We start from the raw sequence: 72,089 nt of genomic DNA on the forward strand, positions 1-72,089 counted from the left end.
AGCAAACAAGGCTATTTCAATCAACAATTAAAATTCCTTATTTGTCTTTGGAAATTTTAAAAAATAAAATTTCCCTTTAAAATCCCTTCATGGTTGATAAAAAGAAATTTCTATAATTTTAGTTTTTCAACATGTGAATAATTTACAAAGAAGAAAAATAAAATATCTTTCCAATCTACAAATAAGGAAAGAGATCTAATATCTTTCTTTAATCTTTTGTAGATCCTTTTAAAAGAGATATTTTAATTTTTAATCTCTCCAATAAATTATATCTTTCACATAAGAAAATTTTAAAATTAAAATTCTTTTAAATTTAATGGGGGTCGGCCACCCATGAACCAAGGCTTGGCCGGCCCTAGCTTGATCCACAAGCTAGCTTGGCCGGCCCCTACATCATGGGTATGAAGGTGGGTATAGGTGGGTATAGTACTCTATAAATAAGAGGCTACGATAGGGACCGAGAGGAGGAATTGGTTTTGGTCTCCCGATAAAATTAAGCATCCCGTGTTCGCCCTGAACACATAACTTAATTTTATCAATAATAATTCATTCCACTAGAGAACTATTATTGAACTACCGCACCAATCTCAAATTACATTTTTGGGCTCCTTCTTATTATGAGTCTGTTAGTCTCCCTGTGTTTAAGATGTCAAATGTCCACTAATTAAGTGAGTTACTGACAACTCATTTAATTAGTATCTTAGTCCAAGAATAGTACCACTCAACCTTATCGTCATGTCGGACTAAGTCCACCTGCAGGGTTTAACATGACAATCCTTATGAGCTCATCTTGTGGACATTATCAACCTAGATCACTAGGACACCGTTTCCTTTTATAATCAACAACACACACTATAAGTGATATCATTTCCCAACTTATCGGGCTTATTGATTTATCGAACTAAATCTCACCCATTGATAAATTAAAGAAATAAATATCAAATATATGTGTTTGTTATTATATTAGATTAAGAGCACACACTTCCATAATAACTGATGTCTTTGTTCCTTTATAAAGTCGGTATAAAAGAAACGACCTCTAATGGTCCTACTCAGTACAATCTAAGTGTACTAGTGTAATTATATAGTTAAGATAAACTAATTTCTAATTACACTACGACCTTACAATGGTTTGTTCCTTTCCATTTTGGTCGTGAGCTGCTGTTTATAATTTATAAGGTACCGATAACATCATCTTATGTATGTGACACCACATACTATGTTATCTACAATATAAATTAATTGAACAACTATAAACAAATGTAGATAATTTGACCAAATGTGATTCTTTACTCAAAATAAATGTTTACAAAAGCTTAGGCTTTCAGTATACACTCTAACAATCTCCCACTTATACTAATGACTAAGCTGTCATATCTTCTGTCATACATCTGATTCTCATTCCCTCCACATGCCGATCGAAAGCTTTTGTCGGAAGGGCCTTAGTGAAAGGATCTACCAGGTTATCTGCTGATGCAATCTTGGCGATGACAACTTCTCCTCGCTTCACGATATCTCGTATCAGGTGATACTTGCGCTCTATATGTTTACTTGCCTTATGGGCTCGTGGTTCCTTCGAGTTTGCAACTGCACCGCTATTATCACAATAAATTGTGATGATTTTTGGCAAACCAGGAATCGCATCTAAGTCCATTAGAAAGTTCCTGAGTCATACTGCTTCTTTAGCTGCCTCAGAGGCTGCTACATACTCAGCTTCCATGGTTGAGTCCGAAACGCATGTCTGCTTAACACTCCTCCATGCAATGGCTCCACCTCCTAAAGTAAACACATAGCTTGATGTAGACTTACTGTTGTCCCTATCTAATTGGAAATCTGAATCCGTGTAACCCACAGGGAGCAAATCGTCTGCTTGGTAAACTAGCATATAATTTCTAGTCCTTCTCAGGTACTTTAATATATGCTTTACTGCAGTCCAATGTCCTTGTCCAGAGTTACTCTGATATCTGCTAACCATGCCCACGGCAAAACAGATATCAGGTCTCGTACATAGCATTGCATACATTAGGCTTCCTACAGCCGAAGCATATGGAACTGCTTTCATGTCCTCTATCTCCTTTGATGTCTTCGGAGACATCTCTTTAGATAGAGCTACTCCATGCCTAAAAGGTAAGAAACCTTTCTTGGAATCCTGCATGCTAAAACGAGCAAGGATTGTATCTATATATAAAGCTTGGGACAGACATAACATTCTTTTCTTGCGATCCCTTATAACTTTGATCCCAAGAATGTGTGCACAATCTCCTAAGTCCTTCATATCAAATTGTTTGGACAACCATACCCTTACGTCCGATAATACCTTGACATTGTTGCCAATTAACAAAATATCATCTATGTATAGTACAAGAAATACCACCACGTTTCCGTTACACTTCTTGTATACACAAGACTCATCCGGACACTGAATAAATCCATATGACTGGATCACTTCATTAAACCGGATGTTCCAAGACCTTGAAGCTTGCTTCAGTCCATAAATGGACCGATTGAGCTTGCACACTAGATGCTCTTTGCCTTTTTCAATGAACGCTTCTGGTTGCTTCATATGGATGTTCTCTTCAAGACTTCCATTAAGGAAAGCTGTCTTGACATCCATTTGCCAAATCTCATAATCCATATGAGCAGCAATGGATAAGAGTATCCGGATAGACTTAAGCATGACTACCGGTAAAAAAGTTTCCTCATAATCGATTCCCTCTTTCTGAGTGTACCCTTTCGCAACAAGCCTAACTTTGAAGGTTTCTACCTTCCCATCTGTCCCTCTTTTCCTTTTGTAAATCCACTTGCATCCAACGACTTTTACACCATCGGGTGGTTCTACAAACTCCTAGACCTTATTAGAGTACATAGACTCTATTTCAGAATTCATTGCTTTTTGCCAAGATACTGCATCTATATCTTGGAGTGCTTCGTCATATGTACGAGGATCAGGTTCATGTTTACCCGGGATCAAGTCCGAAGACTCTCCCAAAAACATGAATCTTTCAGGTTCCCTCACCACTCTCCCACTACGACGAGGCACTGTCTGTGGTTGTGTATCATATGTGATACGTGTTGCAGTCTCTTGTGGTACTTCATCTTGTACTGTTGGTACTAAAGTAGACGTGTCCTCTCTAAGTTCTTCTAAAACAACTGCTGGACTACCCCAAATCCGAATATGTCTTAGACTGGGCTTTCGCCCATTCCACAATTTTGTGGGAGTAGAAGAAACTGATTTAGAAGGTACTAAGTTCAGAATGTACACTGCCGTTTCTAGAGCGTATCCCCAAAATGAATTTGGTAATTCTGAATAACTCATCATCGATCTAACCATCTCCATAAGAGTCATATTCCTTCGTTCTGCCACACCATTCTGTTAGGGTGTACCAGGTGCAGACAGTTGGAATTGAATCCCAGCCTCTGATAAGTAATTCCTAAACTCTCCTAAGAGGTATTCGCCACCACGATCAGACCGTAGTGTCTTGATACTTTTACCTAGTCGTTTCTCCACATCAGCCTTGTATTCTTTGAACTTATCAAAGTACTCGGACTTGCGGCGCATTAGGTAAATGTATCCGTATCTTGAATAATCATCTATAAAAGAGACAAAATATTCAAAACCACCTCTTGCCTGGACAGACATAGGACCACACAAATCAAAATGAACCAATTCTAACACTTCTTTGGCTCTATACCCCTTGGCCTTGAAAGACATCTTGGTCATTTTACCTTCTAAGCAAGATTCACAAGTTGGAAAATTTTCCAACTCTAATGAACCCAAGAGTCCATCGGCTATAAGCCTCTGAATCCTACTTAAGTTAATATGACCAAGCCTTAGATGCCAAAGATATGCTTGGTTTATTTCCGAAGGTTTTTTTCTCTTATTTGAGCTAGAAGATGTGTTATTAATTTCCATATTATCCTTTGTGGGAGAAATTGGATTTAAAGTATACAAATTGCCAACTAATGCACCAGAACAAATAATCACTTTATTTCTCTTAATAACTACATCGTTACTAAAGGAAACTGAATATCCATCTAAAAACAGTTTAGAAACTGAAATTAAATTCTTTCTAAAACTGGGTACATAAAGACAATTTCTTAAAACCAAATTTCTATTTCTATTAAAAGATAAGTAGACGTCTCCCACTGCAACAGCCGCCACCTTAGTAGCATTGCCCATGTAGACGGTAATCTCTCCTTCAGTTAGTCGTCGGGTTTCCTGGAACCCCTGTAAGGAAATGCAGACATGATCAGTGGCTCCCGTATCTACACACCAGGTGCTGGTAGATAACACCGATAAACATGTTTCAACAACTAGAGCATGAGATATACCTTTGTTATTTTGATTCCTACGAGGACAGCCCGCCTTCCAATGCCCTGACTGCTTGCAGATGAAGCACTTGCCCTTCGGCTTCTTCATTCCAGCTTTTGGTCCTGTACTTTGAGATTTATTCACTTTCTTTGCTGGACCAACTTGTTTCTTCTTCTTCTTTCCTTTCGGTTTAGAAGTAGAATCATTTTCAGCATAATGAATATGAGAATTGTGACGAAACAAACCTTCTGCTGCCTAAAGTTCTGTCAGTAGTTCCGCCAATGAATATACCCTTTTGTTCATATTGTAATTCAGGCGGAATTGCTCAAAACTTCTAGGTAATGTTTGGAGGATCATATCGATCTGGGTTTCCCCATCAATTTCTCCTCCAAGGATCTGTATTTCGTTCAGATAAGCCATTATCTTTAGAATATGATCCCTCACGGGAGTACCCTCTTGCATGGTGGCCGTCATTATCTTTCTCATGGTTTCTTGCCTAGAGGCCCGGTCCTGGTGACCAAAGAGTTCCTTGAGATTATTCATAATATCATAGGCTGTTGGTAAATCTTGATACTGATGTTGCAATACATTTGACATTGAAGCCAAAATGTAACACCGCGCCATCTCATCTGCTTTTACCCATTTCCTATGATACTCAATCTCCTCTTGGGTAGATTCACCATTGGGTGTATCAGGGCAAGGTTCAGTTAGTACAAACTTATAGCTTTCAGCAGTAAGAACAATGTCCAGGTTCCTTTTCCAATCTATGTAGTTAGGACCAGTAAGTCTGTTCTCTTTTAGTATGATGGCCAGTGGGTTGAAAGTCATCCTAAGAATCACAAATAACTTTTGGTCAGAACTCTAAATTTAGAATAATATTGATTCCTCAAACAATACTATTTTAAATTAACCAACACCTCAAAACACCGCGAATTTTGTATGCCACGATAGTGCGTATACAAATTCGACATTTGTAAAAGGAGGGGTTAACCCATTAATTTTATTATCTTGTCAACCTAACTTTTTGACAAATAAAATTAATAGTTGGTTTCCTTTGGTCACACGAATAATAGTAGTGACTCCGATGGGGAGGATACTATTAGACGTGCCTAAGTGTATACCATTACTTGACACTAAGTCCATTAATAAGATTGTGCCCCTTCCGATGGGGAAGATCACACGCTCTTAATTAACTTCCTATAGTCATCTAAAAATGGAAGTTTAATCTAGTGATCCACAAACAAGCTCATCCGATATGGAGGAAGGCACTCAGAGCCAACACGCAAGCTTGTTGCATCACTTATAAACCAGTAATGGAGACCGTGGAATTTATTTAAAAATAAATCCCTCTCCCACTTAGTTATTTAAAGTGAGGAATTTTGACTATGCTAGCCTACTTAACATGCATACTAACAAGCACACACAGTCACAACATAAAAAGCAATAAATAGAAAAACTAATTTTCAACTATTATGGCTTTTATCTATTGCTGTCCTCCGTGTGTCGCCAACCCTAGCTACTGCCATCTTTGGCCATCGCCACCGGGTCTAGATGTCGCATCCATCTTGCTCCTTGTTCCGCTGCGTCTCTGGTCCTCAAAAAAGTTCCACGCCTTGCAAGATTCGATCCGCGACATAAATAGAATTTTACATTTTTTTTTATCCTATATTCCTCATAGAAATGTATATGTGAACTAGATCGAACATAAAATAAAATTTACATCTATCGATCCTATATTCCATAAAAGGAATGTACATGTAACTAGATCAAAAAATAAAATTCTAATAAAACTAAATACAGCTCCTGCTGTATTTTATAATACAATCATGCACACACAATAAATGCCCTTGACATGTCCAAGGGTCCAATCACACACATAAAAAAACTATAAGCCATAATAGTTGGATCCTGCATCCAAAAAGTTAGCACATCCTACTATTAACCTGCCTAAATTATGTATGACATGTGCATAATTAAACTAATACCAAATACACAGAGGCAAAACCCTAGCTCTGATACCAATTGTTGGTTGCTACTCGGAAAACCTAATGGTTCCACTGTACAAAAATTTTGTACAAAGGTCTGAACCTTTTCCTAGCTACCATATGTCTTTTAAATTAAACTTGGATCGCCTGCGGAACTTAACACATTTGATCCAAAGTTTAATCTATTTGTTCTTTTAGATTTAGACTTGGATCTCCTGCGAAACTTAACACGTTCGATTCAAATCACCTAGGTTATTAATTCCATTAAATATTAATTTCCAAAATTAGCTTCCAGGACTGCATGGCGAGGCATATGGCCTTCTTGGATATGAGAACAACCACCACCGCCTAGACAAAGCCTTTTAAGGAAAGCTAATATTTAATTTCCTTAAATAACTTTAGGTCAACCGAAAAGAATAATCAAATCACAAGGAAAAGAAAAACAAAGAACACAACATCGAAAATAAATTCGAAATACTAGAATCGCATGCCTCTTGTATTTGGTATTTTTTACATGAAGATGAAACTAGTATGATGCGGAAATAAAATACTAGTATACCTTTTCTTTTGCAAGCAAAAACCTCTAGGTCTTCTACCGTATTCCTCTTCTAACCTCGGACGTTGTGTGGGCAACGATTTTCCGAGATGAGAAACCACCAAAGCACCTTCTTCTCCTCCTTGCAAAGTTTGGCCAAATCAAGTGCACCTCCAAGGAAGAAGAGAAACCACCACCAATGCTCCAAGGGATGAAAGCTTTCTCTCCTTCTTCTCCAAGCTAGAAAACCGGCCACCACTTGATCTCCAAGAGGAAGAAGAGGTTCGGCCACAACAAGGAGAAGAGAGATCTAGAAGGGGCCGACCACACCAAGGAAGAAAAGAGGGAGAAGAATAATAAAGTTGTGTGTCATGAAGGCACCCCAACCCCCTCTTTTATATTCCTTAGCTTTAGTAAATAAGGAAATTTAATTACAATAAAATTTCCTTAACTTTCCTTGACATGAATTAATTAAGAAAAATTAAACAAAATTTCCTATTCCTTCATGTCATGGTCGGCCACATCATTAAGAGCAAACAAGGCTATTTCAATCAACAATTAAAATTCCTTATTTGTCTTTGGAAATTTTAAAAAATAAAATTTCCCTTTAAAATCCCTTCATGGTTGATAAAAAGAAATTTCTATAATTTTAATTTTTCAACATGTGAATAATTTACAAAGAAGAAAAATAAAATATCTTTCCAATCTACAAATAAGGAAAGAGATCTAATCTCTTTCTTTAATCTTTTGTAGATCCTTTTAAAAGAGATATTTTAATTTTTAATATTTCCAATAAATTATATCTTTCACATAAGAAAAATTTAAAATTAAAATTCTTTTAAATTTAAAGGGGGCCGGCCACCTAAGCTTGGGTTCATCAAGCTAGGGTCGGCCACCCATGAACCAAGGCTTGGCCGGCCCTAGCTTGATCCACAAGCTAGCTTGGCCGGCCCCTACATCATGGGTATGAAGGTGGGTATAGGTGGGTATAGTACTCTATAAATAAGAGGCTACGATAGGGACCGAGAGGAGGAATTGATTTTGGTCTCCCGATAAAATTAAGCATCCCGTGTTCGCCCTGAACACACAACTTAATTTTATCAATAACAATTCATTCCACTAGAGAACTATTATTGAACTACCGCACCAATCTCAAATTACATTTTTGGGCTCCTTCTTATTATGAGTGTGTTAGTCTCCCTGTGTTTAAGATGTCAAATGTCCACTAATTAAGTGAGTTACTGACAACTCATTTAATTAGTATCTTAGTCCAAGAATAGTACCACTCAACCTTATCGTCATGTCGGACTAAGTCCACCTGCAGGGTTTAACATGACAATCCTTATGAGCTCATCTTGTGGACATTATCAACCTAGATCACTAGGACACCGTTTCCTTTTATAATCAACAACACACACTATAAGTGATATCATTTCCCAACTTATCGGGCTTATTGATTTATCGAACTAAATCTCACCCATTGATAAATTAAAGAAATAAATATCAAATATATGTATTTGTTATTATATTAGATTAAGAGCACACACTTCCATAATAACTGATGTCTTTGTTCCTTTATAAAGTCGGTATAAAAGAAACGACCTCTAATGGTCCTACTCAGTACAATCTAAGTGTACTAGTGTAATTATATAGTTAAGATAAACTAATTTCTAATTACACTACGACCTTACAATGGTTTGTTCCTTTCCATTTTGATCGTGAGCTGCTGTTTATAATTTATAAGGTATCGATAACATCATCTTCTGTATGTGACACCACATACTATGTTATCTACAATATAAATTAATTGAACAACTATAAACAAATGTAGATAATTTGACCAAATGTGATTCTTTACTCAAAATAAATGTTTACAAAAGCTTAGACTTTCAGTATACACTCTAACAAGGTGATGTTGGATCTCAACATTCTTGTAACTTGGGTAGTAATGATGTGTTGTTAGATACCGCTCATTATTTATGCTCCTAAATGAGTTTAGGGGCATTGCCAACGTTACAAGAACCTATAGGGTCACACACTAAGGGCAATTAGATGGAGATTAGGTTCATTTGATGAACCTAAAGGATTAGGTTCATGTGATGAACCAAATTAGATTAAGAGTAATCCAAATTATGCTAATTGAGTTGGACTCAATTTGGTTCATGTGTTAAGTGAGTCTAATTTGGACTTAGACTCATTGAATCAATTTAATTCAATGAATAAAGATTCATTAAATTAAAATTGACTTGAACCAATGGTTAGATTTTATCAACCATGGGAGAGAAGTGGCCAAGTTTGACTTGACTTGAGAGGAAGATGAAAGTCAAGTTTGACTTGACTTTATGCCACCTCATTAGTGAGTTGGCATTGAGTGAGCCAATGATGATGCTCCACATCATCATGGTTACTTAAGTGAGATGCCATCTCATGGGAGTTACCAAGAGTTGTAACTCTTGGTATCCCATGGAGGTTACAACCTCCACTAAAGTGGCCGGCCACTTTGATTTCATGTGGAGAGTTTCATTTTTTGTGGTAACTCCCATCTTCTTCCTCTCTAGCTTTCTTCTTGCTCTCCCTCTCCTCCATTACTGATCTCTAAGGTTGCTAGCACATCCTTAGAGATTTTTCTCCATCTCTTGCTTGTGTGGATACACATAGAGAAGTGTCTACTTTGATACTTTCGAGATCCGGCGAACCGAGGACGAGCGGGATTGCGAAGGGCTTCGCATCAAGGGTATAACCTTTCTTCTTTGTAGATCTACTGTAGATCGAGGTTTAGAAACTCGTACTCGTAAGTTTTTTGAAAGTTTTATCTTCGCACAGATCTTGTGGCGGGGGTTTCGGGGTTTCCGCGACGCGAAAAAATGATTTTCGCGGCCCGAAAAACCCAACAGCTATTTGTTGGACAAATCTAAAACATCAATGTATTATTTGGAGTAAGTAAATCGCCTTTTGCCACATTATCTGCTCTTAGAGCAGTATTAAGATATGAGATATTGTCATAGGATTAAAATTCGGCATGTCTGAGCATACATTTCCCTATGATTTGACCACTGCACTAATGACTAGTAGTCACCTATGATTTACCTCCTCAGTATTGGCACGGGTTGACGGGGGCAATGAAGGGCGAGCAAATCACCTTTTGCCACATTATTCAATTAGATCATGCCCTCGGGGCTATGGTACAGCGGTAAAGGCACTTAGTTGTCTCCAAGACACCCACAATTCGATTCCTAGCTACGGGCCACCGCAAGTGCTTCCTGATTTATCCTTGTGGGCGGTGAAAAACTTTCGTGGGACCGGGATGGTCACCTCATACTTGACATTATCCAGTCTGATTAATCATTTTTTTTATTCAATTAGATTGTATCTCCCCATAATGAGAGGTGGAACAGTCATGGATGATGAATTTCAACTTTTTTATAAAATTATTCAATTAGATCCTATTTCCACGTAATACTTAATTGCCTAGAGGATAATAAACTTGCTACAATGGGACAAGAGATCAATTCTTGATAGGCACATGCCCTCGGGAAAAAAACCTCTCCCACCTCTAGTCATCTCGACGGTTAGTTATAAATTGATCCTATAATTTATTTCATTTCACATAATTTGTGATAAATTATGAACAATATTTGGGATGAACGTAATCATCTTTTATTACAACTTATCCAATTTAATCATACTTAAGGTATTAAACTAGTAGCGAATTGATACTTACTATTTGATTGTACCCTAATTTTAACTGGTTTCGTAATTTACCTTCTACCCTTGGTCTCTAATATACAAAGCACTCCCTCTAAGATTTGAGGTTTTCTATAAGTTGTGTCCCTCAAATGCTCTAAGTCCATAGCATAACTCCTCCTTAGTTATTCTTCATTTCTTCGCTTTAAATTTTTTTTCTTAACTCGCCATGCTCTAATGCTTATTGTCTTGTAACCACTCAAATGCACCATTCCTCTCTAATCTCGCCGATCTCGGGTTATCGAATCATCACCATCCAGACCAAGGTAAAGTCAACTTGTATACTTAATATATGCTACACAACTTAATGCTTAGATAAACATAAATCTAACTTAAGGTGACGTTTGGTTTAGGGGTTTGGGAATGAGGGAATGAATTCATTTCCAAACCTTATGTTTGGTTAATGGGAATGAAATCAAGATTTTAGAATGAAACCCAAAAACTTGGGTATTGATGAAACACCTATTCCCTTGGGTTTTGATAGAAATGAGAATGAAAATTAAGTTTTAGGCAAAAATACCTTTAATATATTTTTCAAATTTTCTTTCATTTCACTTTCTTTCTCCTTATTCTCTCTCATCATACTTTCTCTCTTCTCATTCTCTCATCATACTTTCTCTCTCCTCATTTTCTCATTATATTTATCTCTCAAGATACTTTTTCTCTCATTATTCTCTCTCATCACACATTCTATACCATTTCTCCCTGTATTCTCTCTCATCACACACTCTTTCTCTTCATTCTTTTCCATCATGCTTCTCTTTTATCACACTTTCTCTCCTATTACATACTCTCTTCTTATTTTTTCATCACACTTTCTCTCTTATTATACTTTCTCTCCTCTCAATTTCTCCTACCATACTTTCTCTCCTTATTTTTTTCATCACACTTTTCCTCTCTTCATTCTCTCCCATCACACTCTTTCTCCTCATTTTCTCTCCTCATAATTTCTCTCTCTTCATTTTCCCCATCACATTTTCTCTCTCATCACACTTCCTCTCTCATCACCCTCTCTCATCATACTTTCTCTCTTCTTAATCTCTTTTCATTTTCTTTCATCACACCTCTTCTTATTTTCTCTCATCATATTTTTTCTCTCATCAATTTCTCTTATCACGCTCTCTCTCCTATCACGCTCTCTCTCACCACACTTTCGCTCTCTTCATTTTTTTACATTCAACTTTCTCTCCCATCTAATTTTTTTCTCTTATTTTTCTTTAAAGATATATATTTTTTAATTCAGATTGAAAATATCTAACTAACCAAACGCCACCTAAATCTTTTACTAATCTTATCAAAATGTGGAACCGCCACATCAGCGGCCCCCCTAGAGCCGGTCCAACGGATATGGAGGGAGGTAAATGCAGGTACACAGGTGGAAAGTGCATAGCGGAGACGTTAACCCCAGGCAGTGACACCCCGGGGATCGACCCCTGGACCTTTCAGCCACAGAACCATGCACTCCCCATCTGTGCTACGCCCTGGGGACTTTACTAATCTTATCAAAAGCTTTTGTTATCTAAAGAGAGTGGCAATGGCAAACTTCCACGCCTTTACCAGCCGAGATAACCCCGTGGGACTTTGTTATCTAAAGAGAGAGAGAGAGAGAGAGAGAGAGAGAGAGAGAGAGAGAGGGGGGACTAGAGTTCTAACATGAGCGATGTCCTTTTTGATAATACTTTACGAAGGTGCCTTTAAAAATAACGATACTAAGGGTCTCTTTTTGACATTTTCCCTTTACCTTTTTAATCCAAAACATGGAGGCGGATTATTAAAAATCGTGGAAATTTCCGTGGCCAATTCGAGAAGTGCGTGCAAGGGTTCTAGCGAGGTGGCTAGAAGCGTGCGGCTTTTACAGCGTTTCTTGAAGCTAAAGATTTTGGAGGTCGATTTAGCGATGGGAGATCCCAATCCTTCGAATCAGCGATGCCGTCTTTGCTTGGGTCCTCTCTCCAAGGATATGGTCAGTGTTAAATTTCATTCTTTCAATATGCGAGTCGTAATTAATTGTTGCTTCCTTCCTCATCATCGAATTCTTTATTCTTTCAAAAAAAAAATGCTCTATGATGATTCTTTGATATATTTGATGGAAGAAAACGAACCGTTGGACTGTGGCCCCGTTGATACGAGATAGCTTTTCAATGGTGATTCCTCAAAACTGTCGCTCCTTCATAAACTGGCGTACTTTTTGTTGCAGAGAAATTAATCATTGTTTTCTTTTATTTGTTACTGTTAGATTGGCACTGCTGTTGGTGGAATTGCAAGTGCATTTTATGGCTTTAACCATGGTACCATTGCAAGTCCCTCAAGCCGCTTTTTTTTTTCCTCTTCTTATTTTCCATATTTTTGTAAGTTTGTTTGATAAAGATTCTTTTGTGTAAGCGTCCTAGCCGTTTCCTGTTTTATTTGTCTATTTCAGCATATTAGGAGGGCTCTGCTCCTTTTCTTTTCAAAAGCTGCAATAGTTAATACTTCGCAAATATTGAACTTAGTGATCTTAAGATAACATTTAATTTTTCCTGTGGAAGTTCCATATTAACATCTGTTTCTTTTTAATGAAACATCCATGAGCATGCTGTTTCGTAACGAGCCCTTAATTTTGTTTTTGAAATTTTACAATCTCAATCAACCTCTATATTCAATAAAACATCATGGTTTTCAGTTTGACCTTTATTACTACTAAATCATTATTTTTAGATAACGGACTTTAACCATATTTGAAAATTACTGTCACACGGTGTCTTTTTTCTTATCATTATTTTTAAATTCTTTTGGTCTGCAAATAATAATTTTTTCTTCATAATTATTTAACATTATCTTTTCATTCTTATAATGCATTTCCTTTCCTTCAACTTTTCAGCCATGCCTATTGTTAGGAGGATGGTCACTGGGCCAATGTGGTTACACTTTTTTATTGGTGTAAGTACCTCTGTGTCATATTTTAATGCATGTTTCTAATTCTTCCCTTTTGACGTAAGAATTATTGATTATAGCTTTGTGTTTTCTGTTCTTTTATGTTAGAAAAATCAGAACTTATACTCTTTGTTCTTAGATGTTTTATGATACTTTTTCACTAATTATAGGAAATTTAATTTTGTGAAATCGATGCTGTTTGGTTTCCTAGAGAAATAATTTTGTAGGAATACTGTGGTAAATTGTCTATATTTGGTCCTTTCTGAATTAACATTGAAAACATATCTCCTTAGAATTTTCTCCAATGGTGCTGTTTTCCATTGTCATAATTGTTATTTTACTCAGTCAGCTACTTGCGACAATTTAGCTACCGTCTTTGTTTGCATATTTTAACTAACAACTGGATCTTCCTGCTGAAAGTCAAATAAACACCTTGAGCCAAAATGAATCACCTGATTATGAATGCATAAGAAGCAAATGAGAAAATTCTTAGAGCCTCAAGGACTGAGATTCAAACCAATAGCATCAATACCATGCCTACACAAGAATGCAAAGTACAACAAGATAAAGGAGGGACCCAGAACAAATATCTAGGCAGAACTAAATCAGAGCTGTCCAGTCAAAGTTAATAATGGTCCTGAAAAATTGTGTTATGCTTTAGGAAAGTCTTTCAGAATCTCTTATGGTATTCAGTTGTCTCTTAGGCTAAAAGAATAAATTCATGAGACTGTTGCACATGTTATACTTTTTGGATTTGAGTCTTTGAAAGTTAGTGATCTGTAAAAGAAGTTAATATAATAGAGATTAATACTAAGATGGGGTGATGAGAAAGAACAAAAGAATTTCTACTATTCTCGAGCAATTACGTGTAGCTCCAATAAGTATAGAAAAATGTTGAGATGGAATGGACATGTTGAAATAATTATAGATTTTACGATTACATAAGCTGAATTGAATAAACTTGCGGTGCAAGGGAGAGAGGGAGACCAAAGAATCCTCAGTATTAAAAGTAATATGAGAGACTTGAATATTACTGTACACGAGTTGAATCAGATTATGTTAATGGTGCAAAACATAGTAATTAAAAGTAATAGACTTGAATGTTATTGGTGATATAATCTCAGACGCATAGAGTTCAATATATGCTTACCCCTCCTAATTTGGCGGGTCTAGCATATTTTGATGATGATGACCACTTGAGGGAATATTACTGATTTTCATGGAAGCAAATATAAAACAACTACTGTATATATGTACTATTGTTCGCATTGGCTGCAATCACTTCTTTATTCATTTATTTTTCATCTTGTCTATTGGATTCAATCGTTGTTATGCCTCATTTGTTTCCTTTGTAAGTGCTTTAAGATAAGCCAAAAGCATTGACCTGAATTTCATCAATTATCTTTTTTTTCCCCTTATTTTTTCAAAAAGAAACCCCTCTTCCATCCTTTCTAATGCATTGCCATTCAAACAAAAATTATATATCCTTTTTAATGTTAAAACATCCCGATGTTGTAGCTGTTTTAGAGTTAATTTGGTTAGTAAGTGCATAGAAATAACTTAAAAGTGATGGTTTTTGTTGATCATCCATTTAGTTAATGTCTCATTTGTTGTTGATGTCATCTTTTCCCTTTCAGGCTCCACCTGTAATTGTTTTCTCATCGGCTTGTGCTGGATTGGCAGGTTAGATTATCTTTCTTTAAAACTTCTACTCTTCCATCCTCCTTTCAAGTTATGTGATCATTTCTCTTGGTCACCATGGCATGTATATGGACTATATGTCACAGTAGATACAGACATACTGTTATACCAATTCTTTGCTAACTAGATTGTGTGGTGAACTTATATTCTCCTAATTTTAAGTCCTACAACCACTAATAGCACACAGCAGTTAGGATTCATATTGTAAGTCCAAAGTATGATATATGTGTTTATGAATTTTGTATAGATGAACTTTGTCTTGCATAATCTATTCCAAATAGATGGTCATCAACCTTGCAACCTATGCATCCAACATGCATCTTTCAGAGCGTTTGTTTAAATTCTCCATGGTCATCTATGAGTAATTTTTCTGATTAGCCTACAGTTCAAACTGTGTCTTTTTAGAGTTTATATGCACATCAGTACATATAAATGCATTTTCTTGGTTCTTTGAAACTTATCCTGTACATGAATTTAGAATTGACTGTATTCCCTAAAATATGGTCACTTTGAAGAAAACTCATGTTCGTTAGTTGCCTGCTTCACTTTGCTTCAATGCATTTTCGATCATCAATCAAACTATATTTGTTTGTTTGTGCTCTGTACATCCACGTAACTAACTGATATCAACTGTGGTTCACTTGGACCTAGTCATTCAGATTGTTTTGATTATTAGAGACATACATAGTTTGAAGAAGAACAATTTAGCGAGATAAATTACTATGACATGATGTCTGAGAAAGACTAGGAGAAATTCATTGGCAAGCTTATGGGATTATTGAGCTTTGTCTTGTACAGGACAAGAAATATTCTGTTATGATGGAGAGTTGATCATGGAGTTGTTAAAGTTGTGCGCTGTGTGTGTTGGGAATCAATTATGTTAAAGAGACTCTTTAGCTTTTCATACAGTCTAACTAATTCTGTGATAACATATTTGAATGTTCATAAGAATCGTATTCATCCACAAAATATAGACATAAAAGTTAATGAAGATAATTTTTTTTCCCGAAGTGTATTATTATTTCACTATTGCCTCATTGTATGGAAAGATGATTAAGTTTGACAATGATCATTAGATTTGGTTGGAGAGGCTCTTTGGCTTTTCATACAAGTCCATCATATTCTGTGATAACATATTTGAATGTTCATAAGATTCGTATTCATCAACAAAATATAGACCCAAAAGTTAATGAAGATAATCATTTCTGTGAATTTTTTTCCTGAAGTGTATTATTATCTCACTATTGCCTCATTGTATGGAAAAATGATTTAATTTGACAATGATCATCAGATTTGGGTTAATAGTGAGTTTTAATAGAAAGGCAAACAAGTTAACTGGAACTTGAATGTGGAACCTGTATTGAAAGAAGAAGATGGCAATACAACTTCTGCAAGAGCGACAAGTCTTATTACAAGAAGAGAGATATGCCTACAAATAACTTCTGCAAGAGCGACAAGTCTTATTACAAGAAGAGAGATATGCCTACAAATTGAAAGGCTTCTGCAAAGGATAGATGTGCCTATTGTTCCAATAATGGCATTGGAAAGATTGTCCAAAGCCAATGAATAATATAAACAATAATGCAAATGTTGAAGATGGTAAAAGAAAATCTTATTTCTTGCTACTTTAGTGGTATTAACCTTGATGAATTTGGTGGTTTCTTTTACCCATGTTCCCACTAAGGACGGGTTGAAGGGGACAAAGATAACTAATAATATTTCATGAGAAACAAGAGTAATCAGAGAAACTTGCATGAAGATGCATAAATCTTTTGAGGCATGAAGGACCATGAGATGCTTCATGCTTAATAGATGCGCATAATTCGTGCTTTATTGAAGATGGTTGTTGTATAATGTTTAATTGGATTTGAGTAGATATTACTGTGCAATGGTGCTCCGGGGTGTAAATGAGCCAAGACGCTCGTGAGCTATTCGAAACTTGATTCGGTAAAAGCTCATTTGAGCTCGTTTAGTGAGGCTCGTTAAGATAAACAAACCAAACTCAAGCTTCACAATATTTGGCTCGTTAGCTCGTGAACATGTTCGTTAAGCTCATGAATCAACTTTTAAATAAAAAAAATAACAGTTTTGATATTGAATTTATAGATTTTACACTCTACTTATGAAAAACATAGACAAATATATTAAATTTATTTATTAGAATAAAATTATAAATTTTAACAAGAATATTATAATTTTTTAAAAATATATAATTTAGTTTTTAATGAATATTTAAATTTATAATTTATATTTATTAAGCTCGTTTAGGCTCGATAAAAGCTCGAATAAGCTCGTGAGCCATGAATATATTCGTTAAATAAAGCTCGAGCTCGACTTGATTATAAACGAGCCAAACTCAAACATCCAAGAGTTCGGTTCGGCTCGGCTCGATTACACCCCTAATGGTGCTCAACTAGTCAAGCCATCTTAATAGTATAATACCCTTGGTTGTACGTGGTAGGTATACCAATGGAGGAATGGTTGTTGAACTTGTAGGAATATAGATGGTTTGGCTAGAGGGGAGAGGTGAATAACCTTTGTAGTTCTTACTCATGTTTGTGATCTATAAGACAAGTTAATCGTAGCGATAACACAGAGATAAGAAAGCAAACCACAACACTAAGATTTAATATGGTTCACCCCCCTTATAAGTTGCTACATCCATGGCCTAGGTCCTCAAATAACCATTAAACTTTTCTCCTTTCTCGGTAAGGTTCTAGAGGTGGAAAAACCTCTTACAAGCACACTTCTTATAATAGATGAAGGTTGAGTGCACAAGAAGATGAGAGCAAAGGAAGGAAACTCTCAAGCAAAGCTCTAAAACAAGTACCCAAATATTCATATATTCATAGTAGTTAGTTTCAAGGTTTAAAATCTCGACCCGTGCCAAGGTTTCGATTTCATACCAGAACGATATGGTTTTGGTATCGTATTGTGTCGTGTCGATCTTGTTTCGGTATTTTTTTATTTATATATAGTAATTATTAGATAAATATGTTTATTATGTATAATTTAAAAATAAGTTGTATATTAATTTTATATAAATTCTCAATTATTGAACAACTTAATATTGTTAGAAAAAAATAGTTAAATATAATTTTCTTTTTTTTAAAACATCTATCAATAACTTGAATTAAAATTGATACATCATAATATGTTATCTTACTAATACCAAAAGGAGAGGCGTGAATCAGATGGAAGCATTGACTTTTGTAACATTGTGTTTAGGTCAACTCCATAGTTCTCCAATGCCCAAATTAAATAATCATCGCATGACATGCAATATTGATATTGATTTCTCCACATGTCCATCAACGTGTCTAGATTCATCACTAATGTTGGATTTGAACTGGTACTACAGAAATCAAAACGGGTACAGGTACAAGCACAGGATAAGGATAAACATACGCCCCCGAGCTTTGGTATGATGGATCACCATATGATGCATTAGAGTTATAATAAGAAGGTTGCGAGTATGATGAACTTCGACCAGAATCAATTTCAGCTAAACTCTCTCGCATATCTTAATAATTATGTGCTTTCTTTTGCTTGTCACCCTTATATCGACATTGATATTGAATAGCACTATTTCTAGCTCCATGATCATAATCTTGAATTGCATGTGTGTAATCTATCTCACATGTCCATGGCTCCGGTGCTAAAGTAGGGGAAATATAATTTTTACTATTAGATGCATCACTACTGTCATCACTTCCATAAGTACTTGCGCTGTTATCGACATCACTATCCTCATTTCGAACTTATCGTCAGACTACAGTGTCAGAAGGTGATGATGTTTCATCACTGTCATCATGTTCTTGCTCATCAATTGCATCGAGTGGATTTTTTTTTCTAATTCTCAATTGACCCATTCCCGTAAAAGCAGGAGGTTTATATTTTTATTTCTTTTTAGTAAAAATTGCAGGAGTTTTACCTTTGTCTTTATCTATGGACTTTGGTTAGGTTTGGGGTTGAGATGTTTGAGAACGTCTGACCGAGATCCAGAAAATCAAAATTCTTGATCAAAAGCTTCGTCATCATCTTCTTCCTCATAGATATCTTCTCTAGCTTGTATTTTTTCAATATGTTAAGTAAGAAATTGAGATGGTCATGGTGGGTCTCCTGCTTTATCAATTAACGGATTCTCAACCTCAACAGCGCTCCACCAATCTATCATTGGATCATTCTCAGTTTGGACAAATCCAATATCAAATGAGTCTACATCACTATACCCTTGTTCTTCATTCTCTTTTGTTATTGCTCTTAGATGAAGACATATATTATAATGAACGTAGACCATCTTCTTCAAGCGACGATAAAAAAGACGATTTCGTACTTTGCATGAATGAGGGAGCAAATTGACCAATTTCTTTCACAACCACTTGAAGACGTTCGTACTGTAATTTTTTTCACATTTGGAGCTGATCCTCTATATTATAACTACCACGATAAATAAAAATAAAATTAAAATAGTACTTATATTTGTTGACAATAATTAGTAATAATTTTTACTACATTTACGTGCATCCATTTTATATCTGCATACACTGCAATAGGATTGCTAAAAGAATCATATGTCTCTCGAAATAATCGACTTTTATTAATAGTCTCAGCAATTGATTCTCTATTTGTATGTAGTTTTTGATATTACATGTCGTCACTAATAAATCATCATTTATTTCAAGATTATAACAGTATTGATATGCCGGATTGAAATAATAAGCTACAATAATTAAACATATATAATTATTAATAACAATATTAAAAATTCGTTGTTATTAAAAAATACGTACCGGCGAAATGAATATATTTTCCCATTTGATCATCCCATCTTGTAGTGATTATATCAATGTAATTTGATACTTGATTGGTGATTATAGGCGCCTCTTAATTTCCTCTTTTGCTTCATGAATTATGCGATAAACGTTGCCCATTTGTAGCTTCTTCTCCGTATCGACTTTATGTAGAACAACGTGCAATGATTCTACTGCTATAAAAATATCTACAATATAGTCCCAAAATCAGACAAATATAATAATTTTTTGCACCTCCTTACTTTCGGTCGTGTTAGAATATCGAGATGCTTCCTAATCCTCAAAAGAGAATATGACCTTCAATCTGACTTTTTTTTGATTCAACAATTTTAACAGAAGAAAGTAAGTGGCAAACCTAGTCACTCTTGGTTGCAGAATCTCCCCATCAATAAATTTTCTCATTAATCCATGAACCCAATGATGATTATAAAGGAATTTTGTTAAAGATTGATCTTTTTTCACTACCTTCTTCACTATATCGAGCGTACCGATATTTGCCATCATCAAATCGACACAGTGTGCTGCGCATGATGTTCAAAATAATATTTGATACTTTTGCTCTAATAACTCTCCAACCCTCTTAAAGTTGACACCATTATTTGTAATCACCTGTACTATATGTTCTGCACCTATCTCTTGAACTACACTATCCATTAAACGATATATGTAGGGTGCATCATGATAGTCTGTTGTTGCATTAATAAATTTAATATTTATCTGTGTAGGTCCTGTCTAACCGTCACACATCAACATAACCCCATATAAGCTCTATTGATTTTTTGCATGATAGGATCCAAGTCTTGATCTCCTCCACTTGTTCATCTAAATATGGACTAACAATTTCATATATAGTCGGAGGTTGAATATCAGGACTAGATTTTTAGATGTTGGACATTATGCTATGGTAGTATTGTTGTTTGCTGCATTAGGAGGAATATGATTAAAGTGAAAAAAATTTAGCAATATTTTTACTGATTGATTTCTTCTCTTTTGAATATGCATCATCAATCCTAGTCTGTTTGCTAGCTTGGTCTAGGAATGCTAGTGGATTAATAACAGCAATATCAATTGCATGTCTTCATCCCACATAAGGAAAAAAACGATCAATATCACCTTATGTTGAAGTAATATGAACACTTGCACTCCTTCCTAATATTGTTGCAGTAGTTGAGCCACTTCCACTAGCACCAGAGCTACTTTTATGTCGTATATTTTGCTCATAGTCATATTGAGTTCGAGTGCACTTAGAGCTGCTAAAAAGTTTTCGTCATTTGGAACTTCACCATGACCTTCAAATTCATCATAGATTGGTTCTTTAGAGCTTCGGCTATCAACAAGTTCATGTTGTCGTTGTTGTTTATATTTTAATGTTTTTTTGCCATCAAGTTCCTTTTTCATTGCACGACGAACTTCTTGAGAAACTTTTGGACAATTAGACACATCCGCATATCCACCAGTAAGATGTTGTTTTAGGTGTGTGACTTCACCGCCACGTCCAATCATATCGCAATGCAAACATTGCCAATGGAATTGACTTTTTAATCGGCGTGCATGTTTCCAAGATGGATCATGAGATTGCTATTTTGGTGTCATTACCTATGCATTATAAAAAATTAAGAATAATACACAGTTCCAAGTAATGGTCATCATTTTATAACGTCAAGAATATATTTATCATTGTAAACTTACAAATTCAGTATATAAAATATAAAGAGCAACTTCTTGAAATTTGAAACAATCTCCTAAAAATATTATTTGAACTTTCTTAATTTAGAATAATCAGAACTGTACACGATTATAAATGTTTTATTAGGAATCATAAACTTAACAGTATACTTTTATCAAAACTTCTAAAATAAAGGGCATGTAATATTTCGTAGACAAATGAAGTAAAGACATTTAAGACAAAAAATATATATGACAAATAAACACTAAGACAAAAATATATATTTCATATGTTTAAGACAAAAATATATATTTCATATGTTCAAGAAACAAGAATTTGAAAAGTAAAAAGTTAAATATGTTAATATTTATGATCCAAATTTCAAATTAATTCTAAGATAAAAAATATTATCTATAATAAATATATAAATTAACACAAAGATGTTACTTTACATATAATAATTATACAAATTAATTAATTATTAATTTAAATAATATAAATTTTAAATAGTAAAAAATATCAATTAAATAGTAAAAAATCTAAAATAATAAAAATATAAGAATATAAATTTAATTTATTAGAATTTTTTTAGATTTTTAAAAAAAATTTTAAATTTTTTTTAGAGTTATAGAATATAAATCTGAATTATTATAATTTTTTTAGAATTTTTAAATCAAATTTAAAATAATAAAAAATATTAGAATATATCTGAATTTTTATAATTTGTTTAGAATTTTTAAATAAAATTTAAAATAATAAAAAAATATTAGAATATAAATTAGATTTATTATAATTTTTGAAAAAAATTTAAATACAATTTAAAACATTAAAAAATAATTTGTTCGAATATTAATTAAAAATTTAATTTTAAATATATTTTTTCTATATTTTATTGGGATAATTTAATTAGGTTTTATAAAAACATGTTTGAAATATCACACATATCTTGTGAATTGTATAAATTAATTAAATCTAAAATATAATTTTCTCACAGCAGCGGGCAGCGGCGGATCACGGGGTTCAATGGCGCTGAATGTGTCGTGGGATGCTTTCGGCGTCGTCGGTGGCGTCCAGGGATGATTCCGGCACCGTTGGATGATTCCGATGCCAAAGGCATCGTGGGATGCTTCCGGTGCCTCCGGTGGCGTTCAGCGATGCTTCCGGCGCTACCGGTGGTGTCTAGTGACTCCTCCGACGCCGCTTGCGATGCATCCGAGACGGACGCTGGCGAATAGGGGAAATCATGCCAAAAAAATTAAACGATTGAGATTAAACAAATGTATAAATCATGCAAAAAAATTAAAGGAGTTGACAATTTGTTCCTTTGGAAGGAATCAGAAGTGAAAAACCTGTTTTGCTTCCATCATGAGGAGAGACTAGTGCTGGAAGCTCATGGTGTTAGTTTGCATCACCGAAAATAAGAAGCAGAAACAAGAAGAGGAGAGAGTGTTGGAAACTTATGTTAGGGAGTCGTGAGGTGATTGGATGCTGCCAAATGGGATACATGTTGCTGAAGAGGAGAAATATAGTCATGGTTTTGTTGAGTCAGGTGATGATTAGTCACTGAAGAGAAGAGGGTATTGATGAGGGCATGAGGGAAAGGTTAAGAGAGGTGGAAATTGAAGAGTTTAATATGGTTTCAATTAATTAAAATTTTATTTTAATATGTCAAGTTATTGATAACTTTTATCATTCTAATAATTCTAATATGGATTTGGTTGGATAGATGGGTAGGGAACTACCAGTACATCTTCTAATAATTTAGTTTTATATTAATAATTATAAATTAAAACTGTGTTGGTAGGAATTCAATAAATTGGAATTGTTTATAATTTAGTCTATTATCAGTTAAAAACTTTTCGGATAACTAATTGAAAAGTAGTAGGAAAAGAAGCAACACTTACACATGGTGTTCATCTATCTATTAAAGCTTATGACAGTCCCGAGGGAAATTTTATGGAGAATTTTAGAAAAAAAAATGTATTAGCATAACATATGTTGAAATAATTAAGGATATATATATATGAAAAAGTAATGACAAGAGCGAAGAGTCTAGGTGTATTAACCAAAGTGTCTTCTATAAAGATTGGGTTATAATAAGGATCAACTCTAAGTTCTTATTTTTTACACTTATCATGAATGAACTTACTAGACACACCCAAGACAAGTTATCATCGTGTATGTTGTTTCCAGATAATATTGTTTTGATAGGTGAGACACATGAAGAAGCCAAACCTAAGTTTGAATTTTGGTGGGAAACACAAGAAGTGAAAATTTTAGGTTTAATAAAAACTGAATATATGAAATTTAAGTTTAGTAATATTAGACATTGTAAGACAATTGTTAAGATAAGAGATGACAAGTGATATAAGAGTTCTAAGTATTTAGGATTGTTTTTACAAAAGAATAGATGGGTTGAGAGATGTCTTACATAGAATATAATAGATGGTTGAAATGGAGGAGAGCGTTAGATATTTTTTTTTTGACCGTAAAGTGTCTCTAAAAGTTCAAGGGGTGTTCTACAAAAAATAGCAGTTAGATTATATAAAGCTGAATGCTAGATTATTACTCGAGCATATGAGTAAAAGATAAGAATTGTAGAAATGAGGATATCAAGGTGGATGTTCAAACATACGAGAATGGACAAATAAGAAATTTAAAAAAATAGAGAGAATGTCGAGGTTGCGTTTATTAAGGGAAAACTCCGAGACATTTAAGATGGTTCAAATATGTACTTAGATACTGATAAATGCTTTAGTTAGACGATGTGAAAATATGACAAATACATACATTACATGAGGAAGACTAAAGTACATGAGGAAGACTAAAGAAACTTGGTTAACAATGATAAAATATGATAAAATTATTTAAATATAAGATGATGAATAATAGGAGATAGAGCACAATAGGATAGGAGGATCCATTGCCGACCACACTTAGAAGTTTATTTAAATATATATTTGGTTGTTGTTGTTGTATTAGTTAAAATTGTTCTTAAGTTTAAACTAATAAGATGGTACTTGAGAGGGATTTATATGTCAAAATAGTAATAACTTCTATAATTGTTTTTTTAACATAATGGGATTTTAGTTTTTCTATTAATAACTATGATATATAATTTAATTTCAAATTAACAAAACAAATTGTCTTATTCTTTTAAAAATCTTTTTTACTTTTTTATTTCATTTTTCTTAATGATTCATTGATTCTTATCCAAATTAGTACTCAAGCTTTGGGAATGGATGTTATGGACATCGAAACCAATTTTGACAACAGTTTAGAAAAGTGTAATATGGATATGGTATGAGGAGATCAATCTCTATAGCAGTCAATTTAGGTCAACTTCCAAAATTAAATAAAAATTGTGTAAATGGATATATGCTAAAAAGAAAAGTAGATTCAAGGCTAGACTTATGACATAGGGATGTATATAGAAAGGTGTTGACAGTCACGTACAAAATGGTCTAGTTGGATCATATTGTCTTGATGAGGTTGACAAAACTTTAAAGTTAGATTTATATTGGATTAACATTTTAGGTCTAGTGAGATACTAGAGGGGGTGAGTAGCATAATCAAAACTATTTTGAAAATTGAGTTATCTAAATGCAGTGAAAATGAAATATTTACAAGTTCTTTGAAAAATACGGTGGAAATAAAGAAAATTCAAAAGAAATAAGATGTTTTCAAAAATTCTTAAAAATACAAATATATGTTTGAGGAAAATATAATGGAAATATTGAAATAAATATATTTTTATGAATAATGAAAATCTAATTAGAAAAGAAAGATAAATATAAGTATTTATATTGTTCATAACTCTTTTCCGTGACCTCGCATTGGGGGGAGCTTCGTGCACTAGGTTTCCCCTTATAACCCTAGTTCCTACTCCACGACTTGTGGACTTGTAAGGTTAGTTGCCCCGCGAAAATTGACTATTTTTTTCTTTTTTGGAAATCTTATGAAAGTGGAGAAACTTTTTACAAAAATTTGCATATATGAAAAATAGAAGATGAAAACTTTATACTCAAAACCAAAATAAGACTAGCAATTATAATTAGTAAAAATGGATAACTGTGAAAGATGAAAGAACTTAAATGAAGAGCATCATCTTTGCTGTAGATGGAGCATTTGTTGCTATTTCTTGAATGTATATGATTGTGGATGTTTTGGTCAAGTTGCCTTTGGTACTAGAATGAGATTGATCACCATCATAACTTTATCCATGGTGATTGTTGCTTGATTTATACTGGCTCTAACCGACTGTTTCTTTATCACGAGATGATTGTTGTAATTTTAGTCGACTTGACTAGATTAGACTGCAACAAGTCTAGTTCACTTCGATTTGGACTTATTTCTATGTTATTAGGCAACTCTTCTGCTGTAGTAGTTAATTGAACTAGATATATTCATTATCGACTCCTTAAATCATGATTGCATCATTTGTTGGCTATGTCATCTACTAAATGTGTCTTTTAATGAACTCTATTTATCATCAGTCGATTGAACTAGATTTAATAAGGTTAATTTCTTGGATGACAATTGTGTCTTTTAAGGACCTGTCTTTATCTTTAATCAACTGAACCAAATCATATCCTTGAATTTAATCATCAATTGTCTAGTGAACTATTTGATTGAATTTTAGTTGTAGTTGATTGATCTTAAGAGTAAATATCAATGTGTTGCAACTCTTGGTTAACCATACAAATCAATTGACTCTAAATTATCATTAATCCACCCGAAATTATCATCAATTGATTGACGTATTGACTTTGACTTGAAATGCTTTTTTTCTCGGTCAAATCTTAGCCTAAAGAAAGCTACTCATGCTTAAAATATTCTAAGCAAGTTACCCACGTCCAAAATATTCAAAGAAAGCTACCCACGCCTAAAATATTCTCACATCTTTAATGCCAAAAGATTATCTTGTGGACTTTTTCATTATAGATATTTGGTTGTCCTTTATCTATCGTAACTTTATCGTTGGCTAGGAGGTCTTGCCGCTAGCCTTCCTTTATTGCTGAGATTCCATTTCTAACATCCGTTGAATTTTCAACTTTATCATCTGCACAACTTCCTGTTGAACCCCGTGGGTGTTTTGATGTGATCAACCAAGTTAGGTTAGGTCCTGTTTAGTTTTAATCCCTGTGTCTAAGTGTGTAGGAGCTTAGGAGGGCAGGAAGTCGAGCGGAAAACGTAGCTAGCAAGAAGGACGACACGGGAAGGGAGCCGACGAGCTCGGTACGTCCGAAGGACGAAAGAGCTGCAGAAGAATACTCCAGTGGACGAGAAGAACGTGCCCGACGTTCTAGGGACGAGAAGCCGGGACAGAAGCCTGCTCGAGGAGAAGGTTGGAAATTGGGTTCGGGTGAGCCCTATTTCGGTTGGCCGCAATCACCCAAGTAATCGGAACTTCGGAAGCTGAAAAGAAGAAGAAAGAAGCTGGAAAAATAGCTGGAGGCGCCCTCAACAGTCGTTGGAGGCGCCTCCAACATCAAGCTGATGAAGGCACCCTCAACAACCTTGGAGGCGCCCTCAACAACCTTGGAGGCGCCCTCAATGCCCTTGGAGGCGCCTTCAACTTGGTCAATTTGGCCGTTTGTAATCGGATAAAATTTTATCCGCATATCCTCTTGGAGGCGCCCTCAACCTCATTGGAGGCGCCTTCAAGACTCGAGATAGAATTTCCAGGAGATATATAAAGGCTCCTGGAGCTAGGAATTATTCAATCAACTCTGTAATCAATTCCTAACAACTCTTGAGCTCTCTAAGTGTGTAAAAGACTTCTCCGCCTTCAGAGAAGGAGTTTCTTAGTGCGCTGTTCAACCATCTTGGATTAACAACCATCTAGGTTGTAAGCAAGTCAAATTGCTGAGTCTCTTTTCCTTCTTTTCAGTTATTTGCTTTTATTTAATTATTGCTATTTTAAGAGTTGAAAGCATGAGGAGGGTATTTTCTTTTTGCAGGCAATTCACCCCTCCCCTCTTGCTGGCCCCGTTGCACCAATAAAGATCAAGACGATGGTCGGTGCAACTATTCATCCCCCGAAATTGGACGGAGACTTCGCAACATGGAAACGCTGAATGGAGGTATTCTTCAAAACAGAATTTGATATTCTTCTAATTATGAAATACGGTTTTGCAGTCCCTAAAGACAAGGAAGAATACAACTGGACAAAAAAGGAGCAAGCTGATTTCGTGGCCAATGGAAAGGCAGAGTTCCATCTGCTCAGCGTCCTGCCACCCCAGGAGGTAAGTCGGATCGGAAGCTACGACTCCGCCAAAGACCTCTGGGAAAAATTGCTGGAGCTCCACGAAGGCACCTCAGAAGCGAAGTTAGCAAGGCGCGACATCCTCCGGACTCTGACAAATCTCCGGATGAACAACGGCGAAAAGGTAACGCAACTACAAGCTAGAACTAAGGAGCTGATAACTCAACTAAGCAATCTCGGAGAAACCGTAACAAACCGAGACTCGATCTGGTATACGCTGAACGCCTTCCCGAGAACTTCAGAATGAGCGTCCTTAGTAGATGCATACTACATCTCTAAGGACTTTGAGGTAAGTACTCTAGAAAATCTTTTTTCTACCTTTGAACTTTACGAATCTCGAATTGCAAAGCCTAAACAAATAAAGAAGTCAAATATCAATGTTGCCCTACAAGCCGAGATGGACGATCCTGACTCCGAAACGTCGATCGATGAAACTGAAGCGGCGATATTGGTAAGGAAGTTAAATAAGTTTATTAAGACTAATAAATTTAGATCGCAGTCGAGAAAGCATCAACGCAGCAGAAGGACGGTCCGATGCTACAACTGCAACGAGGAAGGACACATCAAGGATGACTGCCCAAAATTGAAGAAAAGGGATAAGGAGAAGTCCCAAAGACAAATAACCTCCAAACACAATACCCTAAATGCCACATGGGATGGTTCATCGTCCTCCGAATCTGAAGTCGAAGCCTACGCCGGAGTTGCTCTAACAACAATCCACCAAGAAGAAGATGAGACGAACTCATAAATGAGCATAGATGAAGGGGGAGGATCATCAGAAGAAGAAAACTGCGATGAAGGGGGAGCATCAGAAGTAGAGGTAAGTGAGGTACGTGTCTTATCTCCCAAACAATCTTTTAAATTTATTAAAAGTCTTACTAAAGATCTATTTAAACTAGAAAAGGAAAATGCTGAATTAAAATTAAATTTAGCAAAAACATGTCCTCTACAATTATATGATAATTTAAAATTAGAAAATGAAAAATTAAAAATAGAAATTGATAAATTGAAAATTAATCATGCATGCTTGAATAAATTTCAAAAATCAAAACTGAGAATTTATGGTAAATTAAATTGGTATATTAGACATCACCAAGGTCAACTTAGGAAAATTCCTAAAGAATATATACCCCCTAAGTTTTTGATTAACCCAGTAGGAAGAACCTCTATTGGGTTCCAAAATCATATCTAGAGTTAAACTTCTGTTAATCAAGATTTTCAGAAGAAATTAAATATTGAAATTCCTTAAAAGGCTTTGTCTAGAAGTGGTTGATGATCCAATAACCAGGAAGACTAGTGCCTCGCCACAACCTGGAAGTCGATTATCGAATTAAGTATTTAATTGACAATCTGATAAAGCATAAAATATCGGTTAATGCTTTTTAAAATTCTTGTCAATTATTTGAATTTTTTTTTAACTTAAAAATAGTGTTAAAAGTTTGTTTTAACTTAGACAATTATTTGAGTTTGTTCTTTACTTCATTAACTTGGAAATTTACCCCCTATTTTTTGATGTGATCAAAGGGGGAGAGTTAGTACAAGTTCAGGGGGAGTTAAAAATTTTTTTCAAGTTATTTTTTCAAATTCTGAATTTTGATAGATAAATTCATTCTATACTTAGTATTGCAATTTATTTTTAATTGCAAATTTTATGCTTGAAATGTTAGTTTTGTAATTTCTTTAAATTACTTGTTTGGTTTACCCTAACTTGAACTTGGGTTGATGCACATCAAAAAGGGGAGATTGTTGAATCCCGTGGGTGTTTTAATGTGATCAACTAAGTTAGGTTAGGTCCAATTTGGAAAACGCAGTTAGCGAGAAGGATGACACGGGAAGGGAGCCGACGGGCTCGGTACGTCCGAAGGACGAAAGAGCTACGGAAGAGTACTCCAGTGGACGAGAAGAACGTGCCTGACGTTCTAGGGACGAGAAGCCGGGACGGAAGCCTGCTCGAGGAGAAGGTCGGAAATTGGGTTCGGGTGAGCCCTATTTCGGTTGGCCGCAATCACCCAAGTAATCGGAACTTCGGAAGCTAAAAAGAAAAAGAAAGAAGCTGGAAAAATAGTCGTTGGAGGCGCCTCCAACATCAAGCTGATGAAGGCACCCTCAATAGCATTGAGGGCACTCTCAACAACCTTGGAGGCACCCTCAATGCCCTTGGAGGCGCCTTCAACTTGATTAATTTGGTCGTTTGTAATCGGATAAAGTTTTATCCACATATCTTTTTGGAGGCTCCCTCAACCTCATTGGAGGCGCCTTCAAGACTCGAGATAGAATTTCCAGGAGATATATAAAGGTCCCTGGAGCTAGGAATTATTCAATCAACTCTGTAATCAATTCCTAGCAACTCTTGAGCTCTCTAAGTGTGTAAAAGACTTCTCTGCCTTCAAAGAAAGAGTTTCTTAGTGCGTTGTTCAACCGCCTTGGATTGACAACCATCTAGGTTGTAATCAAGTCAAATTGCTGAGTCTCTTTTCCTTCTTTTCAGTTATTTGCTTTTATTTAATTGTTGTTATTTTAAGAGTTGAAAGCACGAGGAGGGTATTTTCTTTTTGCAGGCAATTCACCCCTCTCCTCTTGCTGGGCCCGCTGCACCAACACTTCCTTCACCGACTTGGACTTTTGCCAATACGTTTTGAACTTTTTAATTTGGATTTGCAACATTGATATCTAGAAAACTTATACCTGCATACCTGACACACACGTTAGTCAAATGTAAATCTAACTTTAAACTTTTGCTAATCACATCAAAATAATATAGTTGGCTCGACCATTTGGTGTCACCAACAATTTTCCTTTTTAATGTTTGGTAACCCATTTAAAATTAGAAAAAAATGATTAAAAAAGGTAGGAAGAAGTCAAACAAAGAATTTTCTCTCGAGAAATCTACTATTTCTCCTTTGAAAGAAACTTAATCCTTTCTCCCTTTTCTGTGCCATTTATAGTGTATCTTAATTTTCTTCCCTTTACTTTTTTTAGAAGATAAACATGTTATAACTTTAAGACTTCTTACTCTCCCTCTTTGTTGCTCATAGAAAAATAAATAAGAATAATATCAAAATTCTCTTAGCTGCCCCTCAAGAATGTCTACTGGGTGTTACTCCCCTTGTAGGTTAGCCATTGCAAAGATTAAGAGGAACAATTTGATAAAGGAATTTATGTAGGTAGTCAACTGGTTAAACTTAGTTATTGACTTTCTCCAATAACAATCAATTGAGGTTTCTACTAAGGTTTCTAATTTGGTGAAAAATATGAATTTTCGTAGATGTATGGCATCAATATCTCAACATCATTCATTCTTCTACTAGTACATGACAAAAACATAAGCCTAGTAGACATTTTGTATTTGTCTATCATGCATGAAATCTTGTTAGATCAATAATTTATAAAATTCATCAGTGATATCACGTAAAGTACAAGCAAATGATCATGCAAATATATATATGTAAGTCGAGTCAATATCTGGTATCAAGTCATAACATGAGTCAAACTTTAATGCATAAGGTTGCTACATTAGGATCCCTCTAATCTAATTTTGTGATGGGGGTTGTTGTTCTAGGTTCTATCCTCTCAGCGTCTCATACATCTCATCCTACATGGGTAAACATTGTGCATTTTTGTGAAGATCAAACCTTTTTGAAATCTTGCCTTTCCTAGCTAATCTGGACAAGATACCGAGTGGTTGTGGTGGTGGCATTTGTGTTGCTTCCTCAACCTCCTTGTCATCGACATTGGTTGATCGTTTTTTAGGCTTCTTCGCGGCTTCCATACAACGACCCCATCTCTGGTAGTCATCCTGTCCAAGGAAAGCTTCTGAACTCTGATTTGGTCATAACTTGTGGTCAAAGGCTAGAGGATCCCTTGGGGGTGACATCTATATCTCGAGGTAATGATTGCAGTGATGATATTTCTATAAGGCAGGTAGGCTTTTCATAGCATACATAATGGATGATGAGTCTAAAAATATGTAGCATTGATTAAAGCATACATCATAAAAAGATGTGGAAGCCAAAATCTCGGCTTGTCCCCTAGTAGTGATGGGTAAAAGATATCCAACAATGATTTTATATAATACCTTACCCCACTGAGCAGATAATCTAGAATAGGAAAATATATAGTTGAATGGGGGTGTATAACTTTGCTAGTACTGAGATGAGTCTATAGTAATAATATCAAATGACTCAAGTAATGTCTCATTAAAAGTGGACAACCATACAAATGAACTATCTAACTATTGATACTCTAAAAACTCTCTAAAAATGAAAGGAGAAAAAATTTAAAATAAACTGATCCTACTTTGACTCTAACTGAACATGTCTCATTAGTGTTATTCTTTACACAACTCAACATTGATGATTTATGTTGGTGCCGATTTTGCGCAATCTATAATGTTCTATGATTTCAGTCACATTTAAAACAAAACAGCAACTCAGTCTTATCTCATTAGGTGGGGTCGACTATAAAAATCCTTCTACACCATTGACTCTATCTCCTATTATATCATCATTATATTTAAATAAATTTATCTTATTTTATTATTGTTAAGGTTTTTTTGATCTTTCTCTTACTCGTTTGATATGCACATTTGTGATAGAGTATTTATTGATCGTCTAAGTACATGTTCGTACCATCTTAAATGTATCTCGCAAAGTTTTTCCTCAATAGGTGCAATCCCGACTTTCTTTCTAATATTTTCATTTCTTATCTTTGTATGTCTGCATATTTATCTTAATATTCTCATTTTTGCAACTCACATCTTTTGCTTATGTGCTCGAATCATAGCTAACATTCAGCTCCATATAATATAACAGGTCTAATCATCATTTTATAAAATTTTCTTTTAAGTCTTAGAGGTACTTTATGATCATAAAGAACACTTGATGCTCTCCTTTATTTCAACTATCGTGCTTGTATTCTATGTAAAACATGCATCTCTCTCAATCTTTTTGCAAAAATGATCCGAAATACTTAAAACTCTTATCGACAACTCATCATCTCTTATCTTAATAATTATCTCGTTATGTTTAATATTACTAAACTTAAATTTCAAATATTATGTCTTTACTCTATTAAGCCTAAAACCTTTTACTTATAATGTTTCTGGTCAAACTTCGAGTTTAATATTTATTCTTTTACATGTGTCATTTACTAAAATAATATCGTTTGCAAACAACATACACCGCAGTAGTACCGTATCTTGGATGTGTCCAGAAAATTCATCCATGATTAGTATGAAAAGATAGAGACTTAGAGTTGATTCTTGATATAAACTAATCTTTATAGGAATGTTTTGGTTAATGTACATGAAGTCTTCACTCTTGTCATTATCTTCTCATACATATCCTAAATTAATTCAATATATACTATGATAATATCTCTCTTTTCTAGATCCTCCATATAATTAGATATTTAGGTATTACATGCACTAATTAACTTGTCCACCCCATTATTGTATTTCTTTTAATGGTCCTTCTTAGAAGGAAAGCTGGGGTCTTCACATCCTTGTGTACCCTTAGAGTACTTAAATTTCTTAAAAAGTGATTTCACCTCTTCCTTTGATCTAGTCAAAGCACAATTGTTTCATTCATATATTTTTCTAACTCAAGAACTAGATGATTCCACTTCAGATGCTGAATCTTCCTCACTAGATGGATCTTCATCTTTGTTGGTGATCCCTCCTCACTAGATGGATCTTCCTCTTTGTTGGTCATCAAGACTTCTATTGTTGGGATCTAGCGCGCTAAACAAGCGGAAGCGCAGCGGAAATTGACTAGATCCTCCATCCAGCAGATCCATGCGAAGGGAATAAACATTGCATACAAACAATCTATACTAAGTTACATGATAGGATTATATCCTTGATGCGTGCACACGATCTCCCGACAACTCGGATCTCAGCACGATCACACGTCCGCGCCTCTATGGTATCCACACGAACAAGTCTTGTCTTTGCTTGTCTCACAAATAAAGCAAGATGGAGAAGAAAACACCTAAGGTTGTGCTAGCAATCTCACCTAGGAGTTTCGTCCAAGAGAGGCAAGGAGGAAGAAGAAGAATGCAAAAGGTCTCATACCTTTTCATCTAATGAAAATCATATGAAAAATATCATCCAAAATGATATTTATATCCATCCCATGGTATACCAAGAGTCTCCACCCTTTCATCTTCTAATCCAATGGCTCAAAATTAACCATTCCATCTAATGGTTCAATTTTGACCATTCAACTTCCTTGGTGAATTCAATTTCACTCAATGAATCCAACCCATTGATTCTCAAGTAACTCGATTCAATCCAACAATTGGATCCCTTTGAGTCTAACTCAATGAGTCAAATTCGGATTACACTTAATCCATTGATTCATCACATGGACCCATCTCCATATCAACTTTTCTTAGTGTGTGACCCTATAGGTTCTCGTAACGTTGGCAATGTACCCAAATCACCATTTAGATACATAAGCAATGAGTGACATCTAGCAAGGCATCATTGCTACCCAAGTGACGAGAAAGTTGAGATCCGACCTAACATGTTCGTGGCTATCATCTTGTATGACTTGGTCCCTCTATCTTTGATATCTAGATTGATCAATGAGGCATAGACCGTGTCATCCTCTTATCATCAATCTTTGTGTTTCTTGATCTCCAAGTAGATACACTTATCAAATAAGCTCAATATCTTATATTGACTCATTTACGCATGACCATACTTTCTTGTGTTCTACTAATCAAGGGGCCCACAGATATCACTTCCGTCATATGGAAGGGATAGATCCCATCTACATCACTCACATCCCTCCGCATAATTCATTGCATACCCAGTGATCGACTTTATAGTCCACCCTGTTACGGGTGACGTTTGACGATACCAAAGTATACAACTCCTAATGTAGGGAACCGTAGTGACTTCAGGTCTAAGGACTATTCATACTAATAGTCACATGAGAATGTTTATGATACTCATACGATGATCCATGAAACATTCTCATGGCGGGTCATTCAGTATATATTCTCTAATATATATCCATGTATCAACCTGATATCTCATATCCATGACTTGTGAGATCAAGTCATCCGTTGACCTACATACTAGTCTCTGCGCATTAATATTGTCCTTGTATATTAATGCTCGACTAGGAATAATTAAGAGTAGTGTTCTCTACAATATCTCACTATCAATTCAATCAATTAATATACTGTAGATAAGGACCTACTACTCAAGGACATTATTATACTTATTCAATTGACACTGAACTGAAGTAAATATAATAATCAACTTTGCCTTTTATTAGTAATGATATATGATACAAAATGAACCCTTTACAATCATCTCATAATTGGTATTAGGGCTAATACTAACCATCTCCTACTAGTACTAGTGCCAATCACTGAGGTATCGACTACCCATTGACCTAGTGTGACCATCATGCTTTCCCTGTGCCAAAGCCTTGGTCAAAGGATCCGCAATGTTAGCATCGGTCGGTACTCTGCATGTTCTTATATCTCATATATCGATGATCCCTCGAATCGTTGTAGTATCCAAGACCACCATTTATGTAAAATACATACCCTAACTGCGATCTAGAATCGTCCTTGTCAATTTGGAAGCTTACACCACTGTAACCCTTTATAGCAACAGCTGTAACCCTTTACAGCAAGCTCTTTATCGCCTCCATAGATCAAGAAATAATCTTGAGTTCTTCTCAAGTACTTAAGAATATTCTTGACTGTTGTCCAGTGACCTTCACCTGGATCTGACTGGTTTTTGCTCGTCATGCTTATCGCATACGAGACATCTGGGCGAGTACAAAGTATGACGTACATGATAGACCCTATAGCAGATGCATAAGGAATCTGATCCATGCGGTCCCTTTCTATCTTAGAAGAAGGATATTGAGTTTTCGAAAGACTCACACCATGTGACATAGACAGGAACCCCTTCTTGGAATTCACCATAGCAAAACGTTTAAGCACCTTGTCAATGTACGTACTCTGACTTAGGCCAAGCAATCTTTTAGATCTATCTTTATAGATCTTAAGGCCTAAAATATAGGCTGCTTCACCTAAGTCTTTCATTGAAAAACAATTCCCAAGTCAAGTTTTCAAGAGTAGGGATATCATTTCCAATGAGTAGTATGTCATCTACATACAATATGAGAAAAATGACTGTGCTCCCACTAACCTTTTTGTAGACACAAGGTTCATCTTCATTCTTAATGAAACTAAACGTTTTGATTGCATCATCGAATAGAAGATTCCAACTTCTGGAAGCTTGCTTCAATCCATAAATGGATCTTTGCAACTTACAAACCTTTCCAGCATGCTCTGGATCTACAAAACCCTTAGGTTGTGTCATATACACATCCTCGAGTAGATTTCCGTTAAGAAATGCGGTTTTGACATCCATCTGCCAGATTTCATAATCATAGTAAGCAGTAATAGCAAGCATGATCCGAATGGACTTGAGCATCGCAACTGGTGAAAAGGTTTCATTATAGTCAATCCATAAATGGATCTTTGCAACTTACAAACCTTTCCAGCATGCTTTGGATCTACAAAACCCTTAGGTTGTGTCATATACACATCCTCGAGTAGATTTCCGTTAAGAAATGCGGTTTTGACATCCATCTGGCGATCTCATAATCATAGTAAGCAGTAATAGCAAGCATGATCCGAATGGACTTGAACATCGCAACTGGTGAAATGGTTTCATCATAGTCTATACCATGAATCTGTTTGAATCTTTTAGCCACCAATCTACCTTTATAGGTATGCCTACGACCATCCATGTCAGTCTTCACCTTGAATACCCACTTATACCCAATGAGTTTGATCCCTTCATATGGATCAACCAAAGTCCATACTTGGTTAGTGTACATGGATTCCATTTCGGATCTCATGGTCTCTAGTCATTTCTCAGAATTTGGGCCCTGTACAGCTTCCTGATAAGATGTAAGTTCGTTGAGACCAACTAGCACTACATCACCATTGTCAGACAAGAGAATAGAATATCTCTCAGGTTAATGGCGGATCCTATCAGATCTGCGTAGAGCTTGTGCTATTTGAACAGGTTGTTGTTCCACAACTTCTTGTGGTGTAACAAAATCCTGATCCACAACATCTTGTGGTACCTGTTCAATATCCATCATTCTGTCAGTGCTAGTATCTTGAACTTCTTCAAGATCGACTTCACTCCCACTAATTTTTCTAGAAATAAATTCCCTTTCTAGAAATACACTAGTCCTGGCAACAAATACCTTGCCTTGTGTAGGATTATAAAAGTAATATCCCTTTGTTTCCTTGGGATATCCAACAAAGTAGCACTTATCTGATTTGGGTCCTAGTTTATCAGAGACTTGCCGTCGAACGTAAGCCTCACAATCCCAAATCTTCATAAAAGACATATTGGGACTCTTTCCTGTCCATATCGTATATGGTGTCTTTATGACGGCTTTGGATGGAACTCGGTTAAGTGTGAAAGCGACTATCTCTAGAGCATGCCCCCAGAAGGAAGTAGGAAGATCTGTATGACTCATCATCGATTGTACCATAACTAATAAAGTACGGTTCCTCCTTTTCGATACACCATTCCATTGTGGTGTTCCAGGTGGAGTGAGTTGAGATATGATCCCGCACTCAACGAGATGGTCATGAAACTCTTGGCTAAGGTATTCCCCACCTCGATCTGATCGAAGCATCTAAATACTCTTACCTAGTTGATTTTGTACTTCATTCTTGAATTCTTTGAACTTTTCAAAGGATTCTGACTTGTGTCTCATCAGATACACATAGCCGTATCTACTGAAATCATCAGTGAAGGTAATGAAGTAATGATAGCCTCCTCTAGCTGCTATTCTGAAAGTGCCACATATATCAGTATGTATGAGTTCTAACAGATCATTAGCTCTTTCGCCATGCCCACTAAATGAAGTCTTTGTCATCTTACCTCGAAGACAAGATTCGCATACCTCATATGATTCAAAATCAAACGAGTCCAACAGTCCATCCTTATGGAGTTGGGATATGCGACTCTCATTTATGTGACCTAAGCGACAATGCTAGAGATATATTTGGTTCAGATCATTAGATTTGAACCGCTTGGTATTAATGCTATAGATTGAGTTTTCAAAGTCTAGAACATAGAGTCCATTTATTAGAGGTGCACTACAATAAAACATGTCATTTAAATAAATAGAACAACATTTGTCCTTTATTATAAATGAGAACCCCTTCTTGTCTAAACAAAAAACAGAGATTATGTTTTTGGTTAAAGCAGACACATAACAACACTCTTCAAGTTCTAAAACAAGCCCAGTGGGCAAAAATAAAGAGTAGGTTTCTACAGCGACGGCGGCAACTCTTGCACCATTGCCTACTCGTAGGTCCACTTCGCCCTTTGTTAACTCTCTACTATTTTTCAGCCCTTGCACATTGGTACAAATATGAGACGTACATTCAGTATCTAATACCCATGAAGAAGAAATAGATATATTGACTTCTATAACATATATACCTGAGGCAAAAGTCTCATTTATCTTCCGTTTCAGTTCCTCTAGGTACCCCTTGCAGTTCCTCTTCCAGTGTCCGGTCTCACCGCAGTGGAAGTCGGTTCCTTCCTTAGCAACCCTACCTTTGGGTTTCAGTGCATGAACCTTGCCCTTGCCTTTGGCTTGAGTCTTACGCTTACCTTTAAGCTTCCACTTGCCTTTGCCTTTAGACACCATCAAAATGGAACTAGGCTTTGCCTTCTTAAGGTTGATTTCAGCAGTTCTCAACATGCTCAACATCTCAGGCAGTGGTTTGTCAATTTCATTCATGTTCTAGTTCATGACGAATTGACTATAACTATCGGGCAACGACTGCAGAATAAGGTCAGTAGGCAATTCTTGGCCTAGTGGGAATCCCAACATTTGTAGATTCTCCACATACCCGATCATTTTGAGTACATATGGCCCAACGGGACTTCCTTCTTGCATTCTGCACTGAAACAGTGCTTTAGAGATCTCAAATCTCTCATGCCTTGCTAGTCCTTGATATAGTTATCTAAGATGTTCAACCATATCATAAGCATCCATGTTCTCATGTTACTTCTGAAGCTCAGAGTTTATGATGGCGAGCATTAGGCATGACACATTTAAAGCATCATCTTGATGCTTCTTGTAAGCATCCCTTTCAGCTCTAGTGGCAGTAGCAAGGGGTGCTTCAGGAATAGGCTGCTCTAGGACGTACAGTTTTCGTTCTTGCTTGAGAACTATTCTCAAGTTTCTATACCAGTCCAGGAAATTAGCTCCATTGAGGTTGCCCTTATCAAAGACAGATCGCAGAGAAAGGGTATTCGATGTACTTGACGACATGGTAATCTACAACAGAATAATGCAGAACTTAGTATCATATATCGATCATTTAATTAAGCCTTTAATTAAATGATTCTCCCACTGAATTCTAAAGCTTTTTAGGAGCAAGTCACTACTAGCTTTAAACCCAAAAGCAAAGACATTCAAGTGGGACAAGATCCATATTATACCTCATCTTGAGTTAGCTTTGGCTAATCGCCCAAGACTTGTATAAATTAGGTAGGGAACGTGTACCAATTGGACAAAATCCTTATTATACCTTGTTTTGAGTTAGTTTTGGCTAATCGCTCAAGACTTAGTATAACTTAGGTAGACAACGTTTACCAATTACATCCTATGTAACTCTTGGATCTATAGGTGAACAAGACTATTTGTTCATTTGCCCATCTCATGAAATTTACATTATAATTCATCTTGAGTTAGCTTTGGCTAATCGCTATGGGATATGCCTCTAAGTTCTCAACTTAGTTAAGTCACACCCAAAGTCTAATAGTCGGATATCACAATTGTTCAGTCGCACTCTACCAAGATAAAACGAGTCACTTTGCTTTGGCAAACTTGACTACAAATGATCGAGGTAGTAGTGAGTACTAAACTTTGGTAGGCATATGTAAAGGATTTAATTGCGATAGCTACACATGCATCACATACATTCATGGCATATCATGGTATACATCAACATATATGTTAATTTAAACGTGACATGGTTATGGCCCCTATAAACTACGATCTTCTCAAGCCAATGAGAAGAGCGATAAGTCAACCTAGGTCTAAGTCGCTTCTCCAAGCACTTCCTTGGTTGTTGTGTGTTGTTGTCCTTCCTTCCTTTTCACCCGTCTTCCAAAAGACTAACTCTTTCTAATTTTGTACATTACAAAATCTAAAGAAACTCGAGTTACATTCAAGTGTAATCTAATTACAACAAGAATAAAAGGGATGAAGGCACGACACACAGATCGTATTATGAATTAAAAAATTACACACATCCAATCACATTGGGGTTAAAGGGCCATAACCATGCATCATGTCATATCTATTCATAATATTTTATGACATAAAATTTACTATGATTGGAACAACTAATTATGAGCCGCAACGCCACAGCCGACTATGTTTCGTTCTAAACAAAACATCTCTGGCCGAGACCTTTATGGTCACACACCAACTTCGTTTTGTTCTCAGCAAAACACCCATATCGATCAAGACTCAGGATTTGGCTGAGACTTAGAATCTGGCCAAGACTCACAGTCTGGCTGAGACCCATAATCTGGTTGAGAGTCTTGTGTGGTCGAAACTCATAAGTTTTGCAAATCACAGTAAACCCTATCATGCAATTTCTATATCATATATAAAATTTCTAGCAACTTAGCATAGCCCTTCGCAAGTGGCTCTGATACCACTGTTGGGATCTAGCGTGCTAAATAAGTGGAAGATGGAGAAGTCTTGTCTTTGCTTGTCTCACAAACAAAGCAAGATGGAGAAGAAAACACCTAAGGTTGTGCTAGCAACCTCACCTAGGAGTTTCGGCCAAGAGAGGCAAGGGGGAAGAAGAAGAATGCAAAAGGTCTCACACCTTTTCATCTAATGAAAATCATATGAAAAATATCATCCAAAATGATATTTATATCCATCCCATGGTATACCAAGGGTCTCCACCCTTTCATCTTCTAGTCCAATGGCTCAAAATTAACCATTCAATCTAATAGTTTAATTTTGATCATTCAACTTCCCTGGTGAACTCAAGTTCACCCAATGAGTCCAACCCATTGATTCTCAAGCAACTCGACTCAATCTAACAATTAGATCCCTTTCAGTCTAACTCAATGAGTCAAATTCGGATTACACTTAATCCATTGATTCATCACATGAACCCATCAATGAGTCAAACTCAAGTTTACGCATGACCATGCTTTCTTGTGTCCTACTAATCAAGGGGCTCACAGATATCGCTTCCGTCATATGGAAGGGATAGATCCCATCTACATCACTCACATCCCTCCGTATAATTCATTGCATACCTAGTGATCGACTTTATAGTCCACCCTGTTACGGGTGACGTTTGACGATACCAAAGTATATAACTCCTTATGTAGGGAACCGTAGTGACTTCAGGTCTAAGGACTATTCATACTAATAGCCATATGAGAATGTTTATGATACTCATACGACGATCCATGAAACATTCTCATGGCGGATCATTCAGTATATATTCTCTAATATATATCCATATGTCAACCTGATATCTCATATCCATGACTTGTGAGATCAAGTCATCCGTTGACCTACATACTAGTCTCAGTCTCTGCGCATTAATATTGTCCTTGTATATTAATGCTCGACTAGGAATAATTAAGAGTAGTGTTCTCTACAATATCTCACTATCAATTCAACCAATTGATATACTGTAGATAAGGACCTACTACTTAAGGATATTATTATACTTATTCAATTGGCACTGAACTGAAGTAAATATAATAATCAACTTTGCCTTTTATTAGTAATGATATATGATACAAAATGAGCCCTTTACAATCATCTCATAATTGGTACTAGAGCTAATACTAACATATCTTTCTTGTGATCAATTGTTTCCTTGTGACTAAGTCTTCAACTCCATCATTAATGGCCATGAAAATCATATGCTCAAATAACTTGCAAAATTCTTCATTCGACGATTCTAAGGATGGGCTATCCTGGGTAATCTTAAGAGCGCTCTTCTTCTTGAACTTCTCTTCTTGTTTATTGAGCCTCGTGCACTCAGATTTGTAATGTTTTTTTTCCTATTTTATTCAAACAAATGATATATTTGATTTTGATTTAGATATACTTATGATTTGTGTGGCCTCTTTGGTTTTCGAAAGATTTTCTTCACATCTTTTTTTTTTTTTTGAAGATTTTGTTTCTTCTCATCAGCTTTTAGATGAAGTTAGCATCTCACTATTTTCCTCTTTGATTCTTATGCTATGACTTGCATGAGACTTCTTCTCATTCTTTATTTTTGACTTCTTTACAATTAAGATAATACCCTTATCTTTAGGCTCAACAATAACAACAACCAAACCTTTATTCCCTTAAGTGGGGTCGGCTATATGAATCCTCTTGCGCTATTAGACTCAATCCCAGACTCAATCCCCTACTGGCTTAGAAAAATCCATGTATTCGACCCTCCTTAATATGATAAACGCTTAGTTGTTATTGTTATTTTGTGAGTTTGAAACTCACAAAGTAGTCGTCTAATTAACTAAAGACAAGTCCTTCGATACCTTGTAAGTGTCTAACATAAGCATCTATCATAGATGACTACAAGCTAGTTAGTGGAAAAGCCTTGAGTTTGTATCTTATTACATCTCAGTGGTTGTCCACTTGTTCTTCAATTGTGTGGTGTCTATTAAGGATCTCATTGAACCTTCTACAATCACCATTTCACCTTCTTTCATTGCGTAATTTCTGCATTTGACTTAGTAATAAATCACATTTAGCAATGCGCGAGTCACACATACCTTTATGAAGCTTGATGAGCTTGTCCCATTGTTCTCTTGAGCCAGAGAGGTTGACTTTATTGAGTTTATCTAGTGTCAACCTGCATAGTAAAATCAAGTGCTTATCCAAATTTGTTCCCAAACATTTGAAAACCTTCCTCTACAATAAAACACTTGTCAATGTATTTATATGACAATATTCTATTCTATCTTTCTAGTAAGTGAAGTTGTTTCCATTGAAGAAAGGATGTCGTGCTGTGTTGTAACTCTCTTGCAATGTTCTCTCTTACTCCTTTTGTTGATTAGTCCGTTGGGAGTAAGCTTTAAAACCACTTGTTAAATCAAGAAAGATGATAGAGAGGGAGGGTTAGGTAACATAATCAAAACTATTTGAAATTATTATCAGGGGTTATCTAAATGCACATTGGAAATGAATGTATTTAAGTTCTTTGAAAATTGTAGGGAAAAAAGATGTTTTGAAGTTCTTTGAAAAATGCAACAAAATTAAGAAACTTCCAAGTTCTTTAAAAAAATATAGCTATATGTTTGAGAAGCGTATAATGGAAATATTGAAATAAAAAATATTTCTACGAATTATGAAAATTTAATATAATAAGAAAAGAAAGACAAATACAAAAATTTATGTTGGTCGAATTGCCAATTCCTACTTCATGGCTTATGAACTTGTATAAAAAAAATCCAGTATTTTTTTTGTTCCTTGGAAATTTCCCAAGGCGGAGAAACCTTTTTACAAAGACCGACTAGAATAGAATCAATATATGAAAAATAGAAGATGGAAACTTTAAGTTCAAATCCGAAATAAGAAAAACAACCAGAGTAGCAAAAATAGAAAACTACCAACGAAAAGTGAAAGAACTTCAATGTGAAGAGTAGGATCTCTTTATAGATGGAGTACTTGTTATTATTTCTTGAATGCACATTAATTGTGGGTGTTTTAGTCGAGTTACCATTGCTTGGTATTCACAGAATGAGATCGTTCAACATTAGTTGGATGATCTGTTGTTACCGTAATGATTGTTGCCTTATCATTACTGTAGTTGATTATTTGTCTATCACCAATTGATTGTTTTAATTTTAGTTAACTCAGACTACCTATTAGTCTACTCAACCACATTAGACAATGACACATTGTCTAGTTCCCTTGGATCTAAATAAGTTCTTCTACTAACTGTGCCATTAGTTGACTATTTTACCGTTGCAATCGACTAAACCAAATAGATTGGTAACCAATTCCCTTGGATCATAATTATGTCATTTTGTGTGTTTAAATTTGTTGAATTTGTATTTCCACTGCGAAGTAATCTTGTAAAGAAAGAGCAAACGAGCGTGATAAAGCAAATGAGATGTATTCAATCCCCTGTTGCTCCCTGCACACTCAAACGCAAGACATCAAATACATAGAGCCTAACTTGACTTGTTGATCACATCAAAACCAGCACGAGATACTTACATCCCCTCTAGTCTTTCTTCACGATTCAATATAACAATGTAGATGCAATGGCAAAGTGATGCAGGATCGACCCTAGAAGATCTCCTGAACTTCAAAGGGTCATAACTTTTGACTCGGATATTAGAATGAGCCATTGTTTGTCTTGAAGCTGATTTAGAGACTTAGATTTGTTATCGGGTGGAACCCGTGACCCCCAAATTTCGAATTCGAAAAACATCGTTTAGTGCTTTTTCGGAGGATTTGAACACCATTTTTACTATTTTTAGAAATTTTTGTATTTTTGTTATTTAGGGTATTTTTGGTAGCTTTGCCTATTATGAGTCAGAGTTTGTTTATATAAGCTTTGGCTATTTGAAAGATTATCCTCTATTCTTAATGAATTTTTCTTTTTTTGTAAAACCTAGAGAATGACGGGTTTCTCTTTGTTTTTTTTCGGTTTTTCTGCTTGCCTTCTCCTCAAATCCTCCTTCTCATTAGCCTGTAGGATAATCACTATCCTCCCGGCGCCGCAAAGTCTAATAGGTGTTGCCAAAAGTCCAAGTTTGCTAAGTGCTACAAGTGCTAATAGAGCTGGAAGTTCAATGTGTTGGTAAATGAAGTCCTCGTATATTAAGGTGGACTATACTTAGCCAGTGCTCTGAGACGAGTCCTCTTGAGAGACGATGAAATCCCCTGTAGGCCAAGAATGACCGGAAAGTAAGCATGGAAAAAGTGTTTTGTGCAAGGGTAGCTTTCTTATTTAGTCAGAGATTTAACCAAGAAATATGTATTTCAGGGTCAAAGCCAATGGCAAGTTGACTAGAAACAATTTTAAACACTGTTTAGAGTATTTCTCGATTTGAATATTGTATTTGGCAAATTTTCACCAAGATAGAGCATTACAATATTCATGAGATTCACTATGATATTTATGGAGACCTCTTGTTATTGGGCTTATATCGGAAAACTTTACATGGAGTTAGAATTTCTAGGTTCTTTGGAATTCATTTGGTACATTGACCAAGTAGTTCTTTCTATCCCTTGCCATGTATATCAAGGAGGGTGATAATTTTGAAGTTGAATTGAAAACATAGCATGTCTTCTCAAATAAATGTATTAGGAACTTTGCTTTATTTCTTTGTTTGTCTAATAGTTTCCTATGTCATTTTGTTTATTTATTTTCTTTATCATCGATATCAATCTATTACTTGTTTTTGTTTTGTACTTCCGCATAACAGGATCAAGCACTTGGTTGCTCTTGTCATTGTAAGAAATATACCACTTGGAACTGACACAATGACAACCTTTGGAATGAGAAAACAGATGAAAATTTATACATGAATGAAGTCATGTTGTCATGTGTTGAATATGTTACGAACATGTTCTCCCAATTTTTTCAATTTTGTTTTTTGATTAGTTGTTATTTATCATATTTGCTCTCGAGGTCAATGATTCCACCTATTCAGGTGGTTCTAATACTTGTTATGGTTGTCAGGTGGGGCATTGCCAGCTTTTGCTCAACTAGCTTCCTCCTCATACCATGCAGCCATGTCATCGTCAGCGCTGTCGCATGCTTCCTCTCAGGAAGATAGTATGGAAAGGAAAACGTCGTCTCCTCTATAGCCTATTTACCTTCATTTCTTAGTATCTCAAAGTAACATGCAACCATTTTGTTACTCCCTGCAATCTTTTTGAAGTGAAATAGCTCAAAATATTGAATATGACTACTGCAAAGTTTGTTTTAGCAACACTTTCTCAAATAAGTTTGTTTTGTCTTTATATGGCATCTCTGACATGCTTATTTATGAGCCGCCTGACAATTTCATGTACAAGTTTGTGGATAGAAGATTAAGAAATAATTTATATTTTTGTTGCAACTTGTGTGTGACTTGTTTATGATAGTGAAGTTTTTTTTTTTAAAAAAATACGATGATGATTTGGTTAAAACTTCACTATTATAATAATAGTGAAGTTTAGGGTCTGCTATCTGTAGGGTATAGCTTAGACTTTTGAAAAATAGATATAGGTTAGGTTAGGAGTTTGGTCAGGTTGAGATGATAATGGGGCTTAGCTTGATCAAACTGGTTAGATTTTCTGTTTTGGCTCCATTTTGGCCTCTAGGTTCTTGCTCAACAAATTCTTGTTTAAGTCTCCAGTAAGCATCTGTTTTTCATCATTGCTCAAGTCAATTTCACATTTTAGTTATGCTTCTTCAGTTGCTCAACATTTGGAGCTTGATTGTCAGCTTCTTCTCTCCAAATTCTCAGTTACCAGCTTGTACTTGTCTTGGCCCAAGGCTGAGTCGGGCATAAAGGTGATGAATAGGTTATTTTGTCATGGGTGTCAGGTTTACTTTGCTTGAGGGTTTATATCATCACATCCTAAACTGAGTGGAAATCCCAAGGTATTCTGACATCCATCAAAAGCAGGAATAGAAAGTTCGTTAACTCCCCACTCATCTTGGTGGGATACCCAAACACTAAACCTTTCTCCACAGTCTGCTCAATATCCTTCTTGGGCTAATTCTATCTTAATACTCCAGAAAACGGTTGCTGTAGGACTCAAGTAACTTACCAATTTGAGCATTTCTTTATCCATCCTTTTGTTCCTTGTGTCCCAACTTATGCAGATAGATTTCCTCTGTTCAGTATTTGAGGAAAGTGCTTCTAAACTTAACCCCTAAAAATTCTTTTGAGCATTGCTTCGAGGTATGCTCCATCAAACTTATGTTTGCTACACTAGCCAACTTCTACTTTGCAAAAAACCTTTGGGCATCAACTTCAATCTTGAATCTTAAGCCCAAATTACTTAAGGAGATCACACTGCCAAACTTCTATCTCTGAATTCTCTCCTGACAAGGCTGTACTTATTTTCTTGTTTTCCTTCACAATTAAAAATTTGATCTTTCATTTATACCCTCTTTAGTTACTCATTCGTTTCCAAAGCATTCATTCATCTTTATTTCTGTCTCTAAGTGGCTCCACGATTCTTCCTATTTTAAATACACAACAATTGAGTTCTGATAAGGGCAATTTAGGCATTAGATTTTTTTTCTTCTTCATAAATTCTAAGCGTATTAATTTTTAAAGAAATGTGAAGATTTTTTTTAATAAAAAAGTATATTGTTAAATTAATAGCTATTAATTATTATATTATTTATTAATCATCCTAAATATCTTTAACATTAAAAAAAACAATCAAATGCATACTAGCTACTAATGTTATGTTACAAATGTTAGGAATTAATAATTATTGAAAAATAATGGTAACAATAGTCTGCAAAAATCAAGAATAGTTTTATTTATTTTATTCGAACTAGTTTTCTGGACTTTACCATGGAAGCTATGGTCACGGTGGGCCCCACCCGAATTAGAAACCTCCCCTCGGTTACAACACGGTGGAAATGAATTAGTTTTCACGAACTCGTTGCTCCGCCATCCTCCTCCTCCTCCATTTTAACTGAATGCCGTTCCTCCTGCCAATCGATCTCTCCCTATTCTCCTATACTTCCTTGACGTCGTAAGTGGTGAGAAAATAGGTGGCGGCGGTCCCGGCCGGGCATATGGACAGTGGCTGGCGCACCCCGGCAGGGAGCAGGAGGAGGGTCATGGTGGTTGCCGATCCGAGCCGCGAGGCCAGCGGCGCACTTGAGTGGGCCCTCTACCACGCCGTGGCGGAGCACGACGAGTTGCTTCTGCTCCACCTTGAGCACCCTGGCGAGAGCACGCCGCCGCGACGGTCCGCATCGGCACCGTCGACGTTCACATTGTTCCTCCGGCGGCCTCCCTCTCTCGTGTCAGCCGGTGTGTCTGAGCATGACTCTGGCGGAGGGGGTACAAATGCGGGGCCGGTGTTCCTGGAGGCGATGAGGGCAAAGTGCGAGGCTGCGCAACCGACGGTGAAGGTGCAGATCGAGAGGGTGGAGATGGAAGGGATGGGGAAGGCCACCAAAATTCTGGAACGCGCCCAGTTGCACTGTGTTGACCTTCTCGTCATTGGCCAGCGCCGGAGCTCCGTCGGCTTCTTAGGGTAACTCATTTACTTTTTATTTAAATATGCCACTCTAAGTTTTTTCTTTTAAAAAGGGTCAATATAGAAATATAAAAGTGGTTTTTTTTATTCAATTACAAATTTCATAACATAAACTTCTAAATCTAAATTTTCTAATATGCACACTTTGTGACATCATGCATATCACTACTAAAAGTTCTTAATTGACATTGAAGAAAATGGGAATACGTTATGCTATATTTTTAAAAATTATATTTGATTTATCAATTATTTCTAAGTTTAATTTATTGAATAGATCCAAGCTAAGCACTTAATTCTAAAAATTATTTAGATTCTACAATTGTTTCTTTGTCTTCACTCCCTCTTCTGTCGATCAATTGTGGTTTATTGTTTTTTTCCCTTCATAGGTAGTTAGCAACAATTTTTGATGGTTCGTGATTTTCAATCTCCTTTCAATGATTTTCTGTTTCCAATCTCCTTTAAATGATTTTCTCAAAAATAGGTATTTCTCCTCATGGTGGTTTTTCTTCTTTACCCCAAATTCCATATAAAATCCTCAAGTTTTGAAATGATATTTACTCAGAATCATATATTACTTGTGAGATTTTTTTTTTTTGGATGAAATTCTTCTATTGCATTCAATACTTTTGTTGGATCGTTGGAGAAGTACTGTCGCATCTTTTTGTTTCTACAAACAAGTAAAGTAACAGAAAAATAAAAATGATAAACACAAATCAAGGATGCAAACAAATCAATTTATGATGTTTAATGTGGTCCAGTAGTCCTCCCTTAGACTTCTACTTCATGGCTATGATCCTTAAGGTGAATCACTTCTCGGAAGCACCTTTAATTTTCTTCTTATCAATCAACAATTTGAGTTGGAGAAATCTCTTACAATGTCTCTTACAAACATTAGAGTTTACGCACAAAGAGATTACAAGGAATGTGAGGTTCATAGAGAGAAAGGTTTAAGAACTTAGAAGACACTTTGAAAGCTTTTCAACTTGCCCCTTATGCATTCTTGAGCTGTCAAAAACCCATATATAGAGTTCAAGCATCTAGTGCCATTAGTAGATTGCTGACTTGGATCTGTCAACCAAACGGGCATCCAATTGTTGCTTTAATTGATTGGCATTGACCATCACTTAGTCGATATTGACAGCTGTTGATCAATTTGTCTATCAGTGGTCATGGTAATTTTTTATGTTACCATTGAGCATTTGTCGACTACCACGGCAATAGTCAACTGACAACTTGACTATTCTCTTGAATATCTCAAACAAAAATATTTTGTTCATTAGGCGAATGGGTCTAAGTTGACTGTCCAATTGACTCAACCATTAGTTGACTTTTTATCACTTCAGTTGATTGGTGCAAACCACAAACCATGAATTTGAGGTTTAAAGTTTTACTTATTGACTAGAATATCAATGCTAGTCAACTAAGCTACTAGTCAACTAAAGTTTCCCTTTCAGTTGACTCCGACTTTTGATTTCATCCACTTCTAAGGCTAAGTTAGCACCTCAATCTAATCCCTTGATCCAATATTGCACTTTCACTCCAACTCTTCCTCAAAGAGTTTTACTTTTGTGCTAAATGGCTCTTCAAGCCTCAAGACTTCACCATGCCTAGAAGCTCCTTGATTCCGGGATTTCATATGACTAGCATATGGTTCTTGTCAACCTGATGGGACTTCATCTGCCAAGTCTTTGGTCCTCAACCTACTTAGTCTTTCCAGGTGTCAAGTATTCGGTCCTTATCGAGCTACTTGAGCTTTCATTTCTTGCACCTACAACTTATGACAAGTTTTTTTACATGTGCAACTTATGTCAAGTTTTCTGCAAACATAGTTGACATACATATATGAGCTTAACAAATATCCCCTTAAACTTTGTCTAAACATCAAAACCACATGTCAATAACATGTTTAAGGCATGATTGCATCAACATTTTTTCTTCCCCCTTTAATGTTTGACATCTGGTTTATGTTTAAGTTAGGTATGATCAAAAGCTTATAAAGCAATAATATTAATAAAACAATAAAAAAAATCAAATAGTGAGAGTTTCCAACTAAGCCTTCCCATCTCCGCCTATTATAATATTGGTTCTCAACCATCTCATCATGCTCATCATGGTTTCTAACTTACCATTCGAATTTCCCCCTTTGACATATATCAAAAAGAATCTCACCTATACAAGATTCTTGAAGTATCACGATTAAGGTATAATTCAATGCTTAAAACTTAAGCCTTTCCTCCCACTTCAATTACGGAGATTGCACAAACAATTCCTTTTTTTAAAGGTCTAAGTTCCTTCTTTTATAAAAAATCTCTCTCCTTTATGGAAACATCTACCTCAATCGGGATAATTTATGCACTTTCAAGGTGAACCTCCTTTTAAAAGCTGCTACTACTTCAAAAACTAAGAATTTCCCCTCTTTATAGAGTAGAAAGGCTCATAAAGTATCACAAGGTACATTCCTCTCCCTCTGAACTTATGTTTTGTCCTTGGAAATAAATTTCAACACCTTAGGGAGAAGTTACCCCTTCCCCTTATATAATCATTCTCATAAACTCAAGGTCAGAAACCTTATCATCCCCTCTTAATGACTTTTCTCCCCCTCAAACCATTATCGTTATACCAACAATGGTCATTTTATCCCATAAACACTTAACTAAGTGTTTTTTTAGGGTTAAAAAACTCATTGATTAATTTTCATAAAACCATAAGGGTGCGTTTGGTTCAAGTTATCATGTATAACCTTGGTTATGGGGAATAAAACATAACCAAATGTTGTTTGGTTCAATCTAGGTAATACAACAAAAATATATTTGTTTGAAGGTTTTAATCAATAACCTAGTTTAATATTTTACTAGATTATCCTTAGTTACAAAATCAACTATACATAATAATAATAATAATAATATTATTATTATTATTATTATTTAAACTCTATTATATTTTACTATATTTTCATGTTGTTTTTTATTTTTATATATATTTTTATTTTGTTTTTTAATTTTAAATTTTTTTATTTTTTTTAGTTTTTTTAGTTTTTTTGGGGTTTTTTTTTACATTTTTCTATTTTTGTTATAATTTTTTTAATGTTTTTTTAACATTTTTTATTATTTTTTACTTTTTTAAATTTTTTATGTTTTTTCTATTTTTTAATTTTTTTAAAAAGTTTTTTTTACCATTTTTTATGTTTTTTTATTTTTTTATTTTATTTTTTATATTTTATATTTTTTTCTTTACATTTTACTTTTTTGTCACATTTTTCTCTTATCCGAGGGTATTTTCGGTAAAAAAAATTCGATAATCCCGGAATCAAGAAAAATCTCAGTTTTCCGAGGTTTTCCGATTCCTGGTTGCATGCCCCTTTTGCTGACGTGTCGAGCATGGAATATTCTCGGGAATCATCGATTACCTAAACCAAACAGGGTTTTTGTTGATAACCTTGGATGGATAACCAAGGTTATCAAGAATAACCCTCAACCAAACGCACCCTTAGTTTAGCCTAAACTGGAATTCTATATTAAGTTTGTAGTATGGCAATTGACTAAACTTAGTGCTAGTCGACTGGATTTCCATTCCTATTGAGTGCTCAATGGTCCATTTAACTGGTTTTCGAACATTGTTTTGGTCGAAATTTAGAAATACAACAAAAATTCTACAAGTGTATAAATTATGAAGCTTCATAAATACACTTGTTATTATATTATCTATCACAGAAAATATATTTATATGAAAATAACTCCTGATTTTCAAGTTTAGCACAAAGTTGGAAACTATGAAAATCTTCAATGTTTCACCTCAACTTTTTATTATCCAAACACTTAAATTCAAAATTGTTTTCCTATAGTTCTCAAGCATATTCTGAAATTCATTTTGTTTTGGAATTTTCAATAATGATCTTTAGGCTATATGTACACTTATGCATAAGTTTTCCCCATGATTGATCATTTTCATTATTTATATATAAGATGCTATTTTAGCTCAAAGTAATGTGTCATAATGAATATTTAAAACCAAAAGCATCTCCCTAACATCTTATGTGATGTCTTGATACATAAATCATGTTCCCTTTCCCTAGGTTCTTTATGAGATGTAATGAAGGTATAAACTTATGCTAGGTGATCATGCAACTCTAGCATGACTAGCCTAGTCCACAAAGCACATACCAAGCTCTATCCGAAGAGTACTAAACTCAGCTTCTGGAAGAGGTTTAGTAATGATGTTTGCAAGGACTTTGATTGTACATGGTTAAGTATTATATTTTCTCTTGCCTCATGGTCCCTAATGCATCAATGTGTTTTGTTCTTGAGTGATACATTGAGTTCTTACTCAAATTAATGGCACTCATATTCTCACGCAACACTTGAACATTTCTATAGTCTATAATCTTCAATTGTGTGCATCATCTAAAGCAATTATGTCAGACATCTGTCCATGACGACATACTCGGTCTTGATCGAGAATAGTACAACACAATGTTACTTTCAATTACTCATACTTACTAGGGAAGATCTAAGAAATTGACATCCTTTAATAGTACTCTTCCTATTCAATTTGCATCATACATAATCACAATTAGAGAATCCAACCAAATTAAATGCACTGATCCTTGGTTACCAAAGACCTATATTAGGAGTACTTTTGAGATATCTTAATGATCTCTTAATGATAATCAAATGTGATTTCTTGGCATATGAGTGATACTTAGTACACACAACCACAAACAAGATAATGGATCTACTAGCTATAAGGTACTACAAATTACCTCTGACACCCATATAATGTTTACGGTTCACCAAGATTTAAAATCTCGGCCCATGTTGAGGTTTGGATTTTAGACCGGAACAATAAGGTTTCGATATCATATCATGTTGTGCCAATATAGTTTTGGTTCTTTTTTTATTTTTAATTGTAAATGTATATTAATTTTATTAATATTTTGTTATTAAATATATTTTATATTTTGAGATGTCGAATTTATATTTCAATATTTTCTCATAAGATAATACCTATTAAAATTTTATAAAAATTATTTTTAAAAATAAGTAATTCTCAAAATTCAAAACTATAAAATAATTTGAAAGGCTAAAAATAATTATAAAATTATTTAAAAATCTTAAATTATATTTTTGAATGTATTTATAAATTTTTAATTCTAAAAAATTTATTTGAAATGTTTAAGAATTATATATTTTTAAAATTTTTTTATATTATTTTAAATATATATATATATTCAAAATTATTTAAAAGTTTTAAGTATTTTATAAAATATTTATTATTTTTTTAAAATTATTTAAAAATTTAAAAATAATTTTTCATATTTTATAACTATTATTAATAATAGTTTATTTATAAATTATTTATAATTTATTTGGAATTTTTAATTAACAGACGGTTTTTCCAAACAATAAACAGATCGTTCAGAGTCATCAAACACTAAACAAGTCATAGTCAGTGCATTTTATCAAAAGTTTTTTTTTCTAAATGCACTTTGGAAATGCAAATATGATGGAAAATTAAACTATCCCCAATAGTGTATGCAAGAGCCTCAATAGTTGTCTCATATATATATTAACTCTGCTTCCCAAGCCAACTAACTATTTCTTCACAAAAGTATCAAATATATCATCAAAGTTTATGATAAGTCATCCTTTATTTATCAACCTTTAACAACTCATCCATAAGAAAAACATTTGCATGCTCAACTAGGTGTTCATCATCTGTCAAGTTCAGTTTGTACGGTCTCCCCCTCAGTAATATGGATTTAGTTATGCTTCTTTCTCTTCTTGTTCTTGCCATTATATTTACGATATGAAAGAAACAACCCTAGTATACTTTCTACAAGACTTGAGTTTATTACCTTTGAATCATTCTCACTCTAATATGATGGATTATATTATTTTTTATTTTCCAATTAGTGAATCTAGCAGACCCTAGTGTTAATTTACTAGGTCGATTTTGACTTCCAACAAGTTATTTGAATCAAGAACCAATCGAATGAGAAAGTATCATATGGATAATGTTTTTAAATATTTGATATTACAGATGTAAACATGTGGATAATGTTTGTGTTTGATCAGATGCAAGATAGGTGGAAGCTTATCGAGCAAAGGGATTAACACTGCAGAATACCTAATCCAGAACAGTCAATGCCTTTGCGTCGGCGTTCAAAAGAAGGGCCAAAACACTGGCTATCTCCTCAACACCAAAACTCACAGAAACTTTTGGCTTCTTGCTTAGTTAATAATTAGAGGCTGCATGTAACTTGCTCGCTTCTTTCTGTGGGAGATGTTACATTTCCGTATGCTAAGGAACGTAGATAACGTTGTCGACATTCATAGATAAAGCAGGAAGTTGGAGCGCGAGAAGCACATAGGAAATTAATTACTAGAGCTGTAACTAATTATATACGATGTGGTGATGATGTCTCTGTATTACAGACATATATTTGTGGATTGTCAACCCACTTTAGTGGGATAAAGCATGATTATTGTGGTTGTATTTGTTGTATATATTTGTGGATTGATAAACGATCTATACTTTGCGCAGCAGTACTAAATGGAAAATTGTCCATGCTTACTTCCATCTAACTCTAAGGCTTTGTTTACTTAGGAGGAAGGAAATAAAACCTATAGAAAGAATTTCCATTCCTATGTTTACTTCATAAACAAGGAGAAATTCTTTTCTTTTCTTTATCAAATGGAGTGCCAGATTTATAAATCCTTAAATGTATAATTCTTTCATAGTTTTTGCTTCCACCCAAATCGGGCGGAAAGCAATTTCCTTCTGCCACAAGGTGTATATCTATTTCTCACTTTCGCTATTGACAATATAAAACGGTGAGAATAGGCGGCTATACTCAATGTCCTTTTCCTGTTGACGACCCTATGAGGGTGCTGCACACGGCTAGGGAGGAGATGGCCTAGTGGCCTAGTGAGCATGAGTGACCTTGAAGATTGCTCGAGGGGTCGGTGACCCACAGAGGACGAGTGACTTAAGAGGTCACTTCTGGGCTCAGCGGCCCCCAAGGGCGAGCGACCTTGGAGGTCGCTTGCGGGATGGCGACCACCCGAGGGCGAGTGACCTAGGAGGTTACTTTCGGGCTTGGCGGCCCCCAAGGGCGAGCGACCTTGGAGGTCGCTTACGGGATGACGACCACTCGAGGGTGAGGGACCTCAGAGGTCGCTCATAAGGTCGACGGTCCTCTTGAGGGCGAGCGCGAGTGAGCAACTGCAAGTCTAGTGGCCTTGTGAAGGTGCAAGGTTAGCGACCATGTGATGGCGAGCATGAGCGAGGGCAGGCAGGGTCGGTGCCCTATGAGGATGAGGGCGACTGAGGGTGGGTGAGCATGAGCGAGATTGAGCGAGCGAGGCCAGTGACCCTGTGAGTGTGAGTGTGCTGGGGTTGGTGGCCCTGTGAGGGCGAGGGCGAGGGCGAGTGTGAGTGCGCAAGGTTGGCGTCCTTGCGAGGGCGGGGACAAGGGCGAGCACGAGGAAATTCATGATTCCCTTTTTTTTTGTTTGTTTTTTATTTTTTTTCCATATCTTTCCCTTCTTCCATGGAGAGCTCTTTCTCCGACCTTTTCCCATGGAATTTTTTTCCATCATCAATTTCTTTCCTTCCCCTTTCCTTCTTTGTCCTTCTTTGGGAGTAAACATAGGTTAAATCTATTTTATATATATATATATATTCCCCTTTCCTTCTTTGTCCTTCTTTAGGAGTAAACATAGGCTAAATCTATTTTATATATATATATATATATATATATATATATATATATATATATATATATATTCTTTTATATATTATAAAATATATGTACATGAATAATAATTAACTATTGATTTCTTTTTTTAATATAGTATAACGTACTCTGGACTTACAAACCTTTTTTAATTATCTTCTTCCTTAATCAATCATTGATTACTTATTGTAGTAAAATGGTTAAACGCTCCTCACAGTTAGTTCTTAGATTATGTGAAGGAAGATAAATAAATCGACTACTAAATAGTTAGAAATTGGGAAGATTTTTTTTTCCGAGATATAGTCCTATTAAAAATTTATCTACTCTATTATAATAAATCTGTTACATTCTAACCGACTAGGTATCCTTCTATCATCCTATAGCTAACTAGTATCTAATGAATTGTTCATCATTCATATAAATTTAGAATTTGTAGATAAATTATAAATATTGTCATATATGTGTGCATTTGGATTTTATGGGTCATCACTGTTGCAAGAAGTATTGAGGTTTTAAATATTATTTGATTGTGTCTGCCACAATTGATACGCCTTGCATGCCAGAGCTCCTTTAAGTACGATTTCTCCATGATATTCCTCTTATCTCTGTGTAGGATTGGAGATGGCACTAGGAGGGGCTGGAGAATAGGACTTTCGCTTAATTTTTAACTTGTGTCGGTAGGCTATTAGTACGCGATGGAATACCTAAAATAAAATAAACATAATAAAAATAAAAGAGCATTTTTACGTGGTTTAGCAACCTCCAAGATTCCTACTCCATGGCTTATACCTAGAACGTGAGGCACTTACTTTCTCCTTACTGAACTTTTTAGAGGGGAAGAAATCTCATCTAAATTGTTCTTACAAACAAACAACTAAAGCAAAAGAAAATTGATAATAAAATTTAAACAAACAAGATGTTACTAAAGACTTGATCGCCGTTGGAAACCCTGAATGCTACTGCACCCATTTTGATACCTTCTGGATCAACTAAACAACACTTCAAGAGGTTTGAGTGTATGGAAAATGAAAATGTGAGTAATGTAGACGGCCTACTCGAAGTTATACTCATAGTGATGTCCTGATTGACCAGAGGTCTTTTAGGTTGACTGGAGCTCGCCCTTATCTGATTGCATAGTTTTCTTTGTCAATCCACTTTTAGTCGACCAGAAGCCCCTTTCGATTGCTTGGACTCCCCCTTTGTCAGCTTCTGCATCCACGTCCACGTTATATTCCCTGTTGATTGGATATCGATTTGGGCCTTTTAGTCGCCTAAACTAAATATGACATCGGTGCTTATTCTAACCAAGGCCTATCACTGATTTGGCATCACCTGGATCTCCTTATGGTCGCTTGGAACGTTCAATCCACTGAACACCCTTTTTTTAGTCATCTAGAAATATATTTTTCCTAAACACAGAGTTAGTCTATAGAATAATATAGAATATGCAAGTATGCCTAATGTATGGTCTACCTTACCTAGTAGGCCTGATTGGTATTTAGTCTATATGACTTATCGAGACTCCTCCAAGACCTTCTCTTTAGTTAGAATTCACTCCTCTAGGATTTTCATTTGCTAGGAATTCTCACTTGCTAGGAATTCACTCTTCTAAAGCTTTCCTTAGGATTTTTCCCTGACTAAGCATTCGATTCCTCTTAGATCTACTAGGACTTTAGACCTATCTAGAGTTCATTGTTTTAAGATTTTCACTCTTTTCAAATATCCAATTCCCTATGATCTGATAGGACTTTCCACTTGCCAAAAATTTAATCCTTCTTTGACATATCTAGACTTTCAACAACTACTAAGTTAGTAAGTAGTTGTCTGGACTTTCACCGTCATCTTTTAGATTAGGGTCGAGGAGAGACTTTTGCAATGTAGGATTGGTGGAGTGTGTTAGATGGAGGTGAATAGCGCTTGGTCGAACTTGCTTGTCTAAATTGTTAGCATCCAACGAAATATATATAAAGAAAAACAAATAAACATGGAAGCAAACATATTAGGTTTTTACTTGATTCGAAACTCCTAGGTTCCTACTCCAAGGCCTACTTATTAGCACGAGTCCATTACTTTTCTCATTCTTGGAAACCCATCTAAAGTGGAGAAACATATTATAAGTTATATATATTGTAGTAAATGGGAACGTGGGAACATGGCCACGTTCTCCACTACTCTTAATGGAAAAGTCCATTATACCCCTGGTTTATTTCCCTTTATAAGGGGTGCATCCAAGGTTCATTTGTAAGAGGTAAGAAAGAGAGAAAGAGTTTTCACATGACGGTGGAAAGAGGGAAGAACATCTGAGGTGGTGGAATTTGGTTCGTAGAATTGCGGAGAGCTTTCCGATCCTGTGATCGTTCTTCCGACAGCGAGTCTTGCCATCGCCGATTGCAGATCTGCGGAAGATCGCTGTAAGCATTTACCGTTTTAATTCGTTTTTCATTCATTTAGAATTATCAACATTGGCATCAGAGTACTGTTATTTCTAAATGCTTAAGATGAATTATGAAACCGCTGTTCGAATATTTTCTGTATCGCTTTACCATTTCTTGTCATTGTTTTGCACGACTAATGTGTCGTAGCATACAAAGACCGGTGACAGGGTCACTGGTAGCCGTCGCTCATCGACGATAGGGTCGCTGGTAAGAGTCACCGCTGGCGTTAGTGTTGCTGCTTGACAGCACACTGTGCCAAGTTTAAAAAATCGCGACAGTGTAGCGATTTCCATCGGAGCAGGGCTCGGGTCGTAGGGATATGCCGACGACGACATTCTGTGGCCTGCGATGGTGTCTCGGCTGGCCGGCAATGCGCTGGTGGCTGGGAGAGGTAGAACATGCGCTGGTGGCTGGCGCTGGCGACGTCATCGGACCTAAAGTCGACTGGTGTCTAATGCCTAAAGAGGACCGGCGACCCCCCGAGTAGGCCAGAGATCGGCCTATGTGGCCGGTGACCGTGTCTATTGCGGTTGCATGGCGGCGTGTGCGGCGTGCGGACGTGGGCAACGTGCGATGGAGAAATCGTGAGATGAAGAAAACAAAAGAAACACGAAGCACACTACTCCGTGAGAAAAAGGTTTGGTTTTAGAAAATCAAATAATAATAATAAAAAAAAAGGTTGCCGCATGCAATTAATAAAAAAAACGAAACCTTTTGGTTTTAAATGGGTTTCCATGCAAAATTTTTTAAGCTTATGTGTGTGTGTGTGTATATATATATATATATATATATATATATAAAATTAAAATTAAGATTATTGGTCTAATTTTAATTAATTATATTGGTTTAACCAAATTAATTTGGTCTAATTAAACTATTAGTTGGTTTAATTAAACCAGGTTGATTCAAATCAGAATCAATTTGGGTTGATTAATTGGGCATGGACCAAATATGATCAAATAATCAGATTTGTTCTTGTTGGAACTCCAAGGTTGTTTTGGTGTGATCAACAAGTTAAGTTAGATCCTGTGGTGTTTTAACCTTGTGTCTAAGTGTGCAGGAGCTTAGGAGAACAGGGAGTCGAGCGAAAGACGCAGCTAGCGAGAAGGACGACATGGGAGAGTGCGTCTGAGGGATGAAGCACTGGGAAGAGTAGACCGGCGGACGAGAAGGAAGCATGCGGTGTTTTCGAGGGACGAGAAGCCGGAGCGGAAGATTGCTCAGGGAGAAAGAGACGCAACTAGCGAGAAGGTCGGCACGGGGTGCGACCGAGGGATGAAGAGTTGCGGATGAGTACGCTGGCAGACGAGAAGGAAGCACGCGACGATTCCGAGGGACGAGAAGCCAGAGCGGAAGCCTACTCGAGAAGGCCAAAATTGGGTTCGGGTGAGCCTTATTTCGGTTGGCTGAAATCACCCAAGCGAGCCGGAGTGAAAGATCTTGTAAAATACCAGAAAATAGGCGAATATTAATAAGGAAATTTTCTGGAATTTTAGGACATTTTTCGGGAATTTTTCGGAGCTCGTATGGACGAGTTAACGGGGACAAGAACGGGGCCCGGGAAAAGCCTGTTTAGGCTACCCCATTTTAACGAGGAATTGTTTCTTTTATAAATTCCTTATTCCTTTTCCTTTTAAATTTCTTTTTCTTTTTATTTTTCCCCTGCGCCGTTTCTGTGTTTTCTCCCTCGCGCACCGAGCAGCCGCCCGAGCTCTCTCCCTTTGCCCTAACCACCGACGCCCCTCCTCACTGCCTCTGTGACGCCCGACCGTCAGCCCTAGCCACCGTCGACCACCCTGAGCCCTAGCACCGGCCGATTCTCTGGACCGAGCAGTGCCGGCCAGCCGCTCCTCAGCCCTAGTCTCTGCCCTAGTTTCTGCCGCCGACGAGGTGAAGCCGACGCCGACCCCAATCGTCGGAAACCTACTCTCTCACTGTGGAGTTGCTCACCGTCACCACAGCCGGCAGGCGGCCGCCCCCTTTGCCCTGGTCTCTGCCGTGGGATTCCAAGTGCCGAGACTTCTCTGCCCTAGATTGCCATTTCACAGAGCAACGCTGGCACACCACAGGTCGCCTTCCTTCTACTCTAGTTGAATTCCTTCCTTCTGTGACCTAACTCCTCCGTCCTCTAATCCAGTGAGCTACTGGATGAAGGTAAGGATCAGGTTGAAATTTTAGTTGTGCATTAGTAGTTGATTGGGTTGTTGATGCATTTGTAGTGTGATTTCTTTCGATTCGATTGTTGGAAGACAGTGACCTAGTTGGTTTCGGTTATCACAGCATCAAGAGTTTGTTGCTGTCCCTGTTTGATTCCGGCCACCACCCCCTGTTAACAGCTTGGCACACCTGAGGTAAGATTAGGTTGTAAGATGGGTTGTTGTTTGATTTGTGATTCCCAATTATTGATCTCAACATGATCTGATCAGTAGGAAGGATTCCAGCAGCAAACGATCCTACTTCCAACAGTGATAAACGGCTGTGAGTTTCAGGTAAGGCATAGGAATTTGATATATGCTATTGATCATGTATGGGTTGAATTGGGTTTATGTGTTGGTCAGGGATTTGCCCTAAACTAGGGTTAGAGAGTTATTTAGCTATTTATGAGAATGTAGCTAAATGAAATATATTTCTATTCGTGACACAGGATCTTGACGCGAGACGAGTATCACGGAGTCAGATTTGGATCACTTTATTGGAGGCGGGTACTTTGACTTATGTCTTTTGATATGCATGATAATATGTTTAACATATAACAGTAATTGTGTTACCTGTTTGTTTCGGTTGGTCACTACATGATTAGTACATGTTGTTTGTTTATTTATTCTGCACTACATATTATCTACCTGATCACATATGCCTTAGGTAGTGACCTAACCACATGCTCTGTTATATTCTGGATCTAGGGTTTATTTGATACCCTCTTCGATTTGTGTACCTTCTATTAGATACGTCTTCTTGTGGTACACACTTTGTATCTATTTATATGGATCATGCCATGTTATTCATGAGATTGCCATGTTCAGTATCATGCATCATGATTGCATGCTGTGCGATTGTCGGCTCTACTTTGGTTGAGCTCATCGCCATACTGCACACATCACCCATGGATTTGTATATCTGGTGTGTGGCGGTTCTCTTGTTTAGCTCCGTTGGTCGCGACTCTGGCGGCCCGTGCTGTTTGGCTCGTTGGCATTTAGGGTAGGCGTGGTAGCCGCAGATGGTGGACTTTGTTTGGCTCCGTTGGTCGAGACTCGCGTAGTAGCCGGCAGAGATATCCTCCCGTCATCGTGTGGGAGATGAGAGCATTGAGCTCCCCATTTATGATTTGGGGTCACAGGACAGGGACAGCATCCCGTTTACTCTGTCATTGCACAGGAGCATTGATTTCAGAGTATGGGGTTGACATATGCATTTATTGCATTTTTATTTGCTTGTGATTGCTGCACTTATATGCTGCATTTGTTTGGATGCATTGATTGACATGCATACAGGATTATGACTCACTCGGTCTGACGACCTGTTACCTTTATACTTTGATCCGGTCAGTACAGTTATCTTCTGATTTCATTTCAGTTGCATTTATCCTCCTCATATTCAGGAGACTGTACGCATGATTAGTGTTGTCTGTTGATATATTTTCAGGTTGAGGCTGTCCAGAGCAGTTCCAGTCGCTGGCCCCCATCTGCACGTAGAGCTAGTTCTCTACTAGGTTGTTATTTGCTTTATTTTGGTTTTTCTTCCATCAGACTATGTTTTAGTTTTGTTTTGGATTTTATTTATGGATATTGTACGGATTGTTACCGTTTGATGGTCTTTGGATGGTTTGGTTTTTATTCTACTATATGCCTGCCTGGACGGCAGAAGAGGTGAGTTCGTTGGATTTGAGCTTTACGAGTGTAGTGGAGTAGGGTGGATTTCGAGTCAGAGTCCTACTATGATTGATTACTATTATTAACTGCGTGGTTGTGACAGCCAGAGGCTAAATATCTTTATAAACTGCGTGGTGTTTGTTTTTATTTTTTGTTATCATTCCAGCCGCCTGTGGCTGAAGTATATGTGATATGTAGAAAGTTTCATATTGTCCGCCGTACAGGGGAGATGCTGCCGAAATTTCTTCGGACAGAGACTCCTCTGGGGCGTGACAATTTAGTGGTATCAGAGCAGGTATACGATACTTGCTATGTGTTCTGGATTTATACGATCTTTGTTTTCGTATTATGGATACTTTGAATAATCTGATATCAGTTTATTGGGTATCAGCGCGCCAAAGTTTGGCGATATTTATTTGATTTCCGTGTGTTGGATTTTCGGGATTTATCTGATACCAATTTATTTGGTATCAGAGCGGGTTATGATACCTGCTTTCGGTGTTCTGGTGATTTATCGGATACCTGTTTTTGGGTATTCTGGATTTTTGGATTAGCCCAAGTTTGCGAGTCAAACTGGGTAGTTGTTTGAGTGACATGGATTTTTCCATTACGATTGGGTTTGGATTTCCGTTTCGGATTTATATGGATTTTCGTTGTTGTTCTCGATCGGAAATTTTGAGGTCAATTTGGGGACTGGACAGCGACGGAACATCTCCAGACGGCATATAGGTATGATGCTTAATTTTATAGTTTATGACAGGTATTAGCATTCTTTATATAGTACCTGTCTGGTTGCTGTAGCACATATTTTTTTTTGTTGTTTTGTGATGAGTTAGCCATTGAGCATGGTTGACCTTAATAGAGATCAAGGATTATAGTCTCTGGTGATTTTTCACATCATACCATCAGTAGATTTTAGCTTCTGTTACTATTAGTAGGAGATGGAGGCACATACCAGCCTCTGCTATTGTTAGCTGGGTAGTGGATGATACCTACATATTTATGTTGTTTTAGCCAGTGGAGGTTTTATACTCATATCTTTTGGATATTAGGATACCCGATATGATGAAAAATTGTTCATTAGGGGAGTTACCATGTTTGATCATTGTTGAGAATGGTTTGAGGTTGAGGGATATTGTGAGATCAGATATTTTGATGTGTTGATTTCTAATGATTTAAGAGAGTAAATGTTATGTGGTTGTTGATGATCTTTTAGTGGATAACTATTTTGATGATCTTTTATTTGGGTTGTCATTGATGGTGATATAGTGAGTATCATGTATGGTGTTCACAGGTTGATGTTTATAGTTGGTGATCAGATTATAAATTGGAAGCTAGAGAGTTTATGTGCCTATGAGATTTTTGATTTTAATAAATCTGGTTAATTGTGGTTAGTTAACAGGATGATAAAATTGATATTTGTTTCATCTGATATTAAACTATGTGGATAAATAATGATTTGATGTTTTGAATGCTAACTTACCCTCATGGAGAGTAGAGACTTATTCATCTGATATTAGTGGGCTGATATTTTTGAGGATAAAAAAAAAAAAAAAATGAAATGAGGGTGTCTTGATGATATTGAATTCTAGCTTTTTCTTTTGGGTCGTACACATTTATTCATATGATATTATGTGGATTGACATTCTCTAGTTTGAGATGATGTATTAGTGTTGAATTGACCCATGAACTGATTTAGTTATTTGATAATGTAGTATACCATTTGATCGTGGTTTGATATACCTTAGTTGCTTGTGGAGGATTAAGGTATTCTTGATTAGTTAGTAGATGAATGATTTAGTTTTGTTGGTTGATCAGTAGAGGATTGTCATACTCTATTCTTAGAGGTTTGAACCTTTAGGTTATTTGTGCTTAGTTATGTATTTAGAGCACATTTGAGTACATGTTTTGTACTGACGTGAAAAATGACTGATTTAGCCATATATCATTATCGGCTTGGATAGGTTATAAAGGATCGATGTATCCTATTCCATGAAGATTTTGACCGTGGATTGTATATACCTGGTGGGATAACTTAGAGGGTGCTTTGGGATATGTGACCCCGCTGATGTAAGGAAGTGTAGAGCTAATTGCTTAACACTTATGGGATACACTCGTTACTAGTGTATACTGGAAGAGTACATTTTGATTTATGATGATAAAATTTTCCCCATTAGATATAGTCTTGGTAGTGTATGACATTGACTTGCAATGTTATACCATGGTGTGTATATCTTTCTTGTCCGATACCAGTTCCTTTGAACCTAGAGCAGGGTTGTTACTGGATGATTAGGCTGCTTTATTTTGGGTTGCTTTTGATTGATGTATTCATGCTTGATACATATGCATGAATTTTGTTTAGATATACCGTAACCCATGAGTGTTGGTAACATAAGGTTGGTCTCTTTGATTGAGCTGGTATGCTGATTTTGCATGTCTATGTTGCATGTATATCATGATTGTTTTGGGTTGTAGGAGTCCTGTGGTAGACTGTCCATTTGCAAGTAGTATATGTATCCATGTTCTGATATGGTTTGAAGGCTCCTTGTGGATTATAGATATGTAGTTCAGAGTATGTATCCGGAGGTATTATTGAAGATAGCTTGTTGATTAAATCCGAGATGTAGTATAAGTACATCGGTGGTGTTTTGATGGAGGCATTTTGTCGATTTAATCTGAGCTGTGATATGTACATATGTGTTTGATGTGGTATCTGAGGTATCTTTTTGGATTATGTTTGATATGTGAGTGCACCTGGGTTTAGTATGCTTTATTGGAAGTATATGTTGGTTATACTCTTGGCATAGGTGAAGATATGTCATGTGAGGGTTGTTTGAGGTGTATTGTTGATTTTACCTACATTGATTTTGCACACGTGTTCGGTATGTATTGTTGGAGGTATCATACTGAATATACCTGAGTTGTGAGTATGTTTGGTGTATAATAATTGGAGGATTTTGTTGATCATACATATGTTGTGTGAGCATGTGTGCTAGGTGTATATATTGGTAGCTGTATGATGATTCTACTTATACTGAATGCAGAATGTGGAGTGACTGCATTATGTCATTTGTTGGATTAACCCATCAATTAATTTTCCTATCAGTGGATGACCCACTAGGATGTTGATAGAGTTGATGATGGATTTGATTAGTTACTAGGTTGTTATAGCCTAGGCTAACCACAGTGAATTATGGTAGAGAGATCTTGTACAACCTCTAGCTGGATAGTTAGGTGCCTTGGGGTACTTATATATTATTTTGTGGTGGAGCGTTGCTCCCACATATCACGGATTGCTGGTAGCGGAGCATAGCTCCTATATTTATTGCGATACATATTTCAGTCTATTTGTGGTAGAGCGTTGCTCCCACATATGTGATGTTTCTGTGATGGAGCGTTGCTCTCACACTGGAGGATTTATTCTTTAGTGATTTATGTTATTGATGATCAGATTTTTCAATTTATTATCGTAGATCTTATGTATAGGAATGTCTGTGATACGGACATTATGCGTCTTGGTTTTGCCCTATAGGTTTTCAGTGCCTTAGATATTTTCAGGGACTCGATGATCCTGGTATGTCGAGAATGTTTGGATCGGTTTCCATTGTCTTTGTGGACGATGATGTGATCTAATTTGGATCCGCGGTGAGTCACGCATATCACCTTTGCATAGATCTAGAGATGTTTTGATGAGAACATCTATATGTGATTGTTAGTAGTGCTGACTTGGATTGTCTTTTGTTATGATGTTTGGGACACACGGTCACCAGTAGGAGTGTACCGTGGTTCCACAGGAGATAGAGGTTGTTACGGTTGGGAGCAGCCGAAATCAGTGTAGGAGATCCGCAGTCTTTTGTGACTCGCAGGATATTACAGACCTTTCGTCGAGGGTTTCTCCGCATAGCTATGCTACTTTCACGCGTGACCATGAAAGACGTGAAGTTTACTTGGACTGAGGATTGCAAGACCAGCTTCTAGTAGCTGAAGCGGAGACTAGTGTCGGCTTTGATTTTTGGTTTTTACCTTCGGAAGAGGACGAATTTGTCCTCTACACCGACGCGTCTCTACAGGGTATGAGTGTTGTTCTGGTGCAGCACGGTAGAGTATTCTTATATGCTTCTCGATAGTTGAGGGAGCCTGAGAAGAAAATACTCAGTTCACGATCTGGAGTTGGCCGCTGTTATTTTTGCCCTGAAGATTTGGCGGCAGTACCTGTATGATATTACATTGAGATTTTCACTGACCATCGGAGACTCAAATATCTGTTCACTTAGAAGGAACTTAATCTCCGACAGAAGAGATGGTTGGAGTTTCTGAAAGATTATGATTTGTACCATTAGCTATCACCGGGGAAAAGCTAATGTGGTTGTCGATGCACTTAGCCAGAAGTCTAGAGGGACTTTAGTTTGCCACTGAGTAGTGGTAACAAACTTGATTCGGGGTTTCTCCGAGTTAGACCTTGAGGAGCAGGGATAGACCGAGCAGGGTAGTCTTGTTACCATAGTTGCTCAGTCGTTAATCAGGACGAGAATCCGAGAGGCCCAGTTGTTGGGACCTCATAGAGCTCAACGTGAGGCAAAGTGGTCCATACTATCGGACAGAAGATGTTAGAGGCATATGACTGCTAGAAGAGTTACGCTGACCGGAGTGGGAGACTCTTAGGGTTCTCTATTTGTGACCAGGTATTTTTGCGAGTTTCACCCAAGAAAGGGGTGAAGAGATTGACCTCAGAGGTAAGCTAGCTCTGTGATACATTGGACCTTTCTAGATCTTAGAAAGGATTGGAGCAGTAGCTCACTAGTTGGTAGTATCGCCGTCCTTGATTGGCGTGCACGATGTATTCCACGTATCCATGTTGATGAGATACGTGCCCGACCCGACGCATGTGCTGACAGATATTCCAGTTCCAGTTCAGCCTGACATTACTCATGAGGAGGTTCCGGTACGGATTCTCGACCGGAAGGAGCGTCAGTTGCGGAACAAGACTATCCGGCTGGTTAAAGTCGGATGGCAGCATCATTCGGATAAGGAAGTTACTTGGGAGCTCGAGGATACGATCCGAGCTCGATACCCCATCTTTTCACTTGAGGTATGTGATTTAATTTGCCGTTCAGCATTTATTATTGTTACTTGTTATTAGTATTTGCTGATGGTAGATACTGAAATTTGGGGACCAAATTTTTATTAGTGGGGGAGAATGTAAAATACCAGAAAATAGGCGAATATTAATAAGGAAATTTTCTGGAATTTTAGGACATTTTTCGGAGCTCGTATGGACGAGTTAACGGGGACAAGAACGGGGCCCGGGAAAAGCCTGTTTAGGCTACCCCATTTTAACGAGGAATTGTTTCTTTTATAAATTCCTTATTCCTTTTCCTTTTCCTTTTAAATTTCTTTTTCTTTTTATTTTTCCCCTGCGCCGTTTCTGTGTTTTCTCCCTCGCGCACCGAGCAGCCGCCCGAGCTCTCTCCCTTTGCCCTAACCGCCGACGCCCCTCCTCACTGCCTCTGTGATGCCCGACCGTCAGCCCTAGCCACCGTCGACCACCCTGAGCCCTAGCACCGGCCGATTCTCTGGACCGAGCAGTGCCGGCCAGCCGCTCCTCAGCCCTAGTCTCTGCCCTAGTTTCTGCCGCCGACGAGGTGAAGCCGACGCCGACCCCAATCGTCGGAAACCTACTCTCTCACTGTGGAGTTGCTCACCGTCACCACAGCCGGCAGGCGGCCGCCCCCTTTGCCCTGGTCTCTGCCGTGGGATTCCAAGTGCCGAGACTTCTCTGCCCTAGATTGCCATTTCACAGAGCAACGCTGGCACACCACAGGTCGCCTTCCTTCTACTCTAGTTGAATTCCTTCCTTCTGTGACCTAACTCCTCCGTCCTCTAATCCAGTGAGCTACTGGATGAAGGTAAGGATCAGGTTGAAATTTTAGTTGTGCATTAGTAGTTGATTGGGTTGTTGATGCATTTGTAGTGTGATTTCTTTCGATTCGATTGTTGGAAGACAGTGACCTAGTTGGTTTCGGTTATCACAGCATCAAGAGTTTGTTGCTGTCCCTGTTTGATTCCGGCCACCACCCCCTGTTAACAGCTTGGCACACCTGAGGTAAGATTAGGTTGTAAGATGGGTTGTTGTTTGATTTGTGATTCCCAATTATTGATCTCAACATGATCTGATCAGTAGGAAGGATTCCAGCAGCAAACGATCCTACTTCCAACAGTGATAAAACGGCTGTGAGTTTCAGGTAAGGCATAGGAATTTGATATATGCTATTGATCATGTATGGGTTGAATTGGGTTTATGTGTTGGTCAGGGATTTGCCCTAAACTAGGGTTAGAGAGTTATTTAGCTATTTATGAGAATGTAGCTAAATGAAATATATTTCTATTCGTGACACAGGATCTTGACGCGAGACGAGTATCACGGAGTCAGATTTGGATCACTTTATTGGAGGCGGGTACTTTGACTTATGTCTTTTGATATGCATGATAATATGTTTAACATATAACAGTAATTGTGTTACCTGTTTATTTCGGTTGGTCACTACATGATTAGTACATGTTGTTTGTTTATTTATTCTGCACTACATATTATCTACCTGATCACATATGCCTTAGGTAGTGACCTAACCACATGCTCTGTTATATTCTGGATCTAGGGTTTATTTGATACCCTCTTCGATTTGTGTACCTTCTATTAGATACGTCTTCTTGTGGTACACACTTTGTATCTATTTATATGGATCATGCCATGTTATTCATGAGATTGCCATGTTCAGTATCATGCATCATGATTGCATGCTGTGCGATTGTCGGCTCTACTTTGGTTGAGCTCATCGCCAGTTACATGTACTGCACACATCACCCATGGATTTGTATATCTGGCTGGTGTGTGGCGGTTCTGCTGTTTGGCTCCGTTGGTCAGGCGACTCAGCGTGGTCGAGTTCCGTTCTGTTTGGCTCCGTTGGCATTTAGGGTAGCAGCGTAGCCGGCAGATGGTGGACTTTGTTTGGCTCCGTTGGTCGAGACTCGGTGGTAGCCGTGAGATTCCTCCCGTCATCGTGTCTGGGAGATGAGAGCATTGAGCTCCCCATTTATGATTTAGGGTCACAGGACAGGAGTACTCCGACAGATCCCACTGTCATTGCACAGGAGCATTGATTTCAGAGTATGGGGTTGACATATGCATTTATTGCATTTTTATTTGCTTGTGATTGCTGCACTTATATGCTGCATTTGTTTGGATGCATTGATTGACATGCATACAGGATTATGACTCACTCGGTCTGACGACCTGTTACCTTTATACTTTGATCCGGTCAGTACAGTTATCTTCTGATTTCATTTCAGTTGCATTTATCCTCCTCATATTCAGGAGACTGTACGCATGATTAGTGTTGTCTGTTATTTGTTTTATTATGCATATCAGTTGTACCTGCTGAGTGTTGGACTCACCCCGCCTCCATTGTTGATATTTTCAGGTTGAGGCTGTCCGGAGCAGTTCCAGTCGCTGGCCCCCATCTACACGTAGAGCTAGTTCTCTACTAGGTTGTTATTTGCTTTATTTTGGTTTTTCTTCCATCAGACTATGTTTTAGTTTTGTTTTGGATTTTATTTATGGATATTGTACGGATTGTTACCGTTTGATGGTCTTTGGATGGTTTGGTTTTTATTCTACTATATGCCTGCCTGGACGGCAGAAGAGGTGAGTTCGTTGGATTTGAGCTTTACGAGTGTAGTGGAGTAGGGTGGATTTCGAGTCAGAGTCCTACTATGATTGATTACTATTATTAACTGCGTGGTTGTGACAGCCAGAGGCTGAATATCTTTATAAACTGCGTGGTGTTTGTTTTTATTTTTTGTTATCATTCCAGCCGCCTGTGGCTGAAGTATATGTGATATGTAGAAAGTTTCATATTGTCCGCCGTACAGGGGAGATGCTGCCGAAATTTCTTCGGACAGAGACTCCTCTGGGGCGTGACAGATCTGGACCGAGGCGAATGGAACCGGAGCAGAGGGTCTGGACCAGAAAAATCAACTCTATTGACTTTCCTGGTCCGGGTGTCCGGAACCATTCAGGGCACCCGGACCAGTCCAGGGTGCCCGGAACCCTCCCGGACTCCCGGACCCCTTCCGAGCACCCGTACCTAGAATTTATCCTGATCACGGTCAAATGCGATCTATGCGAGAAGGGATAAAGTTTTATCCCCTCTCAGGCGCCTGGAACCCTTCCAGGCGCCCCCGACCAAGACTATAAATATAACCTTGGTCCAAGAAGCTCAAATCAACTCAAGCAATTAGCATTTCTAACACTTGTACCCTTTCTTTAAAGTTTAACTTCTATTTTTCTGTGCATCATTGATGTAAGAGCACTACAAGAATTTTTGGATTTAACCACACCTAATAGACAATAGTTTTTCAAGAAATTATTGTCTTTTTTCCATTTAACAACAGTTTTATTGAAAACTGTTGTTGTTCACCATAATATTTTTTAAATAACAACAGTTTTTCAAAACACTGTTGTCTAATGTGTGTCAAAGACAATGGTTTTAAAAAACTATTGTCTTTTAGTGTTGCTTATGTGATAATATACAACAGTTTTATTAAACTGTTGTTTATTGAATGTTGTTGAATCTTAAAAGCACAACAGTTTTTTTAACTTCATGAAAAAAACCTAAAACCCACTTCTCTGTGACTCTTCAAACAAACAAAAACCTATATCCGACTCCTCCTTTGCGACTCCTCCGTGAAAGACGCTCCTCGTTGCTCTCGCTACTTTGCCTTTAAAGTGTTAGCGCATCGACTTTTTGGCGCTTCCTTGGGAGGTAGAATTTTTTGAAAATGTTTAGAAATTTCTTAGAATATAAACGGAGTCGGTATGACACATTTAATAAGGTAAATCGATTAAGCTTAGAGAAAGCCTATTTCGAGTACCAATAAAGTGGGAGTTTATTTATTTAATAACCTACATATATAAATCTAAACAATCTCATTTTTTTCCCCATTCCTCCTCTTCTCCTGCCAATCTCACCGTCACTGCGATCTCCTCTTCATTGTTGACCTCCGACGCAGCCGCCGCTGCCCTCACATTCCCGAAGCCACAGCCATCGCCAACCGTCGAGGGTGCTGCCGATTACTCCCAATCATCGCCGCCCTTTCCCCTCTCTCGTGCCCTAGTTTCCTATTGCAGTCACACCGCCGCCATCGCAGATCACGCTGGCACCACTCAACTACTGCCGCCTCCTCGCGCTAGGGCATCACCATCTGTTCACGGTGTCGAGCCCAGCCTGGCAGTGTCGCCGCATTCCTCTCCAAGCCAACGCCGAGTTCCTCTCCCGATCTTGCCGATGTTGAGCTCCTCTCTTTCGATCCAGCTGCTATCCGTGGGAGAGCAAGCTTCACCTCTCCCTAGCTGATCGATCCATGGCCAGCCCCCGCCGATTTTTCTCCCAGAGCCGCCGCCGCCAAAAGGTAGATTGTTACGATCGCCGCCATCTAAGAGCTCCCACCTCCCTGCACCTGCCAGTGGGGATGCCACCTAAGACCGAGCAATCAAAGTCAACCCCTGGCCACCATGCCACTGCTAGTGACCTTTGGACGCCATTGCATTATCAAAGAAGAAGAGTTAGGTAATGAATTTCCTTACTCTTATACTATTGACCTATTCTCTCAGATTTAGAGATGTAATCTATGTGTGATTGATTATGTTAATCAAATGAAATGCACCATTCATCTGTGAGATTAAGTACTAGTATCAGTGACAGGCATTGTGTTCAACATATTTCATCAGATTACTTGTA

At 36.8% G+C, this 72,089-nt stretch overlaps 2 protein-coding genes and 1 long non-coding RNA gene across 3 annotated transcripts; all 3 read left to right on the forward strand.

Annotated features, from left to right (window-relative positions):
• Positions 1–12,362: 12,362 nt before the first annotated feature.
• On the forward strand, positions 12,363–46,095 carry LOC121967792. The gene is made up of 6 exons (XM_042518245.1): positions 12,363–12,539; positions 12,670–12,720; positions 12,813–12,864; positions 13,437–13,495; positions 15,127–15,172; positions 45,714–46,095. Exons 1-6 carry the CDS (start codon positions 12,474–12,476, stop codon positions 45,839–45,841), a joined length of 402 nt encoding a protein of 133 aa, XP_042374179.1. The 5' UTR covers positions 12,363–12,473; the 3' UTR covers positions 45,842–46,095.
• A 1,685-nt stretch (positions 46,096–47,780) lies between these two features.
• LOC122038907 lies at positions 47,781–48,251 on the forward strand. Its single transcript, XM_042598883.1, has one exon. The coding sequence runs from the start codon at positions 47,781–47,783 to the stop codon at positions 48,249–48,251; it is 471 nt and encodes a 156-aa protein (XP_042454817.1).
• Positions 48,252–68,151: 19,900 nt separating this feature from the next.
• LOC121971546 lies at positions 68,152–68,744 on the forward strand. The gene is made up of 3 exons (XR_006109174.1): positions 68,152–68,198; positions 68,471–68,534; positions 68,690–68,744. It is a non-coding gene; the product is annotated as an uncharacterized LOC121971546 (long non-coding RNA).
• Positions 68,745–72,089: the final 3,345 nt, after the last annotated feature.

This window comes from Zingiber officinale, chromosome 1B (assembly GCF_018446385.1).
Source record: "Zingiber officinale cultivar Zhangliang chromosome 1B, Zo_v1.1, whole genome shotgun sequence".
NCBI lineage: Eukaryota > Viridiplantae > Streptophyta > Magnoliopsida > Zingiberales > Zingiberaceae > Zingiber > Zingiber officinale.

Bases quoted from the DNA above. Each gene is read 5' to 3' on its own strand.
- LOC121967792 (XM_042518245.1), top strand. From the start codon at position 12,474: ATGGGAGATCCCAATCCTTCGAATCAGCGATGCCGTCTTTGCTTGGGT. The intron at 12,865-13,436 runs GTACCATTGCAA...TCAACTTTTCAG, and splicing joins ATTTTATGGCTTTAACCATG to CCATGCCTATTGTTAGGAGG. The intron at 15,173-45,713 runs GTTAGATTATCT...TATGGTTGTCAG, and splicing joins GGCTTGTGCTGGATTGGCAG to GTGGGGCATTGCCAGCTTTT.
- LOC122038907 (XM_042598883.1), top strand. From the start codon at position 47,781: ATGGACAGTGGCTGGCGCACCCCGGCAGGGAGCAGGAGGAGGGTCATG.